This window comes from Macaca nemestrina, chromosome X, assembly GCF_043159975.1.
Source record: "Macaca nemestrina isolate mMacNem1 chromosome X, mMacNem.hap1, whole genome shotgun sequence".
Taxonomy (NCBI): domain Eukaryota; kingdom Metazoa; phylum Chordata; class Mammalia; order Primates; family Cercopithecidae; genus Macaca; species Macaca nemestrina.
In genome coordinates this window covers 147357816-147429904 of record NC_092145.1, presented here as the reverse complement: position 1 = coordinate 147429904, position 72089 = coordinate 147357816, and the positions used below count along the sequence as shown (strand labels likewise).

Below are 72089 nucleotides of genomic sequence, written 5' to 3'. Positions count from 1 at the left end.
GGTCAGCCCTAGGAAGTTGGACATGCATGTCACAGATTTAAAAAGTACTGCTGGCTGGCAAGCTGACGGAGAGCAAAATGTGCACATGGAAGCAAAGGAACAGCTTCAAGTGATCAAATGTCAGTGCAGACAGCAGGTGATGAGGGTGGCTCACACCACCTGCTGGAGCACAGCTGTCAGAAAGGAGCCACGTGTGGGGCCACAGGCAGTGCCAACCCAACAGGCGAAAGCCCAAAACAGAGAAGAGCCCAGAAGCTCTGAGGCAGACATTTGGGTCACAGCCTGGGATGCACAGTCATGCCTTGTGCCCAAAATGAAATGCCAGCAAGTGTTTCTCTCTCTCTATTCTCAAAAGATCTCTTCCTCATGTATCTTAATTAGTTAAGATTTGGGGTCTTGGGGCAGCCTCTTGAGTCCCATCAGACATAATAAGGTCTACAGCCAGGGTCGTTGGCCTGACTTCCAGTATTATGAAAGGTCAAAAAGTCCCACATGTCCTAACTACAAGGCAGGCTCCAGTGAAGACAAGCTGTTAGGTGAGACACAGTATTTTTGCAGAGACATAAAGGACAGAGGTCAGTTGTGCGGGCAAGCATGCACCCAGCATCAAACCAGCAAGGCACAGGTTAAGTGAGACACTGAGCAGGGCCCAGTTCTGTTCAGCAGCAGAGCAGAAATCACCTGACAAATCCAGAAGTCACATCAGAAGGGGTTAACTGGGAAAGACAGCTCAGGAACTAGGGCGTTACACAGTCTGTCCATAGGCTACTTTTTACAGGCCCAAAGTCCCATCACCATGGACAAATTTTGATGGTTGCTTTAAATATGCTCATTTGTGAATCCAGTGTCTGATGAATAAGGTGTGGTCTCTTGATATGTGGGGGCCTGTAATTAAGTGGAATATAAAATAGTAAATCACTTTGACCATTAGCAAGGTTTCTCTTTGTTCATTTAATGAAAATGCTCAGTATTGGCAAAACAACAGAGAAACAGGTGTCGTTGTATACAACATATGAGAGGTAAACTGAGGCCTTTCCAAGGAGTAATGTGGTGACTAGAATTAAAACCCTTTCAACGCACATATCTGTTAATGTAGCAACTCCATTTCTATAAACATAACATATATATAATAGTTTAAGTGCAGGCTGGATGTGGTGGCTCACAGCTGTAATCCCAACACTTTCGGAGGCTGAGGAGGAGGATTGCTTAAGCTCAGGAGATCGAGACCAGCCTGGCCAACAAAGTGAGACTGCCTCTCTACAAAACAAATGGAAAAAAAAAAAATTAGCCAGGCATGGTAGCGTACACCTATAGTCCCAGCTACTCAGCAGGCTGAGGCAGAAGGAGTGCTTGAGCCCGGAAGGTCAAGGCTGCAGTGAGTTGTGATTGCACCACTGCATTTCAGCCTGGGAGACACAGAGTGAGATCTTGTCTCAAAAAAAAAAAAAAAAGAAAAGAAAAAGAAAAGTCTCAGTGCAAATACGACACCACTGAAGCAAGATAGATTCTTCACGCCACTGCCCTCAGTCCCTTGCTCTTAGTACACCTATGGTGGACAGTTTCATGCATGGTCCCAGCCTTTCACTGTGGGCTTACCTTGCTGTCTCAAGGCTTTTCTGCTTCAGAGTTTTCTTGGATGCGACAGAAGGCCATTTTGCCTGTGTTGGATGTGGCACAGAAAAGTGGGGTAGTTAATATTCCCAGGGGACCACAGTCCACCAATGAGAGAAAAAAATGGAGGATGAATGCCCCAACCTCTCCATCCAGAGACCATTTTGAGGACTATTCTACATGATTCCTCCGAGGGACCCCATGGGATTGAGCTTCAGTTGCCCACAGTGATCAGTAGCTCACTAACACAGCTTTGTGGCTTTGCTCCTTTCCTTGACTTACTCTCCCCACCCCTCTCTTCTACTGCTCTCATATAAATTACGTGCAAATCCTTGTCTTAGATCTCAGACGTTACTTTCAAGGGAACCCAAATCATGAGTCAATCTAAACATCAGAAATAGGGGTTAGATTAACAAGGGTACATTCATACAATGGAATATAATGCAGCCATTAAAATTACCTCAGATCCAAGGAAAAAGAAAGCATATGGCCTCACAAACATGTGCACATAAATGTTAAAAGAAGATGTATTTCGAATAGCCCCCAAAACTGGAAACAATACAGATGTCCCTATTTGCATGTGAGTGGATAAATAAATTGTGGTATATCCATACAATGGAATATTCTTCAGTGATAAAAGGGATTGAACTATTGATACAGGCAACAATATGAACCTCAAAATAAGTATGCTGAGTGAAAGAATACAGACACAAAGAATGCCTAGTATAATATTCCATTTATATAAAATTCTTTTTTGTTGTTGTTGTTGTTGTTGTTTAAGATGGAGTCTTGCTGTGTCACCCAGACTGAAGTGCAGTGGCATAATCTCGACTCACTGCAACCCCCACTTCCTGGGTTCAAGTGGTTCTCCTGCCTCAGCCTCCCGAGTAGCTGGGATTACAGGCACCTGCCACCACGCCCAGTTAATTTTTGTATTTATAGTAGAGACAGGGTGTCACCATGTTGGCCAGGTTGGTCTCAAACTGCTGATCTCAGGTGATCCACCTGCCTTGGCCTCCCATAGTGCTGGGATTACAGACGTGAGCCATTGTGCCTGGCCCATTTATATAAAATTCTAATGAAAACTAATCTATACTGACAGAAAGCATTTCGGTGGTTACCTGGGGTAGGGGTTGGGGTGGGTGCAGACAGAAAGAAGAAAGTGGGATTACAAAGAGGCACAAGAAAACTTTTAGGGGAGATGGACATGTTCATTATCTTGATTGCAGTGTTGGTGTCATGGGTATATGCATAGGTTAAAACTTACCAAAATATACCCTTTAACTATGTGTGGCTTACTTTTTGCCAATTATACCTCAGTAAGTTTGTTAAAGATGAAAAATGACCTTGGATAAAAATAATTAATGACATTAAAATTATTCATGTTAAAGTATTAGGTTGAAATAAAACGCTAGCTTTTAATCAATATTTATGAGCATAGATACCCATACAAATTCATAGATTAATGATCAAAATGGAAAAGTCCAAAATGTTGCTAGTGTTCATCTCAGAGTCTGGGATGACAACCATTTTCATTTTTTTCTTTTCATATACCTGTATCTTCCAAATACTGGTAAATATATACTACTTCTGTAAAATAGAAAATCAATAGATAAAACACAACACAAGGTATCTTATGCTACATACTAGGAAAATGGTAGGGGTCAAAGATTTTTCAAATTTGTTGTTTTAGAGCCCTGGGAGTTTCATGAAAGTGCTTCAGGGATTATCCCAGGAGGAAAATCAGAATACATAGGCCAGTGTCTTCATGGCACCTCTAAATAGAGCAGTTGTTTTCATTTAAGGAACAAATATGAAGGTCTGAAGAAGGCTAATTACTGGGGCCTGGGGCAGTTATGGAATGCTTTGAGGTTAAGACACAAGTGAGTAGGAAAGATGGGCCTCGACTAAGCAAAGAACAAAAAGTGAGTCTTCTGGAAAAGTCTGAGCAAAATTACTAATGGCACCTGTTACCCTCTGTGGCATATTTTTCTTCTACTTCCATCACTATTCAAGTCTTCACTCAAATGAGAACTTACCACTGCAAAACATCTGGGCAAATTCTAGGCCTACTCAAAATCACTTGGGTTAGGAATCCAAGGGACTCAATAGCACTGCCATGGGTGCCGGTGGGAACACTAAAAAGGAGTGAACTTTATCTCCCTTCCCAATCTCCATCAGATCCCCTTCCCCAGTTTTGATGTGTACCACTAATATTTTCTCAAGGTAATATGAGTTTCTTTGCTAACATAATTAAAAAGCCCTGCCAGCCTTTCAATAGGTCTCTGTTCTCCTAGAGCTGCCATGGAAAGAACTGAAAATCTGGAAAGGACCACATTGAGTCATTGTCCTCATGTGAAATTCTCCAAGAGCCTTTTGAGATGCCAGAAAGACCTTCTACTGGTGTTCTTTTCTCCCTTTAGCAGCCCTTGAGCCTGTTGCAATAAACTCTTACCTTTTTTGGAATCAACCAAGTGGGGCATAGGGAGGGCATGTGGCATGAACTACTGCCAAGGCATGCATGAGGCAATGAGCTGGCTTTGCAAAGACTCATCCCAAAGTCCATGCGGCAGCATGTGCTCCTTGGACCAAGAGGAGGGAGAAAGGGATGTGCACTGGGGCTTACTGTCTCCTCCATCCTCACAATCCTAGCTCAAAGTGTCTTTGCTAGTGTTGAAATCTGACTGTCTTGTTAGGTCGATATTTCGAAGACAATCAAAAGTATGTGACAGGCCAAGGCTTGCCAAGGAATAGAAAAGCAGTGGATTTGTTTCCTGGCTGATGGCCAGCTGCAAGTCCTTCTTAAATGACAGCCGAGAAGCAGTAAATCAGGTACAGTGGAGTCCTATCCATGGAGAGATTGTCTCTACAAAGTGTTATACTTCAAGTTAAATAGTCACAGACAATTCGGCTTCAGAATAACTTAAAAAAGCATTTCCATCTGCTTGAACCCAGTTTCCAATTAAAACAGAGAAGTATTCGTCTAACCCAGTCCTCCACTGTCACCAGCTAAGACATGCTCTGGAAGATTTAAAAAGCAACACAGCCGTGAACTGAGGAATGGGTTTCTGATTTACTTACAGAAAATACGGTTTATTTTCATCTTCCTAGAGAGAGACAATCCTGTTAAAATCAGTTTTATATGTAGCCTGTAGGACCAAGAAAAAGTAGCAGTTGAATGTATTAATATTTCTCAGTTTAGATGAGAGTGAATAGTTAAAATAAATTTAGCTTTATCAAAGAAACAACTATTCCATGTATCACTATCCAAGGAATTTCAATAACTTTATTTATTTATTTATTTATTTATTTATTTATTTATTTATTTATTGAGACAGGGTCTTTCTCTGTCACCCAGGCTGGAGTGCAGTGGCACAATCATGGCTCACTGTGCAGCCTCGAACTCTTGGGCTCAAGCAATCCACTCCCCTCAGCCTCCCGAGTAGCTGGGACTACAGGCGCGTGACACTACGCCTGGCTAACTGGTGGCACTTGCCTGTAGTATGCTGAAGTGCCAGTAACTTTAACATAGTGTTTGCATTTGTGGCTGCTTATTTCCTAAGTGGATGCTTCTTAGCCTTTCATGTACATGTGGAAAATGACCACATTTTTAGGACACACTAGGATAAAGGAATAGGGCTGCTCACAGGAGGCCCCATCTGGCCACTCCAGGGATTGGGAGATCAGTATCTCTCCAGGCTGAGATCCCCATCAGTTTCCAGGTGGCTGGTTCCTGAGTTTTAGAGCAGGCATTGTCAACCTTGGCCGCACATTGGACTCACCTGAGGAACTTTAAAATATGCATGACCTGGTCCCACCGCAGAGGTCCTAATTAATTGGTCTGGGATATGGCCTAGGCCTCAGGATTTGAAAAAGCTCTTCTGGTAATACTGATGGCCAGCCATGATTGAGAAGCACTGTTTTAGAGCAGGGGTCGCCGGCCTGTTTTTGCAAATAAACTTGTATTGGAACACAGCCACCATTTGGTTACGTACTGCCTATGGTGGCTCTCAGGCTACCACGGAAGAGTTCAGTAGTTACAACGGAGATATATAACCTGAAAAACAAAAAATATTTACTATCTGCTTCTTTACAGAAAGTGTTTGCTGAGCCTGTTTTAAAGGGAAGCTTCAGGAGGACTTTCAGTGTCATGTGAAAAATAGTTTTACAAGGATTTTTGCTCAAGGTAGTGGCAGATTTCTCATAAGGGACTCTCACAGGGACAAAATATTCAAAGTGCACAAACATTCAGGTACCGCAAAGGTAAATGAGCATTCACAGCCTTTCTTGTTTTCCCCTTGCCTTACAAGGCACATGCTGTTTTCAAGTTTTTGTTGAACCAGACGAGGGGTAGCAATAGGGAAGTCAGGAGAAAGGAAAGACTACGCTGGTTTGTGTTAGGAAAAGCAGGGAGCTGTTCTTAGGAAGAAACGACCCGAAAAGAAAAAGCTACAAGTCAGAGGACAGGCAGGGATAAGTGAGCTTCAGGGAAGAGTTTGGGGAAGTTTCTAGAGATGGGGAACTAGAGAGCTGTCACCCTGTGTTGAGTGGCACTGCAGAGGTTAATGGTTCTGGTGATTTTTAGAAATGGGGCTGTGTGATATGAATCATACCCCCCCTTAATCTAAAAGATTTCCGTGAAGTTATATACATTTTCCATACTTTTTAAAATGTCAGATGAGTCTTTTTGCAGTGAAACTATACTATGATTGGCCACAATGGAAGCTGGAAATATTGGGCTACAGGATGAACATGCCTTAAAACTACCAATTCTTGACAGCATCATAATAGTTGGAATAGCACATCTAAGAGTTAGCAGCAGGAAAATAAAAAAGGAATGAGATGGGAGTCTGAAAGCTTACAAATGGCAGCCTGATATTGCTGGGTCAATTTTCCCAACTCTAAGCTCTAAGTATCTCTGATAGGAACCTGTGGAGAGGAGCGTCTGCTCTCCTCTTGGCCACTGGAGCCCAAGATCACAATGTTCACACTTCCATTTATTGTGAAGAATAGAACACCAGCACTTAAGTGGTTGTCCAAACCAACATCACCAAAGCAATAGCCTTGCATAACACCCTTGCCAATACTCAGAATCAAGGGTCTTAAAAAATGAAGGAAAGTAACTGGAATTAATGCAAATACTTGCACCTAAAGAAGCCTTTCCAGAATTATTAGCAAACACTCCACTCATTCCCTGGCTTGGCAGTTCTCCCAAAAAGAGAGGAGGGACTTACATACCTGCATTCCTCAAGACCCTGTATGGCCTGGTGAACTTGGAGGTTATCTAGGACCAAGGTAAATCATGTGGCTGGGCAGCCTGAGAACAAGCATTAAATCAGAAGTCAGAAGCAGCAAGCATATCTGGGCTGTTTTACGGTATCCCAGCATCCTGGACTGACAACATGAGCTGGTATTTATCTCTCCAGTTCAGATATCAGTAGCCAGACATTGTCATTGATTTATCATCATCATCTTCTTCCCATAGGTTGGACTGTGAGAACATCTAACTCAAAAGAGCACTGCCGTAAAATATCGTAGGAAATGTACAGGCATTGAGTGCATTTCAAAAGAACAATCCTTCAGTTTCAACTATTTTTCTATTTGTTTGTAATTGCTTATCTATGTACATGCTTATCATATTGTGTCATAAATGTGGAAAGCCTTCATTGCCTGAGCGTAATTTGTTTCTGAAAAAGTCCATTTAAAATTAAACCACCTGTAACATTCCCAGTGGGTCAGCAAAGAAAACCAGTACCACATCACATAGGACCCAGCAACTAGGAAGAGAAATATCAGTTAGGACAGAATACTCAAGAGCAAAGGAGGCATATGACAACATGAATGCAACAACCATAAGCACACTTAAGGAGACTCAAGAGTACAAAGAAAAAAGTTTCTGGAGTTAGAAAGAAAAATTAAAGTGAAAAAGAGGCTAACGTTTTTGATATTTGAATTAAAGGCATGGGTGAGCAATATAAAAAAAAGTTAATCCACCCAAAATAGAAACCAAATGTCACAGTAAGTACTGGAAAAAAGATTAGACTAGGATTTTATTCTAAAAAGAAAAGCAATTTGTTTTAAAAAGTAGGAAAATACATTTATATTTTCTTATTTGTGAAAAATTCAGGATATAATTGCCATATCCTAACTCTTAAAATGAACAGCAATGACATAAGTGTTGATTTTTCTTTTGGCACAGTTTTTCTGGCAAAACCGTATGATAGTTTTGTGCACCCTGTCTTCACAGTTGACTTTCGTGCACATTCATAAGTAAGGTCATCTGTACAAAAACATTGGAGGTTTCACCAGTTTTCCCACAGACCTCTCCAAAGCCTTTGATATTCAAATTGGTTTTTTGACTCCCATCTTCTGACATCATCCCTGTTAAGTTTCTCTTTTTCCCAAATTAACTTTACCAGATTCTTATTTTGGCTTTGCCAATGATTTGAGCCATTCTCCAGCATCATCAGCTTTGTGAACTCCTTCATGTTAGCAACATTTGTGATTTCAGTTTAACAACTGTTTTCATTGCATCATTAGATTTTACAACAGCCACATTCAATGGCACAGTTACTTACGAAGCTCCTTTGCTAGACTATGAACTCTTTAATGAAGAAGCTGTGACTTACTTACCTTCTACCACCAATGATTGCCATAAAGGAGGTACCGATTAGTATTAGCTGAATTTAATGGCTTTTCATTTAAGGTCTTCATCTTTAAATATTGACTAGCATAGATACTCACACAATATTGATTGAGGACAAACTTTATTAAGTGGTTAATTCCTTAGCATATTTTTAAAATGTTATGTTGACTTTTGCTTCCCTATCTCATCTGTGAGTACCTAGATAAGTATTTGGACCACTAGCACGCACTGATATGTTTAATTAACAGCCTCTTTAATGGAGAAGCTGTGACTTATTCATCTTCTACCTCCAATGACTGCCATCAAGTAGGTATCAATTAACAGTATTGCACTGAATGTCTTTTCATTTACAATCTTCATCTTTCAGTATTTCCAGGCCAACCAGAAACACATCATAAGCAGCACATAGCTCAATTAAATCATTGGCAAGATTAGAAAGACAGTCTAGAAGTAACTTTGGGCACACACAGAGTATTTCACAAATGTTATTTGAATTGAAAAATGAATCTTCAAACAAGACAGAAAAGATTTTATTTTACCTATAATTTTGCATGGAAGTCTTGGGTGACCAGAGTAATTGTCGGTTTTCCTTCCTTCCCTCCCTCCCTCCCTCTCTCCCTCCCTCCCTTCCTTCCTTCCTTCTCCCTTTTCCCCCTTCCCCCTTATTTTCTTCTTTATTTCTTTCACTCTTTCAGCATAAAGAGGTTACCATCCTGAAGGAACAAGACAATTGACTGCAAGGGCCAAATAAGTCAACGTCCACGATAATAGAGAGTCAAGATGACCCCCAAAGAAAGGAAATTTGCTAATCTGGGTGTTACTTGCTCTCCATCCAATAGAGAGAGTCTTTAATATGCTCATTCATCCCTCCAGTCTTCAGGAGCTTTTCCAGCCATCTGGCTTGCTTGCTGACCCTTGCCCTTTCAGGTAGCAGCCATAAATGCAAAGCTCTCAAATAGGAAAGTCTGTTGGTCTCAGAAGGCCTACTCTAGGCAAGGTTAGGAAGATGGGAGATAATGATCCTTTCGCATCTCCCTAGAATTTAAATACACAAATTAAAAAGCACATTAACTCTTTGTTTAAAAAGAAAAACAAAATGTCATCAAAGGCAGGCTTGATTCAAATGCAGTTTAGGCTAATGAAGGAGCTGTGTCCTTTCACTATTTGTTCTGGGAGCTTTTCAATCAGTTAGCATTGGCAAAGCTTCTGAACAAAGACAGTAATTACCAGATAAAAATTGCCTTCAGTGCATTGTCTAACTGTGTTCAGTTTGGCATGAATGGATTTATGATCCTTTCATTCCAATAGGAACTACCAGTCCGCCTTTCACTTCAAATAGCCTATTCATCTCGGCATAAAAACAGCTAAAATATACTAGCAGAATATGCTGCCTCTGCAACCCAAGCTGCACACAGCAGGAGTCAGCTTCTTCCAACAGGCACAAATATAGCTGGCTTTGAAAAACTATAAAACAAAGGCTCTAGAAAACTCTTGCATAATTTTTTTAAAAACAGCAATTATTTGGTTCCAGTTCCTTTTACTACTCTGTATCTTTTATCCAAAATTAAATTAATTCCATTGTGTATAAAATGGTCAAAACCACAAATTACAGCAGGGAATTTATGCTTAAATAATGATCTGTGGTTGCTATTCAGATACATAGATTAATACTTTCTATTCCTTAGGGGGAAATGACACAGAGAGGTGTTTTTGTTTTGTTTTGCTTTGTTTTTAATAGTTAAAGCATAGAGAATCACTTTATCAGAAATAACTTAATTGGTGGCAATTTACTTTACTCCCAACATCCATCTGCAGTGCATTATCTGTTCTACCCTCTATCCCGTGCGTGAGGTAAATTTCTATGTACACACAAACCACGTATTAGAAGCACAGAGTAGTACTCATAAAGAAAGTTTCTATAGAAAATTAAGACCTTCATGCAGAACTTTGTGCTGCAATAATATAATACAGTGCATGCTAAAATGTTGACCTGAGACTGTCTTCAAGTATAGTGGCTTCAAGATCAGTTCCAATCACAACTTTCTCATTGGTCAGCATCACATGATGTCTTCATAGTGGTATGAGTTTTGCAATTGATCCCGTTGGCTTTGGTTATCAACAGTGTTTCATCGGATATATAAGAACTGCTCATGTTGGTTTGTCCCAAATGCATCCTAGAAATGATAACTATTTAACTAACACAAGTATATAACTGTAACAGAGTGGAGTCCTGAAAAAGTACTCTCCAAAATTTGACAGACTTGTTTCTATGCCTTGACCTGTTACTAAGTCTATATATGAGTAACTCTCTTTACCTCTGTTGAACTTCAGGATGCTATTATTAAAAACCAGAGGAGGGAGTTGGTCCAGAATATTCCTTTTGTCTCAAAGTATTTCATGGAGAGATGTGCTGATAAGATACACCATGCATATGCTTGTTACTATGCCCTGCTGGAAGAATCAAGCCTCTGAGAATCCCTGCAATAAATAAATTTGTTTAACTTTTTAGCACAGCATTTTAAGAATTTATATGACTAATGAATTCCTTTTTTTCTTTAGTGGAACAGTCCTAACATTTCCACCCTGATTGTTTCTCAAACACACTTGTGGAAGCACTAAACTAGAGTGTCTGCAAGCTCCCTTCCAGACCTAATCTAATTCTAGGCTCAGTCCCCACTTTGTGGACTAATGGCAATTAACCCCCATCATGACCAGTTGCTAGAAAGTCAGAATTTTTTAATGCAGTGCAATTTTTTCCAGCCTCCAACATTCATAGGGACACAAAAGACATCTCTCTCCCTATTCTTCATCCTCCAAGTACACAGAAAGTATCTATAATCACCAAAGAGAGTCCAGGGCCCTTAGTCACGTAAATCTACGTTATTTAAGTGTGTTCTTGTTTGTGGTCCCTTGGTAGATGTAGATTAAGGCTCAGCCCTGAGTAATTTGAATATATATGGAGTAATGATACTTTGCCTTGTCTATTTCTTGCCTTTTGACATCAATACAAATTATACCTTTAAAAAATCTACCCAAACACCATAATCTCCACCTTTAACTTCCCAACAACTCTCTCACAGATTTTGTCAAGACTTTGCTGGAAAATCTGTTTTAAATCCCAATTGCTCCCATTTTTGCTCACTCTCACTTTTTTCATTCTCTTGTATGCCCAGAGAACAACTGTCAGCTACCACCCATATAACAGTGGTTTCCATATTCAAAGTCTAATTCTCCATTAGCATTCTGTTCTTCATTTCATTTACCATTTCTTCTAGAATTCCACCATCCTAACTTCTAATGGCTTTGATTGCTTTTCTCTGGATTTTCTCCAAGTTCTACATCTCTCCCTTGAACTAAAGTTCCCAATTTGAACACAGTGCTTCCATGGAGATATGACTAATAATGCATTGGCTCTTAAATCTGGCTGAACATCAGAATCATATTTTTTGAAACTATGGATTACTGAGCCCACACAGCCATGTACAAAACATTGAATTGTTATTTTTGATTCCTATACTTGTTAAACAACAGGATCCAATTAAGCTAAAGAAGAGCTTCAACCTATTTTCTCACCACTTCCGTGATCATGAACAACCAGTCACAGTGGGTCTTCCTCCAACATTAACTTCCCATGGTTGATAAAGCTTTCAGGAAAGAGAGTTCTCATATCACAAATACCACAATGATTTTTATCTGAATGGCTTCCCTCCAACATTCCAGATCCATCTAAATTTTTACCTCATTGGAAGGTCTTTCCTGACCCATGCAACTCAACTTAACAAAAAACCCTCACAGTTTTTATATGCTTTGTTGGGGATTGACCCATCTTGCATTACATTGCTAGCATAGTATGTCTAGCATGGGCATGCTTTCTGAAGTTTGGAACTTCCCATCAAGGAAACAGGAAAATGCCACTGGCAATGAGCTGAAGACTGATTTACTCTACCAGGCATGACTTTAATGACTAACGATTTGTACACCCTTTAGAAGCTTTTAGATTGTAGAGCCCCTTACTGTTGTATTTGTCTTCTGACCCCAGTCCTGGGGATGAATCTGTTTCAGTTAAAATTAACATTTTTGTTTCAGTTAAAATTAACATTTCATACAAGTCTTCACTATATTCCTCTGCATACATTTCCCACCAAATAACAGCTGGAATGAAGGTCCCTTCAACTTTGAGGACAGAACATTTATAACCTCCCTATCACCACCACAAGATGTAGCATATACTAGCTATTTTTTCAAAAATTTTTTTCCCAAATAGATTGCATGCATTCTGAAAGGAAGTGTTATGTCTTAAAATGTTTGCATTTCTTATAGGGCACTGTACCTAGTAAATAGTCTTCAGTAAATACACCATCAGAATGCAAAAATCAAAGTAACTTAGGGAATAAGCATTCTAACCTCTCATTTTATAGATGAAGAAAAAAATTTTTGAAAAAATAGCTAGTACATGCTACATCTTGTGGTGGTGATAGGGAGGTTATAAATGTTCTGTCCTCAAAGTTGAAGGGACCTTCATTCCAGCTGTTATTTGGTGGGAAATGTATGCAGAGGAATATAGTGAAGACTTGTATGAAATGTTAATTTTAACTGAAACAAAAATGTTAATTTTAACTGAAACAGATTCATCCCCAGGACTGGGGTCAGAAGACAAATACAACAGTAAGACGTGATCACTTTCATTGACTTCAGCTGGAAACAGGTTCGGAGAATTGAAATGATTTGCCCAGATAAAAGTACGCAGTCAAAACTAGATCTCAGACTACTCTATTCTCCGGGCTGTTTTTGTTTACTCCATGTATCCTCTGTTAATTGACCAGATTGATTGATTGACTTCCTAGCTGTATCACCAGGAAGTCAAAGTAAAACTCCACCATTGAACACTTGAAAGGCATGTCTTCTGAAGGGTGGGATTTCCCATCAAAGAAACAGAAAAATGCCATTGGCAATGAGCTGAAGACTGACTTTGATTTACCCCACCAAGCATGATTTTAATGACTACTTGTACAAACATGTAGGTACATCAGTATTGGGTAGATTCATGGTGTTAGGATAAATTAAGTAATTGAGTACAAAATACGGGCACAAGCTAGACCAGGTCCAAACACCTGACCTCATATCAGTTGAAACCATCATATCAAGAATAAACAGTAGAAAGACGTGATCACTTTCATTGACTTCAGCTGGAAACATTTACAATCTAATTTCAATTTAGCAAGATTTCATCAAAAGGTATCTTCCACAAATTGAGGTCCATCTTATTGTTATTATTTGAATTATTTGTGTGTATGTGTAGTCTGGAACATCTTAGTGTTATTGCTGCTACTGCGGTTTCTATCACTGTTTGATGCTGGGACTCTTAAGCTCCAACCACGTTTTCACCCAGCTGAGTCGCCTTCTTATCACCCCTTTCTGGTGAGTAAGATCATCTAGATAGATTCTCCAAAAGAAATACCCAGTGAGGGAGGGCAACAAGCAGGGCCACAAACCAGTCCTCATGAACCCAGGCCCTGAGCATAAAAGGCTATTTGATACACATGTAAAGGAATTTGGAGGTGGGGTAGACAGCAACTGAATCTTTAACTTGTAGAATATATTCTTTAGAAATGGCTCCCCGAACCATGCTAAATCCCGTAAGTTGCCCAGACACTGAAAACCCAAAAGAAAAGCTTCCCCTGTTAGTTAAGGTCAGGGAAGCAGAGGCGTTTCTCAGAAAATGTGTAGCTTCTTTGGCATTATGAGCCTGAAAAAAACTCTTCAAGCCCAACTGCGAATGAGTCAGCAGAGTTTTTCAGAACAGCCAAGGAGAGAATGCTTTCCTTAGGAGACTATTTATTTGGTTGCTACGTAATACTGTAGATTAATTAGGAGTAAGAATGAGTGAAACTGAAACTAGGCCTCATAAAACTTAGAAACTAGGCCTCATATAGAAAAAATTAACACCAGGTGGCTCTGGATAGGGTCCCACCCTGCCTCGATAGGGACCCACCCTGATAGGGTCCCACCCTGCCAATTCCGGGAAACAACCTCATGGGGTCCCACCCTGCCAATTCCGGGGGTCCCACCCTGCCTCGAAGTTCCCGGAATCAACAACTCCAGGAAAAAAACCTCATAAGGTCCTGCTCTAACCAATTAGCATAAGACACCTTGCTCAGGCCATAGCTAGACCCAATCATTTTGCGCCTTAAGCTTTGTTTGAATTTCGCGCCATAAGCTGTGTTTGAACTTGTGTTTGCCTATATAAACAGCCTGTAACAAGCAGTCGGGGTCCCAGGGCCAACTTAGAGCTTGGGACCCTAGCGCGCTAGTAATAAATAACTCTCTGCTGTGAATCTCGTGTCGGTGATCCTTCGTGGCGACCCCTGCCCAGGAGGGAATCGACAGTTCGGTTCCAACAAAACTATTCGGAAAAAGTGATAGCAGCTTGAAAGCTTCACCCGCCCCTGACCTAATGGAGGAGGAAACATTACAGTTCTGGGTAGTTCATTATTTTGAGGGGGTGGAAGAAAGTGACATCAACCAAAGTATTCATATAAAATCTTTGAGTATTGGCCCAGATATCACCCTTATAAGGTCAAGATTATAGAACAAATGAATTGGTTCAACATTTAAATAAACCCTTGATATTTAAAGGTATCAAATATGCCCAATGTGACTCCCAATATGTTTAAAAAAAGAAAAAAAGATCGAGAGCAAAATCTAGCCAAAATAGAAATTAATATGGCTTAGAAACATCTTTCCTCATTTTCTAAATGTTTCCATATCTGGCAAAATGACCAGAGTGGAGGGTGAATGCTTTCAGCATGCTCAAAATTCAAACTCCAAGTTTAAGTGATTACTTAAGAGGCTTTAGTCTCTGAAATCCACCTGTCCTCACATGACATCATTAAATGTTTGCTTCTTAGGCTATTTCTTCTCTCTTCTTGGTCATCAATTGCTCCAACTAAACTGGATCATTCCCATCAGCATACATACACCAGCATGTATTTATCACCAGGTTAAAACAAATATCAACTCTTGGTCAACTTCATTTCATTTATACCCTTCCTCTGAACTATTTTGGTTTTTTGCTTGTTTGTTCGTTTTTGCTTTGTTTTGTTTTGTTTTGAAACAGGATCTTGCTTTGTTGCCCAGGCTGGAATGCAGTGGCATGAACCTGGCTAACTGCAGCCTCAGCCTCCTAGGTTCAAGCGATCCTCCTGCCTCAGCCACCCAAGTAGCTGGGACCACAGGCATGCACTACCATACCTGGCTAATTTTTGTATTTTTTTGTAGAGACAGGGTTTCACCATGTTGCCCAGGCTAATCTCCAACTCCTGGGCTCAAGCAATCCCCCTGCCTCAGCATCCCAAAGTGCTGGGATTACAGGCATGAGCCACTGTGCCCAGCCCCTCTGAGTTATTGTGAATTACTTTCCAGACATTGGATTGTTTTATTCATAGATAGTTAAGCATTTATCTCTAAAGATAAAGATCATTTTTGAAAACGTAACCATAACACACTTACCCCACCTAAAAATATTAGCAGTTTTAATTTAACAATGTTCGTAAAGAAAGTCTATTACTTACAGAGAACTAGAAAAAGTACTGGAAGCTGACCAGAGACAAAACAAAGAGCACTGGTTCTTTTCTTTGGGCATTTGCTTAAAGAACATCACATGCCCACCTAAACAGGGTCCGCCTCTCTGTATTCTATCATTAGGAGCAGCAGGACATCTGGGGTTGAGAAGATGGAGAGAGCACCCTTACATAACATTGCAATCTGGAAGTATCACTCTCAAAAAGGTAAGTTTTTAGGTTATTTTTAGTTTGGTTTGCAATTTTTAAAAAAATCCTTCATTGAACTCTGACTCTGCAGATTCTAGAAAATAGAATATTGTGGGCAAGACTGGCTTCAGAAGTTTTATGGCTTAATAGAAAAAGAAGGTGGGCAGACCTGGTGAAAATCTTTGTAAGGTCATGCATGCCTCCCATGCCCAGTATTTGCCATGCTCTCTCTCTCTTTTTTTTTTTTTTTTTCCCAGACAGGGTCCTGCTCTGTTGCCCAGGCTGGAGTGCAGTGGTGCGATCTCTGCTCACTGTAACCTCCACCTCCCAGGCCCAAGTGATCCTCCTAACTCAGCTTCCTGAGTAGCTGTGACCACAGGCATGCGCCATCACGCCTGGCTAATTTTTTGTATGTTTGGTAAAGATAGGGTTTTGCCAGGTTCCTTAGGCTGGTCTCAAACTCCTGAGCTCAGGTGATCCACTCGCCTCAGCCTCTCGAAGTGCTGGGATTACAGGCATAAGCCACTGTGCCCGGCCACTCTTATTTTGTTTAAAACCAAAGAAATCAATCTGAAATCAATTTTGCACTTGATTTATGCACATCAATTTTGTTTGCTTCTTAAAGAGTATATGATTAGCTGTACAAGAGACTATAGATTAAGACAATCCTTAGTCTTGAGAAGAGCAAGACATCCACCAAAACTAGATCCAAATTAGATTGTCTGGCAGGGCAAACAATCCCATCACCTTATGCCAGCCCCTATATTCTGGCTGGTCCTCAGAATTTAGTGAAGATCAAAGTAAAATTTTTTGATTTCTGGGTTGAGCCTTCATCCAGGTCAAAATATTCTGGAAGAAGGCTTGCCTGGCACCTGGAATTCCATACCCTCGAGCTCTCCTTTTCACAGAACAGCATTTGTCAGATTTACTGACAGCATAGCAGTGGCATAATTAACATATAATCCAGTAGAGTTGAGCTTTTGACCTTGGCACTGTTGACATTTGGGGCCAGCCAATTCCTTGCTGTGGCCATCCTGTGCACAGTAGGATGTTTTCAGCATCCCTGGCCTCCACCTGCTAGATACCAGGAGCACCTCCACCCCCACAGAAGTTGTGTCAACCAGAATGTCTCCAGATATTGCCAGATGTCCCCTGGAGGACAAAATCAACCCTGGTTGACCACCACTGCAATAGTATTATTTTTTATCAAATATATGAAACATAAAGATTGCTAAGGGATATAAAGTAGATTATTTTAGATATCCAGTCTTAAAGGAAACCACTACTATCATCACTGGCCAAAAAAAGAGCAGTACTAATAATTAGACATAAAGTAATAAATGAAAACTATCATTGCTTTGAAATATTCCCTGGAGGAAATTAAACATCTGTGTAAATTTTATCCTTTCACGTGTGAAGATGACTGGGATAGCAGGTGTGGTAAAAGACATTGTTCCAAAGCCTGTTCTGTGGTTTGCTGATGAGAATATTCCCTGGCTTGGGCTACAGCTGCCATGTGCAGTCTCTCTATTGACAGTCTTTCTCAACCACTCCCGAAAATCCCCACATTGTTTGAACTCGAGTTTTGTAATTACAGAGATGTGGTTCTCAGAGCCAAGAATGAAGCTGCCTGGCTGGAGCAGCAGGATATAGAATAGGCTCTTGGGACTGGTAGATTATAACTTTTGTGGTTTCAAGTACTCATAAATGTGGTGGAGAGGGGTTTTGGAGATGATCCACAACTCGTCAGAGGCCCTGCTATTTTTTCTACCCACAGCCATTGTAGAGAATCCAGGCCGAGTTTAAGAGTGCTGTAGAAATACACTGCTGCTACTGCTGTTTCTATTAATGTTTGATGCTGGGACTCTTATGCTCCAACCACGTTTTCACCCAGCTGAGTTGCCTTCGTATCATGCCTTTCCAGTGAGTAAGATCATCTAGATAGATTCTCCAAAAGAAATAACCCAGTGACGGAGGGGCATCCAGCATGACCACAATGCTAGTTGTTGTGTGCGAATGGTAAATAGAATGAAATTATGTGTGTGTGTGCTGGTCATTATATGCATGCAGACACATTCATATGCATACGTAGTATAAATTAATCTCCATAAATGCCTACAGTGATGGCAGTGATTAGGGGCAGTTAAAAATGTTAAGCACAAATTGGAGCTGAGACACTGATCAGAGAAAAATTATCTGTAATACTGAGAAAGAGCCATCTGTCATGGCTAGAGGCTCAAGCAGAGAAGGGATAAGTGGAGAGGCCCCAGGAACAGATGGAGAGGCTTGAACCCCCACACAGAACAGAGCGTCCAGCAGCTGGGACTGATTAATCCAGACGGCCGACTATTACGTCATGTGTTGGATTACACCCAAGTGAGTGGCTAAAAGCTCCTAGCAAGTTCAGGCCAACATGAAGTCGTTTCACAGATGGTGTCCACCTTGGAATTCCACGAGGGATAAAGACACTGCTCAGTCCTGCCTCATTGTCCTCTGTGGAAACAGCAAGAGGAATGAGGATAGGCCTTTCCCACCCCTTTATTCTTCTTTATTCACAGGGTAAATGGAAATAGAGAAGGAGAGCAAGTGAGATTTTAAAGAAGCTTGTTGACCTGTGTCTTTGTTCTCTGCTTGCTCTCTAAATTACATGATAGAGGGAATGATAAGGAACTTTAATGTAGGAAGTTCAGTCCAGTAAATTGATCCCATAGCCCAACATGTGATAAAAAGTTTCTGAAGATTAACTTGATCTACTCATGCTTCTTAGTAATCCCACAAACACTTTAAACAACATTTCAGAAACACAGGTAATCCCACAAGCATTTCAGCAACGTTTCAACTCAACACCTGTCCCCTCTCCAATGTTCCCTTCAAGTCAGAAACCTAACTTTGAGTACCCAGCTCTACTGTCAATCAGTCACTGAGGCCTTATGGAATCAATGGAGTCTTGTAGATTCCATCTCCTTAGCATTGCTTGAAACCATCGCTTCTCTATTCCCATTGTTGTTGCCTCAATTTTGACCTTCAGTAAGTCCTGCCTGGACTGTTACAATAGTTTCTTCTAAGCTATCTTCCGGTTTCTTTGCTCCAGTGCATTCTTTTCACAGGGTCGGGGCGATGGGAAAACTTCCTCTTTGCCCTCTGAAGGTTCTCTGAAAATCACTGACAAGAGACAGATTAGATTAATAGGAGAAAAGGCATACAAATTTATTTGAGATCATAGTTTTATGTGACATGGGAACCTTTAGAATGAAGACCCAAAGATACAGAGCAAACTGGCCATTTTTATGCTTAGGTACAACATAGTGTGGACAGCTGTGCAGAAATGTGATTGGACAAAAATGTTGTGATCTAAAGCTAATAGAGTGAGTAGGGAAACCCAACAAGGCCTGTCTGTCTAGATTCTTCTTGACCTCTCTGAGCAGCATTCCTTCCTTCTGCGTATGGGGCAGGACCCTCTCTGGAATGGGGGTTTTAGGACCTACAGCCAAACTAGTCAGGTCAGATCATTTCTGTATGGCCAGTTTTTACACAGAAAGGTGGGAGGGAAAGTTAATGTTTTTATGTTTTATGGCTGGCTTTGGGGAACAGGGTTTCTGGTTTCTAGAACCTGCCTTGGGGAAGGATTCTAGCTTCTATTGCTCCTCTGGGGAGAATGGGACTGAGAGACAGGAGGGCAGGGGAAGGTCAGAGAACAACATCTGCTTCTAAGGCTGCTTCTGGAGCCTTTATTTTGGGGTATTGTTTTCTGAGTCCCCACAGTAGCCTCCAGAATAGCCTTCTTAAAACTGAAATCTGTTCATATTATTTTCCTGCTTACCACTCTTGTATGGCTGCCCATTCTCAAAGGTTTTTAGACATATTTTTTGTCTTGACAGAATATAGATGAAATTCATCAGAGCAACAAAATTCTATATACGTAGTCAGATTTTCATGGAACTCATTTTTTTTTTCTGAGAAATAAAGTTCATCACAGTGAGTCAAGATGCCTCATTCCAAGCTATGGTGTAAATTTCATAGACTAAGAAATGTGTGAGTTTTCTTTTTGCTAAGTATGACACATCACCTCTCTCTCACAAAGGGATATATGTTGTTACCAGTGTAAACTCATTAGTTTTGATCAATGTTTTGTGAACTCAAAAGTATCTGAGACAGCTCTCAATCAATTTAGAAAGTTTATTTTGTGAAGGTTAAGGACATGCCCATGACACAGCCTCAGGAGGTCCAGATTACGTGCACGAGGTGGTCTGGGTACAGCTTGCCTTTATACATTTTAGGAAGACATAATACATCAATCAATACATGTAAGGTTTACACTGTTTCAATCTGGAAGGGTGGGGCAACTCGAAGCAGGGGTCGGGCTTCCAGGTCATAGGTAGATTTAAACATTTTCTGATTGGCAATTGGTTGAAAAAGTTATTATCAGTAGAAAGGATTGTTTGGGTTACGATAAGTGGTTGTGGAGGCCAAGGTTTTCTCATGCAGATGAAGCCTCCAGGTAGCAGGCTTCAGAGAAAATAGACTGTAAATGTGTTTTTATTAGACTTAAGGTCTGTGTTGATATTAATGCTGGAGGGGTATAATGAGGCTTATCCAACCCCCTCTTCCATCATGGCCTGAACTAGTTTTTCAGGTTAACTCTGGAATGCCCTTGGCCAAAAGGAGGGGTTCATTTAGATGGTTCAGGGGCTTTAGAATTTTATTTTTGGTTTACAGTATCATGGTTATATAAGATGTTAACATTAGGAGATGCTGGGTAAAAGGTATATGGGAACCCTCTGTACTACCTTTGCAACTTTTCTATAAATCTAAAATAATTTCAGAATGTTACTATTAACTATACTCTTGAGGTTATTTATGTCTATTTTATCAGAATAATGGGAATATCATCTAATGGTGTGCTAATACCTCTTTCCCCAACTCCACATTCAGTGATAGCTAGTTGGTGGTTTCACGTCAGACAATGTGGGAGTATTTACACCCTGGCAAGTGGTAAGTGCTATAAACATTTATCAGCATACTAAGGCAGCCAGATGTGACTTTCTCTGCCTGAATATGAAAAGGTATCAATACGTATGGGTTGCCAAAAGTGCAAGGGAGAAGATAAGACAGCAACTGTGAAAACAAGCTCCCCTCTTTCTCTGTAAAGGCTGCAAATCTGCTTATGAGTGTTTCGGAGTCACTGGGCAACCCAGGTCACAGGCATATGGCAGAGATCCCTGTGCTGCTCTGGGCCCCTAGGAAGGCAGGGTGTGGAGCCTATCATTTCAGATTCTGAAAACTTTGAGGGATGCGGGAAGAGACCGTGGAAGCCAAACAGGAATCTCCTCATAATTTTAGCCGTGATGAGTATATTGAGAAACATTCAAAATACTTAAAATTTGGCATCAGGGGTCAGGGCCCATCAGTTCTACATAGTAGCTACCAGCATAACATTTTCCATCATGGTTTTCTGTCCATTAAACGACATGTTATTATTCTGTGCCAAAATCATTCAATTTAGTATATGAAGAGAAAAGGAATACTTCCAGGGACCACACAGCCAACAGAGAGGGATGTTGAAAAGACTCACCATCCAGATCTTTCATGGTAGAGGTGATCAGCATGGAGGGTACAGTTTGAAGTTTGATTTTTTTTTTTTTTTTTTTTTTTCAGATGGAGTCTCACTCTGTTGCCCAGGCTGGAGTGCAGTGGCATGATCTTGACTCACTGCAACCTCTGCCTCCCAGGTTCAAGCGATTCTCCTGCTTCAGCCTCGTGAGTAGCTGGGAATGCAGGCCCACCAAGCCTGGCTAGTTTTTGTATTATTAGTAGAGACGGGGTTTCACCTTGTTGGCCAGGCTGGGCTCAAACTCCTGGCCTCAAGTGCTAGAGGGAAATTAGAATATTTCATTGTGTGTTTTTGATTAGCATACCCAAGGGAGGGGGTGCCTTAGATATTCATGAGCCACAGCTGGGGATTTTAAGCAACCCTCATTGGTCATAAAGTCCAGAGAAAAGAAGGATCCTCTCCGTCCTTCAGGACTTCTGGATGCCCTGCTAGACCTGCATTGTGTGTAAAAACCTTCTCAAGATTATCTGAGGATAGATGCTCACAGCATTTTACAAATAAACACAAAAGTATTTTTAGCAATTTTAATAAACCCTGAATTTTTCTGGAAATCAACTACTGTATGAATCAAAAGTTTGTGTTTTGCTCTGTATGGAACTTTTAGCACAAGTCATTCATTGTTCTGGAAAATCCTGACACCACCAGTTCTCAATATAACACACCTGAATCTACTGGCATTTGTAACTATTTCATTCTTAGTTTTCCTACAACTATTTATTATTAAAGGGGAGCACTGTTCTGATAAGGCTGGAAATCACTGCCTTGAATTTCTGTAAATCACTGGAATCTATGCTGCTTGAAACCAATGTGTAGGGACCAAGGGAAAACTTCTCCCTTTGCCCTCTGAAGGTTTGCTGAAAAATCAACTGACAAAAGGCAGATTAATAGGACAAAAGGCATACAAATTTATTAACGTGCATGAGAGTCCTACAAAATATGAGATCTCAAAGAAATGGCCAGATAATTAATTTATGCTTTTATACCATCTTGAGGTTACAGAATGAATGGGGACTTGGGAGACTGCAAAGCACGCTATGTTGGCAAAACAAGTTATAGGAGAAGGAGAAGAGGAGGCCTGGCTGGCAAAGTTGGTCTCATTACATAGATAAGACCTCACAGGTAGCAGCCCTCAGAGAGAATAGATGGTAAATGTTTCTTTCAGACCTTTAAATGTGTCAGACTGTCAGTTCATCTTTCCTAGATCCAGACAAGGCAGAGCTAAGAGAAAGCCTGGCTGCATCAGTGCAGATTTTCTCTACAGATGCAAATCTGTCCCCACAAAAGACAGCTTTGCAGGGCTGCTTCTGTTTGCAGGCGCTCTGAACAGCCATCTCAAAATATGTCAAAGAAATATATTTTGGGGTGAAATATTTTGGTTTTCTTTAAAGTCAACGATGAAATTTGTTATTTTTTTCACTTTACATTCAGGTTGTTGTCGCCTTTCCCAGGGACACCAGAGGTCCTGGCTTTGCTTAAAGACAAGGCTTCACAACCTCAGAACTAATTAACATTTGGGGAAAATGCACAGTGGATATTGCTAAACCGCGTACAGTGCACAGGACAGTACCAGCCCCCACCCCAACATGGGGTATATCTGTGGTCTCTACCCACTAGATTCGAGCAGCAACCTCCCCACAAGTTGTGACAACCAGTGTTAAACGTTATACGAATTAAATTTAATAGGGTTTAACTGAGTAAAGAACAATTCTAAAATCAGGCAGCCCACAGAACCACAATAGGTTCAGACCCGAAGATCTGCCACATGGTTGGATAACATTTATGGACAGAAAAAGGAAAGTGACACACAGAAAACGGAAGTGAGGTACAGAAACTGCTGGATTGGTTTTATAGCACGGTGTTTGCCTTATTTGAACAGGGTTTGAACAGTTGGCTGCCCGTGATTGGCTGAAACTCTGTGATTGGTACAATGGTAAGTTAGTCTGTTTACATATCAAGTTAGGTTACAGTTCAGTATGTAGGGAGAAACCTTTAGGCCAAACTTGAAATATGTAAGGAGGCAGATTTAGGCCAAACTTAATTTTAACACCAGAAATGGCTCTAGACATTGCCAAATGTCCCCTGGGGGGCAAAATCACCCCTAGTTGAGAACCTCTGGTTTAAGGCAACTCTACTTTGGAATTCTTTTCAGAATGAGGAGAATATGGGTCATGTTTCTCAAAGCACGATTTGCAAATCAGATCAAAAATATAGGATTCCCCCAAGGTACTGGCCAAAAGTGCAAATCAGAATCTGGGGTGTGTCATATGGTGGGTCAGAGACGGGCACGATGGCTCTTGCCTGTAACTCCAGCACTTTGGGAGGCCAAGGCAGGCAGATCACTTGAGTTCAAGAGTTCAAGACCAGCCTGGCCAACACAGTGAAACCCTGTGTCTATTAAAAATACAAATTAGCGGGGCTTGGTGGTGCATGCCTGTAATCCCAGCTACTTGGGAGGCTGAGGTGGGAGAATCATTTGAACCCGGGAGGCAGAGGTTGCAGTGAGCTGACATCGTGCCACTGTACTCCAGCCTGGGTGACAGAGCAAGACTCCATCTCAGAACAACTAAAATAAAATTAAAAAGATCCTGGCTTGATTCCAGCTCTACTTGTTAGTAACAGTGTGGCCTTAGCAATTTAACCTCACTGAACTTTATATTCCTTAGCAGCAAGCTGAGTGAAAATGATGCTACATCTCAGAGATCTTTCGAGGATTAAATGAGATACTGTATGTGAGGAGCTCACAATAGTGCGGGTCTTATTGATCTTTGTAATACTTTGTTATCCTAACCCAAGCTGAGCACATACAGCAGGAACAAGGTCAGAGACCCTGGGAGCAGGGACTGAGGAGCCAGCCTTGGCTTCAAATGGGCAAAGGCTATTTTATCAGTTTTGTTTCAGAGTTAAACCATAAATTAAATTCCTTTCCAAGGTTAGTTGGCCTACACCCAGGAATGAACGAGGACAACTTAAAGATTAGAAGCGAGATGGAGTTGGTTAGGTCTAATCTCTTTCACTGTCATAATTTCCTCAGTTATAATTTTTGCAAAGACATTTTCAGCATATCAAGGCTTTAGGTTAGTATTATCCAATACAGTAGCCACTAAACAAATGTGGCTATTTGAATTTCAATATATATTAATTAATATTAAATAAAATTAAAAATCAGTTTTTGAATCACACTAGCCACACTTCAAGTACATAACCAAATGTGGCTAGGGACTACTATACTGGATGGCACAGATATAGAACACGTCTGTTATCATAGAAAGTTCATAGCATGCTGAATTTTAAATAACCACAGAAGCCTAGCTCAGTGTTTCTGTCATTTTTACTAGGAACACATAAACTAAAATGAAGACACACATTAGGACTTTCTGGGGAAAAGCCACCAATGTTTTTTCACCTTAAATGGCTGTTTATTTTTTGTCACTTTGGGGAAGTTAAAGTTAAAAGTAAACCAACACTCTTTGTTGGTGCCCAATCTGCTTTCAAAGAGAAATTATTTCCAAAATGCCCTACTCAGAGTTACTCAGTTTCGCTTAAATGTGGACTTCACCATCTTTTTTAAAGACTATGAAATCTACCATAACATTAATCAGAGGGGAATTATTTTGATAATAACAATTATTACACATGTAGGGTAACTATATATTATATATAGGGTAACTTCCTGACATTGCCATGGCATTTGTAAACTGTCATGGCACCGGTGGGAGTGTCTTTTAGCATACTAATACGTTATAATTAGCATATAATGAGCAGTGAGGATGACCAGAAGTCACTTTCATTGCCATTGGTTTTGGTGGGTTTTGGCCAGCTTCTTTACCACATCCTGTTTTATCAGCAGGGTCTTTATGACCTGTATCTTGTGCTGACCTCCTGTCTCATCCTGTGACTTAGAATGCCTAACCTGCTGGGAATGCAGCTCAACAGGTCTTAGCCTTATTTTACCTAGCCCTTATTCAAGATGGAGTCACTCTGGTTCAAACACCTCTGACAAGGTACAAATAAAACAACTAGGATTCATTTACTTTATGGAACTGGAGCCTTTTGGAGCTTCCTGGAGGAATCATGTCATCCTAAAATGTCAGAGCTAAAAAAATTCTGAGAAAATACTTTATCTACATTTGTGGATGAAGAGAACAAGATTCATAGTGAAGGGACACAGCTGGTTAGTAGCAGAACCAGGACTAAGGGAGTGACGAGAATCTGTTTGACTTCACATCGCTGGTACTTTCCTTTTCAAAACCTGGCCAGAATAGTGAATGTCGTTTTGCTGTAGGACTGACAACAGACCACCATGTCTGCAGTGTCTGTTCAGGTTCAACCATGTCATACAACATCCCCAGATAGTGGTTATCAAATTCCTGACACAACATAAAGCTACAAACATCCCTTTTCATTCACCAGCTCCCAGAGTCTTTGAAAACCTAGAAATTGGCAACTTTTGCCCTTCAAGACCTTCTGCTACTTTGTTCAAAGAAAGCAGAAGATCAAAGGAAAGTAGCCATGTGGATGTTCATTGTTCAGGCCTCAGCTGGCTGGGTTTCCAAGGCCTCAAGGGAATTGGGGATTGAGGACCATGTCAACTTGATTAGACCTTCACCCAGCCTTTCAGGAAATAATTCTCTCATTTGGGAGAAAAGAGAGTACCTTTCTCCCCATACTCAGTACATTATATCTGTTCCCTTCTTAATGCCTTTCTTTTTTCCTCTCTTCCATGACGCAGAAGTAACTGGATATTTATGAAGACAGCCTCCAAGACCTTTCATATTCCCCCAAATTTGTGTATATCCCTGACACATAATACTTCAATTCCCTCAGTCTTAAAATCAGGCAAGTAGTGCCTACATCACAGGACGGTTGCAGGATTTAATGCAATCCTTTATTAAGTGAGTTGGAGACTCTGGGTTTATTCATTTCCTAAGGGACTTTCTGCCACTAAAACACACACTAGCCAAATAGTGCTCCTCCTCCAAAATGGCAAATTACTTCAAGCAAAAGCCCTTCAGACTCAGCAGGGAAGAAGTAAAGAGTCAAATGTTACCTCCACCAATACCAGGAGAATCCAGGGAAGTCTCTTTAGTGTCTTTTTCTTGTATTTCTTATATTGCTGTTAGATTATGAACGAGAGGGAAAAAAAACTCCCAGATACTAAAGCATGCTGACTGGACCCAAATAATGACATTATGAGAACCTGTATTAGTTATCTATTGCCTTGCAACAAATTGCCCAAAAATATCATGGCTCAAAATAATAAACATTTATTATCTCAGTTTCTTGGGGTCAGGAATTCAGGAGCAGCTTAGCTGGGTGGTTCTGGCACAGGGTCTCTCATGAGGTTGCAGTCAAGATGTTGGCTAGAGCAACAGTCATCTGAAGGCTTGACTGGGGTTGGTGGATCTTCTTCCAAGATGGGTTACTCACATGGTTGTTGGCAAGAAGTCTCAGTTCCCCCCAAAGGGGACCTTTTCATAGGGCTGCTTGAGTGTCTTCACGGCATGGCAGCTATGATATAAGAGAGACAGCAAAGAGGAAGTTGCCATGCTGACACCATCTAGTCTCAGAAGCCACACACCACCACTGCTGCCATATTCTATTAGTTAGAAGTGAGTCACTAGTCTAACCCATGCTCAAGTGGAAGAGAATGGGTCTCCACTCTTGAAGGGGAAAAGTTTCAAAGAATTTATTGACCTGTTTTAAAGCTACCACAGGGCAACTCTCTGGGTGGTTCCTTCATCAGTTTTCTTGCAACACTTCATATCAGCTCTCTGTACCTGCCAAACCTCAATGATTATAAATGTATGAGTCTAGTCATGTATAAAAAGCTCTGAAAAATTGGGTAGAAGAAACTTCAAATAGTTTAATAAGCTTTGCATTGCATTTTCATTCCCCTTTGGTTGGATTTTCATTGGAATGTGGATTTCTATAAACTACATATTAAAACTCCCTTTATGGGTCATTGCTAATCTAAAACTTATGGTGATTTAGACAGGGATTGGATTATAAAATAACTTTGTCCACAAGAACAAATAAAAAAGTGTAAATGAGATCTGAGGGCCAGTGTTTACATACTTTAATGAGGTCATTGCTTTCAGGCACTTTATGGGCGAACTTTCCATTTAATTAAATCACAGAGGCCAGATTTAAGCTGACACTTTAAAATGTTCATTAAAAAAATTATTCTTTTTGTACCCTGGACCTAAGGGAAAGATCATGAAGTGTATGCTATATGCACAACTATGTTCTGAGAACAATGAATCAGCTGTTCCTTAAGGCTATTTTTCTTTGTTTGCATTTTTCCCTAAATTCTATTGTAAAAAAATTTAAGCCTGCAGAAAAATTGAAAGAATAACACAATAAACACTTGGTTATCCTCCACCTAGATTTGATCATTTTGACATTTTGCCAAATTTGCTAATTCTCTCTCTCTCCCTGCACAGACACACACACAGAGAGAGAGAGACACAGATGCACAAAGCATATAAAAACATCGCCTTTTTGGAGGTGCTGACCCATTTGAAAGTAAGTTGCAAATAATACCATCACTCTTCACCCCTAAATATATCTCCCAAGGAAAGGGGACATTCTCCTATATAACCTTATACCATTGTCATACTTAAGAAGATTAATAATAATCCCATTACATGGCCTTCACATGCAAATTTTCCAACTGACAAGTCAAAAAGACACAGAAGTCAGCTTAAGGGTGTTCCTACTGATGAAATTAGGAAAAATTTGAGCATCAAAATGAATAGTGACAATAAAGGAGTATAGTCCATTAAACAAAAGAAGGACCTGTGTGTCCATATTTATATAAATAAATGGTGGGGAGGCAAGGGGAAAAAACATTGTCTTTGTAGTAGAAAACCACCTATGAAGTAGAAGGAACAATGGGATAAGAAAAATTACCATCATAATAATAATTGATTTAGGCAAGAATCATCAATCGATACTAAAATTAGTGGGTGGAAGCTTGAGGAGTATATTGTATTAGTTTCCAACTACTGCTGTGACAACTTACCACAAATTTTGTGGCTTAAAACAATGCAGATTTATTATTTGACAATTCTGTAGGTTAGAAGTCCAATGCAAGTCTCCCCAGGCTAACGCCACCATGTTAGCAGGGCTGCATTCCTTTCTGAAGACTCTGGGGAAGAAGCCCTTTCCTTGCCATTTCCAACTTCTAGAGGTGTATTAATAGCATATTTTTATTTTCTCTATTTTTAATGCTTTGATATCCTGGGACCTTGCTGACCCTGGAGCTCTTCCAAGGACTAGCTAATCCCTAGAGATAGTAGAGGATTTGACTGCAAGTGTGCCTTTCTAATGCAAACCAACTAATCCAAAGCCCACACCCACAACTACCTCCTCTGTTGAGCTCTGACACTCTGGGCCACCACTACCCTGCCTTAATCACCCAGTCCAGGTACCAGACACTAGAGAGAGCCCTTACACCTCAGAGTCCACTGAAATTATTCAAACTAGTTGATCTAAACCTGCTTACCCTGCCTCACCCATTTCTTCCAATGGAAACCACAATAAAGGCTCTTGCCCATGTTTTCACCTTGCACTCTCTGCCTCCTGACCAACTGTTAAAGTTTGGATGTGTGTCCCTGCCCAAATCTCATATTGAAATGTAATCCCCAATGTTGGAGTTGGGGCCTGGTGGGAGGTGATTGGATCATGGGGGCAGTTAAACCATTAATGGTTTAGCGCCATCCCCCTTGGTATTGTCCTCATGATAGTGAGTTCTTGTTAGGTCTGGTTGTTTAAAAGTGTGTAGCACCTCCTCCCTCACTCCCTTGCTCATACTCTGGCCATGTGACATGCCTGCTCCCCCTTTCCATCATGATTGTAAGTTTCCTGAGGCCTCCCCAGAAGCTGAGCAGATATAGCATTATGCTTCCTATAATAGCCTGCAAAACTGTGAACTAATTAACTCTTTTCTTTACAAATTACCCAGCCTGAGGTATTTCTCTTTTTTTTTTTTTTTTTTTTTTTTTTTTGAGATGGAGTTTCGCTCTTTCACCCAGGCTGGAGTGCAGTGGCACGATCTCGGCTCATCGCAACCTCTGTCTTCCAGTTTCAAGCGATTCTCCAGCCTCAGCCTCTGGAGTAGCTGGGATTACAGGTCCACGCCACTACCACTCAGCTAATTTTTGTATTTTTAGTAGAGATGGGGTTTCACCATGTTGGCCAGGCTCATCTCGAACTCCTGACCTTGTGATCCACCTGCCTCAGCCTCCCAAAGTGCTGGGATTACAGGCTTGAGCCACCACGCCCAGCCCTGAGGTAGTTCTTTATAGCAGTGTGAGGATGAACTAAAACACCAAGCCCAGTGCTTCCTCATGTAGCCCCCATCATTTGGCATGTCCGCACTTGGGATCTGCGAGTATAACAAAGTATTTTTTCAATGGAAATGATCTCCTGGTCTGTTGGCCTCACTGTATCTGAATAATAATAAGATCCACATTTTAAAACAAAGAGCCACCCATGTTTCTTGGCTCATGATCCCTTCTCTCTTCACAGCCAGCAATGATGGGTCAAGTCCTTCTCACTTTGCATAATTCTGATTTTGCTTCTGCTTCTGTCATTATAACTTCTTCTCTGACTCTGATTCATTTGTCTGCCTCTTGAACTTTTAAGGACCCTTGCGATTACCTTGGGCCCACCAGCATAATCTTCCTCTCAGCTGATTAGCAACCTTAATTCCATCTGTAAGTTTTATTCCCCTTTGCCATGTAACATATTCACAGGTTCCAGGATTAGGACATGGCCATCTTTGGGAGGCCATTCTGCCTAGCACCAGGAGTAAAAGGATATTTACAGAGTCTCAAAGTTTTTCCTCACAAGATGTTCATTAATTACAAAGGGGAAAATAGTAAGTAGCTTTATAGTAGAGAAATTTGTCATACAAGATCTTAATCAAGTGATCGAATTCAGCATCATCAGAAGTGGGACCAACTGACATAAATGTGACCCACAATATGATGCACTGAGAACACGTGATTTCTGTGCTATTCCTGCCAAAAACGCATAACCTGAGTCTAATCATGGGAAAATAGACAAACTCAAACTAAAGAACATTATACAGAGTAACTAATCTGTATTCACAAATGTCATTGTTGTGAAAGGCTAAGAAGGACTAAGAAAGTATTTAGGATTAAATGAGATTATAGACACAGGACAACTGAATGCTTTATAAGATCTGAAATTTTCTTTTGCTGTAAAGGACATTATTGGGACAATTAGCAAAATTTGAAAAAGGTCTATAGATTAGATAACAGTATAGTGTCCATGGAAATTGCCTGATTTTAAATATTATTAGTGTGGTTATGTAAGAGAATATCCTTATTTCTTAGAAATTATCACTGAAGGAAAGAAGCATCATGCCTGCAGTGGACTTCAAAATGGTTCAGGAAAAAATTAAATATATAAATGTACATATTTTGTGTGTGTGTGTGTGTGCATGTACATATGTGTGTGAGAGAGAGAAGGAAAGAGTAAATATGGTAAAATGTTAACACTTGGAAATTATGAGTGGAGTTTATATGGTCATTCTTTGTATTATTCTTGCAACTTTTCTGTAAGTAAAATTATATCAAAATAAAAGCTTTTGGGGTTTTTTTGTTTTGCGTTTTTGAGACAGGATCTCACTCTGTTGCCCAGACTGGAGTGCAGTGGTATGAACACGGCTCACAGCAACCTCCGCCTCCCAGGTTCAAGCGATTCTCCTGCCTTAGCCTCCCAAGTAGCTGGGATTACAGGTCTGCGCCACTACCACCCAGCTAATTTTTGTATTTTTAGTAGAGACGGGGTTTCACCATGTTGGCCAGGCTGGTCTCGAACTCCTGACTTCAAATGATCCACCTGCCTCGGCCTCCCAAAGTGCTGGGATTACAGGCGTGAGCCACCATGCCAGGCCGTATTTTTTCTAATTACCTAATATTTTGGATTTCATAGCTATTTTTTCAACTAGAATCTAATCATGGCTCATAGAAACATTTAGACAGTGTGTTCCTTTAGTTTCAATCCATAGCACTCCTCCCCACTTTTCCTTTCATGACATCAACTATCAAAAGAGTCCATTTGAACTGCCTTGTTCTACATAATGGATTTATCTGCATGTTTCCTTGTGGTGTCATTTAACTTACGCCTGGTAGTGTGAGCTATGTTTTCTTACTCCACCGTCACTACTGAAGAGTCATCTTACCATGGCAGACCAAGGTCTGCCAAACCCGTAAATACTTATGAGCAAGAAGGCATGCAAAATCATCACATTGTTCCTTAGTACAGGGTTTGCCCACTCTCCCCCAGAACACACCGACTAGCACCTTATGTGATAGGCTTACTCTGAAGTGAATACAAAGATATTCGGCCAACAGGACTGTATAGACTCAAGCGATAGTCAGGGGGTGTTGAGAAGAGGAGAGCCTTGGGACATTGTATCTCAAGACCTCAAGAACTACACATATTGTTTTAAACTGTTTGGCTGAGTGCAGTGGCTCACGCCTGTAATCCCAGCACTTTGCTGTCTTAATTTAATTTAATGTAACTTAATTTAGGAGAGCTAAGTAATTAAACATGAGGCCAAAGTACATAAGAAAGTGGCAGTCTTTTATTGCAAATATGCGCACACTCTCGGGCGAGGTTCTCTGGTCCTCAGGTGTGGGGGGGCCAGGGAAGTCACGCGGGCACTCTCGGGTGAGGTTCTCCGGTCCATGAATGCGGGGCCGAAGAAGTCACGCTGGCTCCTGCCGGCAACGGACTTTTATGCATTGGTACTGGAAGGGGGAGGGCAGTGGGCGGGATAAGGGCGTGATAGGGGCGTCTCCATAGGCGTGGCTGGGTAAGTTTCGATCTCTTCGGATTGACGTCCCACGGCGCCTGCTCAGTTGATCTGCATTTTCCCGGGCACGGGCTGCATTTTCCTGCGCACGGGTAAGTTGGTGATGAAAAACCCGGAAACAACAGGGGCGGTGCCTTCTTGTTTACCTTCCTCCATCTTGTCCTTTCTCCCTCACCCAAACATTTGGAAGGCTGAAACAGGCAGATCACTTCACGTCAGGAGTTGGAGATGAGCCTGGCCAACATGGTGAAACCCCATTTCTACTAAAAATACCAAAAAATTTTTTAAAAAGCTGAGCATGGCAGTGGGCACCTGTAGTCCCAGCTACTCAGGAAGCTGAGGTGGGAGAATCACTTGAACCAGGAGGCGGAGGTTGCAATAAGAGGAGATCACAACACTGCACTCCAGCCTGGGCAACAGAGAGAGATTCCATCTCACAAAAAAAAAAAAAAAAAAAAAAAACTAAATTAAAAATTAAAAAAATAAAAATAAAATGTTGGGTTTGGGTGCGGTGGCTCATGCCTGTAATCCCAGAACTTTGGGAGGTCGAGGCAGGCAGATCACCTGAGATCAGGAGTTTGAGACCAGCCCGGCCAACGTGGTGAAACCCCATCTCTATTAAAAATACAAAAATTAGCCGGGCAGTAGTGGTGTGTGCCTGTAATCCCAGCTACTCAGGAGACTGAGGCATGAGAATTGCTTGAACCTGGGAGGCGGAGGTTGCAGTGAGCCAAGATCATGTCACTGCACTCCAGCCTGGGCAACAGAGCAAGACTCCGTCTCAAAAACAAAAACTTAAAATAAATAAACTGTTAGACATAAAGAGTGGTGCATTTTGTACATTATCCCCAACCAACGGCTTTTCATGACCACCACTCATTTTGCCAATAAAATATTCTTCATATCATGCATGTCAACTAGCAGACTACTAGATATAGGTTTAGTGAGGATTCTTCAAGCTCTAAATAACTCCAGAGGTATTGAGTCCTGAATAGGCTCCTTCATCGACTATTGCTGGAGTGGATACACGCACACTCACTTATGTACACTTATCCAGTGTATACACATGTAAACACGTATACACTTCACCTCATTCTGAAAACAATCACCTCCCAGGGACTCATTTTGCCCAACAAACACACACTTGTTTGCTACAGGTCATTAAAAATAGCAAAGGCTGCTGGAGGTGTTCTTATGCTCACATTCCCTATGACTAAGAAAATGCCCACCTGAATCTAATCCTGAGAAAACTCAGACAAACCCGAATCAAGAGGCATTCAGTAAAATAACTGCCCTATAATCTTCAAAAGTGTCCAAGTCATGGAATTCAGAGTATGACTGAGGAACTGTTTCAGCTGAGGGAAATGGAAAAGATATGACAACCAAGTTCCGCATGTGACTTTGCACTGATCCTTTTGTGATAAATGGTGTTACTGGGATAGTTATCAAAACTTCGTTGATGCCTGCAGATTGCAGGGTCTTAATGTATCAGTGCTAATTTCCTGACTTGGATGGTTGTATTGTGGTTGTGTAGGAAAATGTTGTTTTTTATAGGATTCGGGAGGGTTGGAGCATCAGATTGGGAACTTGTTCAGGGAAATGGTTCAGGGAAAAACAGTTCTGTATTCTTCTTTCAACTCTTCTGCAAGTTTGTGTTTGTTTCAACATGAAATAAATTATTTATTTTTAAAAAAGATAATGCCAATTGCGCATATTGAAGAGTGTTAGATAAGTGGGTGGCTTGAGAGGCGTTAGTAGAAATTGAAGGAGTGTCTGAGGATCTTTCTCTCACAAATCCACCCTTGGCCTTGCCCCTGGTTGTTCTCTGGGAATCCCTCAGATACTTCACTTCTTCTCCATGAAATCCTACTCACATCTTCATCTCAAACCTAAGGGATTCAAGATGATTGTGGGGATGATGTGGTGATTTCCACAGACTCCTCAATTATCCTGTAGTTTTGCCATAAGCCGCCCCACTCAAAGACAAATGTACATGGCTCTTCTTTGTGTTCCTAAGGAACTTCATTAGTTCACCCTCAACTAAGTCATGCTTACCTAAACATTCTAGGTGGCATGCTGTTTTCAAATGTAGCTTTATTATTATTCAGATATGGTGAGGCCAACAGATCTGATTGCCATTGAAAAGATGGTTGGTTACACTTCCGAAGAAGATGGAGACGCCATGCCATTCAGGACCACGTGGAGTGTAAGAGTTCAATAAAGGAAGTGGTTGAGGGTATGGGCTTTGGATTGGTTGGTTTGCATCTGAAAGACACACTTGCAGGTGAGCCCTTCACTATCTCTAGGAATTGACTAGCCCTGGGAGGGGCTGTCCCTCCGGGGTCAGCAAGGCTTGAAAACGTGAAAGCATCAGAAACACGGGACTAATACACAAACCCAGAGTAGATAGCTACCTTTGCTCTTCCAAAATGACTTACACATGTCTGGTGGCCTGAGGCCTCAGTTCTTCTCCATATGAACTTCTCCACAGGTCTTAAAATTTTCCCTTTCTGAACAAGAAATACATAAATGGAAATGGTCAAGCAAGATGGAAGGCCTTGAGTGAAGTGCATACTGAGGTTTCAGCGACTCTTGTCACACCCTGCAGGTTTTGATAGACTAGAAAAATGACAAGACTCCAAGTCCTTGAAGAGGAGGAAAAGTGTGAAAAAAACAAAAAAAGGAGATTGATGTCTGCTTCACCATTTTGCCCAAGATTTGACCTGTCATACACTGAAGGTACTTGAATGTTTATAATCATAAATTGCTTATCTTAAAATTAAAATTCCAATCTGTTCTATATCATTAGACAGGCTTTTTCCCCAGTCAGTCTGGATGGTCAAGACTTCTCTATATAAGCATCGTGCTTTGTGATGAAGGATGCACTCATTCAATCCATAAGTATTTATTGAGCACTCACTATGTGCCAGGCACTGTAATCATGGTTGGGGATAAAATGGTGAAAAAACAAATATGGTCTCCTCCTCTATAAAGCTTACTTGACACTCTAACGGGGAAGCCAGAAAATCAAGTAACATGAAATAGATGTGAGACTGCAAGAGTGATAAATGCTGCAAGTTACAGTAAGGAAATAAGAGTCGGGGGAAGAGGTAGTTTTTCAGAAGGAAGTTAGAAGGAGGGTGAATATCAGATGGTGTTACTGGTGGAGCATGTCCAGGTTCTTGGCGTTTTGAACAAAGAATTGGACCAAACACACAAAGCAAGGAAAGAATGAAGCAACAAAAGCAGAGATTTATTGAAAAGCAAACCACACTCCACAAGGTGGGAGCAGCCTGAGCAAGCAGCTCAAGAGCCCAGTTACAGAATTTTCTGGGGGTTAAATACCCTCTAGAGGTTTCCATTGGTTATTTGGTGTACACCCTATGTAAATGAAGAGACTAAAGTGAAGTTACAAAGTTATTTACTTGGAGTACATCGTATGTAAATGAAGAGGATGAAGTAAAGTTACAAAGTCATCGTATTAGTTCATTTTCAGGCTGCTGATAAAGACATACCTAAAACTGGGAACAAAAAGAAGTTTAATTGGACTTACAGTTCCACATGGCTGGGAGGCCTCAGAATCATGACGGGAGGTGAAAGGCCCTTCTTACATAGCAGTGGCAAGAGAAAAATGAGGAAGAAGCAAAAGCAGAAACCCCTAATAAACCCATCAGATCTCCTGAAACTTATTCACTACCCCAAGAATAGCATGGGAAAGACGAGCCCCCATGATTCAATTACCTCTCCCTGGGTCCCTCTCACAACACATGGGAATTCTGGAAGATACAACTCAAGTTGAGATTTGGGTGGGGACACAGCCAAACCATATCAGTCATTTACTTATTGCATGCCCTATGTAAATGAAGAGGATATTTCCTGTCATAGCTGAAGTGTTTCCATTTGATTAAGTTCTAGGACGTCCTTAGGTTCCCTGCCTTCGGGCCCTATTCTCCTGCCTCAGTGGTAGTCTCCAAAATAGTATAGCTAATTACTATGTTGAAGCTACCCAGGATGACAACATGTTTTGAGGTGGGAAGGAAGACTGTGGGTAAGGTGCAAAAGTCTTCCATCAATGATGGAGAGTTACCAGGAGGTCAGTAGGAGAGACAGAAGGCGGTACAGGGGTGAAATGGCATGAGCTGGAAAGAGGTTTTTTTGTTTTTAATAAGAGTTCTAATAATACCACAGAGAATGTTCAGGAAGAGGCAATGAAGAATAAGGGAAAATACTAATCATGAAAAAAATGAATGCAAACTTTATAATTTTCTAAAATGCCCATGGGCCTCCCCACGCCCCCATTGGAAAGTTAAGGCAATGTAAAACTGATCTATGAAAGGACTTGGGGCTGTTCCACAGAGCATTCAGAAGCTTTTTGTTAATCATTTATTCCCCATCTCTGCCCTTCCTTCCTATGACCTCATGCTTTGTCTATCCTCCCAAGAAACATGTTTCTGAATTATATGTTTTCCATTCCAGACTGACATTCATAATTCTAGTGCCTTCTAATGCACAATTTGTTTCCCATTTCAGTCCACTTCTTTCAGCAAATAGATCTGCTTTCAGAAGAGCAGCCTTAAGGAACAGCTAGCATAATATATGGTCCATCAACCAGAGAGTGTATTTCTCAACAGCCCACTCATATTTCATAAATCACAAAGCAATTATTATAACTGATTTACTTAGAAAATTTCATGTTATTTTCAATCCAATTATTTTGATTGATAAAAGTAAGATGGTTAATGGTTCCTTTTCTTGGAACTTTTAAAACACAAGGTACATAATAACTAGCTTTCTGAACTAGTGAAATTCATGGTACATTGCATCTGTGTTGTGAAAATCATCATTTATGAAGCTAAATTAGCCTCTCTACCCAGTGAGAGAAGGTGCTCAACTTGAAGAGCCTGTGGCAGAAATCTCAGCTAAAATAAATTTAGCCCCTCTTTCTCTTTCCCAGTGAATCTGATATCTCTATCCAATGCAATGTCTGCAATTTAAAACATGTACACAAGATAATTGGAATTTTCAAGGAAGCAAGTAACATATCAATGACTGGAGATGCCTGTTTAAATGTTCTCTCACCTTTATATCTTGCAGGAAGCTCTTGTTTGACCTTCTGAAAAAAATTTTGAAGTATTTACAAGAATAGCTATTCTATGAAGCAGAGATTATAGTAGATATGGAGTTTAAGTTGCAGAAAAAGAAGACTGAATTATTAAATGGGACATCAGAAAATAAAAGCTTTTCCTTTTATCTAGTTTGGAGGACTTAAAAAAATCAATAGGCAGAAATTTACATAATCCTTATTAGATTCCATGAGCTACAAATGTACTATTAGTACAGATTGATATGAAAGAAAGATTAGTTATGTTTATGGATAGGTAAGAAGAGACACTCTTGCAAAATAGTAGATTGAAACACCCACTGAATCTTCCTGGAAGTGTGTTGAAATCGGTTAAAGGGTTGATGACACAAATACGAGGATAATTTTGTAAGGGCATGATGAGGGGGGCAAACAGCCTAATAAAAAGAGAAAAAGAAATAGCACATCATGCAAGGTTATTGACACTGTTCTCAGTAACCTCTTGCATCCCTGCTGAACCAGAAACTAGAAGGGTTATGTCAGTAATTTCCCATTGTGAAGGGAAGAAGTGACCATTGATTTGTGCCTTGTCACTCAGGTTAACTGCCTAAGAACTTTGCTCACCCAGGAGTGCATAAATGAATGCCATGTGCTACCAAAATAAAAAAAAGTAATAAAGGATTAAATAAGGCCATGGAAAAATGAAGCAAACTGTCACCTGGCAGTGTCTCAAGCCTGCAAACTTGATATCCCCAACTGCATTCCAAAAGTAGGGTTCAGAGACCACAAGTACTACAGGCACGGATGAGTTAATATTTATATCTAGGAAGAAAGGATTAGCATATACCTTCCAAAGAATGTTTGAGCAAATTCATGCAGCTGCCTTGGGCATTCGCAGTTGATTGAAATGACTCAGGGGTCAGGTTTTGGTGGCCAGGCCCGCTCCAGCTTTACTGGAATGCATGAGTCATGTGTTAGTTGGCTGGGCGAGAAGACCACACTGGCTTCGTGCATTCTTATATTTCTCACAATCCAGACACAGCAACCACATGACCAGATTCCAACAAGACTAAGAGTCAGATAAGGAGGGAAAGTTATTGAAATGAACCAGAGAAGAGAAAACCTAAATGTGTTTTAAACTTCTAAAGTGAAAACTGAATAAAACAATTTTCTACCACAGGACTTCTATAAGACCAGTAACTTCTATGTTCCCCAAAAAGTATTTATGAAACTATTTGAGTGGTTTTACATCTTGATTATTCTTCCACTTAAGTATCGCCTTTAAATGACCTGCCTGGGTGCATGTCCAGAGTGGAAATAGCAAAAGTTAGACGTCTTAAAGTCCAAGCTCTACAAGTCCTAGCTATGTGACTATGTTGGTTATGATTAGACCAACTGAATTTGGTCTAATCATAACCTCTGGGTCTTTTAATAAACTCTGATAGCCTCCAGGGATTTTTTTTTTTTTTTTTTTTTTTTTTTTTTTTTTTGCGACGGAGTCTTGCTGTGTCGCCCAGGGTGGAGTGCAGTGGCCGGATCTCAGCTCACTGCAAGCTCTGCCTCCCGGGTTTTTACGCCATTCTCCTGCCTCAGCCTCCCGAGTAGCTGGGACTACAGGCGCCCACCACCTCGCCCGGCTAGTTTTTTGTATTTTTTAGTAGAGACGGGGTTTCACCGTGTTAGCCAGGATGGTCTCGAACTCCTGACCTCGTGATCCGCCCGTCTCGGCCTCCCAAAGTGCTGGGATTACAGGCTTGAGCCACCGCGCCCGGCCCCTCCAGGGATTATTTAAAAAGTCCAGAGGTGAGGCCAGGCATGGTGGCTCACGCCTGTAATCCCAAGACTTTGGAAGGCTGAGGCAGGCGGATTACTTGAGGCCAAAGTTCGAGACCAGCCTGGCCAACATGGTGAAACCCCGTCTCTACTAAAAATAATAAAAAAAAAAAAATTATCTGGGCGTGGTGGCACACACTTGTAATCCCAGCTACTCGGGAGGCTAAGGCAGGGGAATTGCTTGAACCTTGGAGGCAGAGGTTGTGGTGAGCCAAGATCATGCCACTGCACTCCAGCCTCCTGGGTGACAGAGCAAGACTCAGTCTCCAAAAAAAAAAAAAAAGTCCAGAGGTGGTCAGTCCAGGCCGTTGTAGTACCTTAACAAAGTCACTGGGTAGTCAGAGTCCTTCTATCTGCTTCACCATTCTCATACATACATGGTTTGCATCCTCATTGTCACAGTATGGCTACTCTGGCTGCCATTCCAGGGGACAGGAAGGTAAAAGGGGTAAGGCAAAAAGAGGCATGTCCTATTCATTTTTAAGGAGGCTTTCCGAAAGTGACATCCAATAGCTTTCAGATTGGACAGAATTCAGTTATAATGCCATGCTTAGCTGGGAAATACACTCTTTTAGTTAGGCTGCCACCCTGAAAAATATCAAGACTCATTGACTAAGGATGTAAGGAAAAGTGAATATTAGGTAGGCAACAAGCAGTCTCAGTCAGAGTGACATTAAAGTCACTATCATCTTTGAGTCTATTGTCTATTCATTTATAAAATGGATGAAACATTTATAAAATGGATAGGCAATGCCTACTTGACATGATTGGTGGGGTGAAAAACACTACACAAACATTAGCTGATAACAGCCCCCAAAACCTAGCTTAGACTGATAGGTATCCAAATGCACATTCAGCATTACCCTACTTTCTGGAAAAATCAAGTCCCTAGTCAGATAGAGTTCAGAGACTCAGTTTTGCTTCACTACCTCATCCCAGTCCTACTACCTGGACATCTTCTCTTTTCCTTCCTTACAAATAATTTGAAGAAATAGCTCTCTTTCTTCATTGTCTTCCTAGTTCTCTAGTGTCTCCATGACTGGGCCCAGACTTGCTCTTCCCGCTCTATATTGCCATCAACCTTTAAAACTTGAGGATCTCTCATTTTTCATACAAATCCTTTCAGTGTTTCTTAAAAACTCACAAGTCTTCATAGGATCATTACTTTCTCATTTCACCTGTATCTTGTTGCATTTCCTGGGAAACTGGACACAGAACTTAGTAGACATGTGCAATGTAATGTGTATTACTATGTAGGGGCGATTGCACTGGTCCCTACTTAGAAATGTGGTAATGACAACTAGTGTGCTTTATTCACCACCATTATTTACACCTGGTGTCTATTTATTTATCTATTTATTTATTTTAGAGACGAGGTCTCACTATGTTGGCCAGGTTGGTCTTGAACTCCTGGCCTCAAGCAACCCTCCTGCCTCAGCCTCCCAAAGTGCTGGGATTACAGGTGTGAGCGACCAAGCCTGGCCACCCACCTGGTGCTCTAATAAGTTTCAATCTACATATTTTAAAAGGCATTTCGCATTTAAATTCTTTAATATTCTGTAAGATACACTCTTCAGGCCTCTCATGTAGTGCTAAGAATAAGTTAACATTTTAGAGATGTGAAAATTTTAGTTACAGTGATTAAGTGAATTGTTTCTGAATTTAAGTAGCTCATCCAAGACTTTCCACGCTATAAGCAGTAGTGCTAAGATCTATATCCACCATCCATTTCCAAGCCCAGGCACTTTTTTACCAGAATAAAAATGCCCAATTTCTACTTAAGTCAATACAAACCACACTGCTCTATTTTATGATGCATTGAGAAAATTTAAGGTTTAAAACTTAGAAGTCTAAAATATGCTTCTATCATGATAAACTATACTATTAGCACTCATGATTTCAAACACTAAAATAAAAGGTGGTGGTGAGATAAAAGTCCATGCTAGTCATTTATTTATAAGGCTTTATCCTACAGTAGTCTGTTTGATAGACAGGTCAATCAATCTTGACTATAATGAAAAATCTTGCTTGTCTTAAGAATAGGTATGTAGCCCAGACCAGGTTTTCCTTAAAAATTATCTTCCTGTAGGTAGCTTTATAAGAATAGGGACATTTTAAATTTTAGAAGATTTTGGAATGTCTGGTGAAATTTCAAGCCACCAAAGTTAAAGTAATTGTTTTATAAAACAATGCCTTTGCAAGTCGGCATCTAAAATTGGTATATTGATGAGGGAAGGAAGGTTCTAATCTAATGCAGAGGCTGCTGAAGAGTCAGCATAGAGAACTGACTTCAAGAATGCCTGAAGCTAAATGTATTGATTGAAAAGGTCAGCATATTAGCAGGAGCATCCATTAACCCAAAATATTGAGTGTAACCAAGGAAACTAAGGGGAAAATGGAAAGCTCTTAAACAATGAAATGGCTTTTGCCTTCCTGAAATGACACCTGACTATCTATGTCTCCATCCCTGGAGCGTTTTCACCAGCACCCTAGGATTCTGAACTAGGGTGGCTATCACTGCATGAAAAATGAGAAGTCCATCATGGAACACAGCTAAAATGTGGAAGGCTTGTTGAAGACTCACTAGCATGAAAAAATAAATGAATCACTTGGTCATAACAATAATGAATAGACTTTATAGCTAAGAGCATAAGAAACTACAGATAATGACCACCAAGCAAAGTTAATATTATACATAAAATATGTAGTGTCTTACATTTTAACCAAACATAGCCAGACGCATGACAGGATGCAAGAGCCACCTGTGGGAAACAATTCATAGCCACACAATCCTCACCAGGATAATTACATTGAACTGTCAAAGGCTATGGCTTTTGGCCTTTCCTGGGTCTTTGTGATTTTATACAGACATAAGAGACTGACAAGACACTACTGGAACCAAACCATAGTTTTGCTAATCTAAGGCTAAAACAGGCTGCCCTCCATTGCTTCTACCTCACTGAGGCCCCAAAGACCTTGATCTCTGGGATCCAACGTTTATTGGGATTTACCACTGATGTAGCCAAACATATGGAATTTGGAATCATGGCTTGCCTATTGGTCTAAACGGGAAGATAAGCCGGATGCTGTGGCTCATGCCTGTAATCCCAGCACTTGGGAGGCTTAGAAGGGTGGATCACTTGAGGTCAGGAGTTTGAGACCAGCCTGGTCAACATGATGAAACCCTGTCTCTACTAAAAATACAAAAATTAGCCAGGTGTGGTGGTGCGTGCCTGTAATCCCTGCTACTTGGGAGGCAGAAGCAGGAGAATCACTTGAACCTGGGAGGCAGAGGTTGCAGTGAGCTGAGATTGCACCACTGCACTCCAGCCTGGGTGACAGAGCGAGACTTCATCTCAAATAAATAAATAAATAAGAGGTTTCTAAGAGATAACATGAGAAGTCCCCTGTTATGATACCTAACAAAGAGGAGCTGGTGCCCAGTAAATATTAAATATTCCCTTTCTTCTTTTCTCTTCCTCAGCTCAGAGAGGAAGAAAGGACCATGTGAGAGAAGAAGGGAGCAGCCTTTCATCCATAGGAGAAGTTTGTCTATGACAAAGCCACTAGCTCCATGTGGCCGCTGAGCATTCAAAATGTGGCCAGTCTGAATTGAGATGTATTGTTAGTATAAACTCCACATTGGCTTTTTGAGCACTTTGTATGAGAAAAAAGAATACCAAATATCTCCTTAGTAATTGTTACATTGATTATATGTTGAACAGATAACATTATGGATATATTGGATTAAATAAAATATATTATTAAAATAAAATAAAAACATAAAATAAAATCAATTTCACCTGTTTCTTTTTACCTTTTTAATATGAGTCCTAGGAAATTTAAAATGGCACACATGGCTCACATTTGCACATCTACCTTTAGTGGACAAAGTTGAGGCAGGGGTTAGGTTTTTGCAAGTGCTCAAAAGGAAGGCAGAACTAAGTGAGTCCACTGTGAGAGGCAGGGAGGCCCTCTGATATATGAGATGAACGCCTTCAGGTTTGACCCAAACACACAGGAATCAACTCTGTAGAATCAAAGAAAAATCTCTTTGCCTCTTGAGGCATGTAGGATGAGGGATGAGCTGGCAAGGGGAAATGGGTACAGGTCGACTCAATGGAACTGCCTTTCCACACATCTTGCTTCTCTCCTTTAGATCCTTGTGTCTTTGGGTGTCACCTTCTTTCATTAGAGAGCCACAATAACCCAGGCTCACGCCACTCACTTTAAAGGAATTGAGACAGCCAAGTAAAAAGGGCACCCCGGAGAATCCCCAGCCAGCCTTTGCATTGGGAGAGGTGCGCACTAGGGTGGAGCCTTGGAAAGTTCAAGCCATTTGCAGGGGGGAAGAGCCTGGCTTCTCCTGTTCCTGGGTGGTAACCTGGGATTCAAGCAGTGAAGCAGGAAACCTGCTAGCAGGATTCTCATTTTGCTGAGAGTCCCTGTTTCCCATTTTTTTTCTTTCTGCCCAATAAATCCATTTTTTTTTCACCCTTCTATGTGTCTGTGAGCCTAATCTTTCCTGGTCTGTGACAAGAATCCAGATTTTCCTACAACAGAACGAGCCAATCAGACATTGATTTACCACCACTCCCAGGGCCTTCTCGTCTTTTGTTTCCCCTTCTTGGATTACTCTGTCCCCTGTTCCCCTTAAATCTGTTTATCTCAGATGACATCCAAGGACATATGCTCAGGTGTCCCAAAGTTCCCTATGGGAATTATTAAATTTTGTTCATCCTAAATTCATCATAAAAATATAATAACAGGAGGGAGGGGCCAAGATGACTGAATAGGAACAGTTCCAGTCTGCAGCTCCCAGCAAGACAAACACAGAAGGCAGGTGATTTCTGAATTTCCAACTGAGATACCCAGTTCATCTCATTGGGACTGGTTAGGCAGTGGATCCAACCCACGGAGGGCGAGCAGAAGCAGGGTGGGGAGTTGCTTCACCCAGGAAGTGCAAGGAGCCAGGGACCTCCCTACCCAAGCCAAGGAAAGCCATGAGGGACTGTACTACCCAGTTGGGTTACTACACTTTTCCCACGGTTTTTGCAGTCTGCAAGTCAGGAGGTTCCCTTGTGTCCCAACACTACCAGGGCTCTGGGTTTCAAGCACAAAACTGAGCAGCTGTTTGGGTAGACACTGAGATAGCTGCAGAAGTATTTTTTCATACCCCAGTGGCGCCTGGAACCCCAGCAAGACAGAACCGTTCACTCTCCTGGAAAGTGGGCTGAAGCCAGGGAGCCAAGTGGTCTCACTCAGCAGGTCCCACTCCCATGGAGGCCAGCAAGCTAAGAACCACTGGCTTGAAATTCTAGCTGCCAGCTCAGCAGTCTGAAGTTGGCCTGGGATGATTGAGCTTGGTGGGGGAAGGGGCATCCTCCATTACTGAGGCTTCAGTAGGAGGCTTTCCCCTGACAGTGCTAAGGAGGCTGCGAGGTCTGGGATGGACATGGCAAAGTGGCTGTGGTCAGACTGCTTCTCTAGATTCCTCCTCACTGGGCAGGGCATCTCTGAGGGGAAAGTAACAGCCCCAGTCAGGGGCTTACAGACAAAACCCCCATCTCCCTCAGACAGAGCACTTGGGGAAAGGGGCGGCTGTGGGTGCAGCTTCAGCAGATTTAATCATTCCTGCCTGCTGGCTCTGAAGAGAGCAGCTGATCCTGACAAGAGGAATTCTGCCAGCACAGTGTACCAGCTCTGCTAAGGGACTGACTTCCTCCTTAAGTGGGTCCCTGGCCCCCTGGCCTCCTGACTGGGAGAAACCTCCCAACAGGAGTCAACAGACATCTCATACAGGAGAGCTCTGGCTGGCATCAGGCCAGTGCCACTCTGGGACGAAGCTTCCAGAGGAAGGAGCAGGCAGAAATCTTTGCTGTTCTGCAGCCTCCACTGGTGATACCCAGGTGAACAGGGTCTGGAGTGGAGCTCCAGCAAACTGCAGGAGAACTGCAGAAGAGGGGCCTATTAGGGGAAAAACTAACAAACAGAAAGCAACAACATCAACATAAAGGACCCCCACACAAAAATCCCATCTAAAGTTCATCAGCCTCAAAGATCAAAGGTAGATAAATCCACAAAGATGAGGAAAAACAAGTGTAAAAATGTTGAAAATTCCAAAAACCAGAATGCTGCTTCTCCTCCAAATGGTCGCAATTCCTCTCTAGCAAGGGCACAAAACTGGACAGAGAATGAGACTGAAGAATTGACAGAAGCAGGCTTCAGAAGCTGGGTAATAACAAACTCCTCTGAGCTAAAGGAGCATGTTCTAACCCAATGCAAGGAAGCTATGAACCTTCATAAAAGGCTACAGGAACTGCTAACTAGAATAGCCAGTTTAGAGAGAAACATAAATGACCTGATGGAGCTAAAAAACACAGCACGAGAACTTCATGAAGCATACACAAGTATCAATAGCTGAATCAATCAAGCCAAAGAAAGGATATCAGAGATTGAAGATCAACTTACTGAAATAAGGTGTGAAGACAAGATTAGAGAAAAAATAATGAAAAGAAATGAACAAAGCCTCCAAGAAATATGGGACTATGTGAAAAGATCAAACCTATGATTGATTGGTATACCTGAAAGTGACGAGGAGAATGGAACCAAGTTGGAAAACACTCTTCAGGATATTATCCAGGAGAACTTCCCCAACCTAGTAAGGCAGGCCAACATTCAAATTCAGGAAATACAGAGAACGCCACAAAGATATTCCTCGAGAAGAGCAACTCCAAGACACATAATTGTCAGATTCACCAAAGTTGAAATGAAGAAAACATGTTAAGGGCAGCCAGAGAGAAAGGTTGGGTTACCCACAAAGGGGAGCCCATCAGACTAACAGCAGATCTCTCGGCAGAAACCCTGCAAGCCAAAAGAGAGTGGGGGCCAATATTCAGCATTCTTAAAGAAAAGAATTTTCAACCCAGAGTTTCATATCCAGCCAAACTAAGCTTCATAAGTGAAGGAGAAATAAAATCTTTTCCAGACAAGCAAATGCTGAGGGATTTTGTCACCACCAGGCCTGCCTTACAAGAGCTTCTGAAGAAAGCACTAAATATGGAGAGGAAAAACTGGTACCAGCCACTGCAAAAACACACCAAAATATAAAGACCAATGACACTATGAATAAACTGCATCAACTAATGTGTAAAATAACCAGCTAGCATCATGATGACAGGATCAAATTCACACATAAGAATATTAACCTTAAATGTAAATGGTCCAAAAGCCCCAATTAAAAGACACAGATGGCAAATTGGATAGAGTCAAGACCCACTGGTGTGCTGTACTCAGGAGACCCAACTAACATGCAAAGACACATAGGCTCAAAATAAAGGGATGCAGGAATATTTACCAAGTAAATGGAAAGCAAAAAAAAAAAAAAAATAGCCAGGGGTTGCAAACCTAGTCTCTGGTAAAAACAGACTTTAAACCAACAAAGGTCAAAAGAGACAAAGAAGGGCACTACATAATGGTAAAGGGATCAATGCAACAAGAAGAGCTAAGTATCCTAAATATATATACACCCAACACAGGAGCACCCAGATTCATAAAACAACTTTGTAGAGACCTACAAAAAGATTTAGACTCCCACACAATAATAGTAGGAGACTTTAACACCCCACTGTCAATATTAGACAGATTAACAGGGCAGAAAATTAACAGGGATATACAGGACTTGAACTCAGTTCTGGACCAAGCGAACCTAACAGACATCTACAGAATTCTCCATCCCAAATCAACAGAATATACATTCTTCTCAGCGCCACATATCACATATTCTAAAATTGGTCACATAATTGGAAGTAACACACTCCTCAGCAAATGCAAAAGAATGTAAATCATAACAAACAGTCTCTCCGACCACAGTGCAATCAAATTAGAACTCAGGATTAAGAAACTCACTCAAAACTGCAGAACTACATGGAAACTGAACAACCTGCTACTGACCGACTACTGGGTAAATAACGAAATTCAGGCAGAAATAAACAAGTTCTTTGAAACCAATGAGAACAAAGAGACAATGTACCAGAATCTCTGGGACACACCTAAAGCAGTGTTAAGAGGGAAATTTATAGCACTAAATGCCCACAACAGAAAGCTAGAAAGATCTAAAATCAATACCCTAACATCACAGTTTAAAGAACTAGAGAAGCAACAGCAAACAAATTCAAAAGGTAGCAGAAGACAAGAAATAACTAAGATCAGAGCAGAACTGAACAAGATAGAGACACAAAAAACTGTTCAAAAAAAATCAATGAATCCAGGAGCTGGTTTTTTGAAAAGATTAACAAAATAGATGGACCACTAGCTAGCCCAGTAAAGAAGAAAAGAAAAGAATCAAATAGACACAATAAAAAATGATAAAGGGGATATTACCACTGATACCACAGAAATACAAACCACCATCAGAGAATACTATAAACACCTCTACGCAAATAAACTAGAAAATCTAGAAGAAATGGATAAATTCCTGGACACATACACCCTCCCAAGACTAAACCAGGAAGAAGTCAAATCCTTGAATAGACCAATAACAAGTTCTGAGATTGAGGCAGTAATTAATAGCCTACCAACCAAAAAAAGCCCAGGACCAGATGGATTCATGGCCGAATTCTACCAGAAATACAAGGAGGAGTTGGTACCATTCCTTCTGAAACTATTCCAAGCAATAGAAAAAGAGGGACTTCTCCCTAACTCCTTTTATGAGGCCAGCATCATCCTGATACAAAACCTGGCAGAGACACAACAAAAAAAGAAAATTTCAGGCCAGTATCCCTGATGAACATTGATGTGAAAATCCTCAATAAAATACTGGCAAACTGAATCCAGCAGCACATCAAAAAGCTTATCCACCATGATCAAGTTGGCTTCATCCCTGGCTGGTTCAATATATGCAAATCAATAAACGCAATCCATCACATAAACAGAACCAATGACAAAAACCACATGATTATCTCAATAGATGCAGAAAAGGCCTTCAATAAAATTCAACATCCCTTTATACTAAAAACTCTCAATAAACTAGGTATTGATGGAACATATCTCAAAATAATAAGAGCTATTTATGACAAACCCATAGTCAATATTATACTGAATGGGCAAAAGCTAGAAGCATTTTCTTTGAAAACCAGCACAAGACAAGGATGCTCTCTCTCACCACTCCTATTCAACATAGTATTGGAAGTTCTGGCCAGGGCAATCAGGCAAGAGAAAGAAATAAAAGTGTTCAAATTGGAAGCGAGGAAGTCAAATTGTCTCTGTTTGCAGACCACATGATTGTATATTTAGAAAACCCCATCATCTCAGCCCCAAAACTCCTTAAGCTGATACAAGGAACTTAAACAAATTTATAGGAAAAAAAACAAACAACCCCATCAAAAAGGGGGTGAAGGATATGAACAGGCACTTCTCAAAAGAAGACATTTATGTGGCCAACAAACATATGAAAAAAAAAAACTCATCATCACTGGTCACTAGAGAAATGTAAATCAAAACCACAATTAGATACCATCTTATGCCAGTTAAAATGGCGATTATTAAAAAGTCAGGAAACAACAGATGCTGGAGAGGCTGTGGAGAAATAGGAATGCTTTTACACTGTTGGTGGAAGTGTAAATTAGTTCAACCATTGTGGAAGACAGTGTGGGGATTCCTCAAGGATCTAGAACCAGAAATACCATTTGACCTAGCAATCCCTTTACTGGGTATATACCCAAAGGATTATAAATCATTCTACTATAAAGACTCATGCACACGTATGCTTATTGCAGTACTATTTAGAATAGCAAAGACTTGGAACCAACTCAAATGCCCATCAATGATAGACTGGACAAAGAAAATGTGGCACATATATACCATGGAATACTATGCAGCCATAAAAAAGGATGAGTTAATGTCCTTTGCAGGGACATGGATGAAGCTGGAAGCCATCATTCTCAGCCAACTACCACAAGAACAGAAAACCAAACACTGCATGTTCTCACTCATAAGTAGGAGTTAAACAATAAGAACACATGGACACAGGGAGGGGATCATCACATACCAGGACCTGTTGAGGGGTGGGGCGCGAGGGGAGGAAGAGCATTAGGACAAATAACTAATGCATTCAGGGCTCAAAACCTAGATGACAGGTTGATGGGTGCAGCAAACCACCATGGGACATGTATACCTATGTAACAAACCTGCACGTTCTGCACATGCATCCCAGAACTTAAAGTAAAAAAAAAAAAAAGAAGAATTGCAAAAAAAAAAAAAAAAAAAAAAAAAAATCTAAGATAGTACATTATTTTTTTCCTATTTTCTATTAATTTATAATGCTTAACTAAAAATTATTTTTAAAATGTCAGAAAATATATAATAACATAGCATATTCTAGATTACCTGGTCAACCATCATACAACCACATACTGCTATTCAAATTCAAGGTGCACATTTGCATTTCTCTTAATCATTGCATTGGTGCCAAGTGATCTGCCTGTGTGACATGTTTGACTTTTAACACACGATTTCTCAAACTTGGGTTAGCACAAACATCTGCAGACATAACATTGGAATCTACAAGTCCTCAAAATTCCACTCTTCCTCATTCGTCCTCTCAGCCCTTGAGTGTTTTGTACTAGTTTATGGGATCTCTGCAGAAAAGTTTGAACGTCTAATTAATGCCTATCAACCTAATCTCTCATATAAAGATGCTCATTTTCTTGACTGACAGACACAGTGTCTTCAGTGGGTTTTTCCTTTCATTCACTGTACTACATTTAGTATGTAATAAATTTTGAAAGATCATCATGGCCAGGCTTAAAGTATTGGTCATAGGGGTTGGGGATGCCACAAAAGAAGGACTAGTGAAACAGTGAAGGGTATATTGTTTTCATCTGCTCAGGAGGAAAGGGACAGAATGAGAGGGATTGATGACGTCCTGTCATATTGATAACTGACATAGAAAGTGCTGTGATGGGAGAAAGAATATAGATTTTGGAGTCACGTGGACAGCCATGTGAGTTGGCAAAATGCTTGGCTTTTTCAAGTCTCAATTTCTTCATCTAAATAATGCAAATAAAAATACTAATACATCTTTAGCAAATGGCACTACACAAAATGGATGTACATATTTTTAAAAATAAGAACTTTGACTCTTACCTCACATCACATGCAAAAAGTTAATTCAAGATGAATCATAGACCTAAATATAAATGCTAAAATTATAAAGCTTCTAAAATAAAGGCAGGAGAATATCTTTGTAACCATGCAGGAAGTAAAGATCTCTTAGAGAGGGCACAGAAAGCTTTAGCCATGAGAGGAAAAATCGATAAATTAGACTTTATTAAAGTTAAAAACTGCTTTTCAACAGACCCTACTGAGACAATGAAAAGACAAGCCACATACTGGGTGAAATATTTGCAACATATAAAACTGGAAAAGGACTTACATGTTAAAAATGTAAAGAATTCGGCCAGGCGTGGTGGCTCACGCCTGTAATCCCAGCACTTTGGGAGGCCGAGGCAGGCGGGCAGATGACTAGGTCAGGAGTTCGAGACCAGCCTGGCCAACATGGTGAAACCCCGTCTCTACTAAAACTACAAAAATTAGCTGAGCATGGTGGTGGGTGCCTGTAATCCCAGCTACTTGGGAGGCTGAGACAGGAGAATCGCTTAAATCTGGGAGGCAGAGGTTGCAGTGAGCCGAGAACATGCCATTGCACTCTAGCCTGGGCAACAAGAGCAAAACTCCGCCTCAAAAAAATATATACATATAAAGAATTCATATAATTTAACAATAAAAAGTAGCTTAATAAAAAATGGGGGCGACTTGGACAGACATTCATGAAAGAACCATGACTAATAAACATATCTTTTAAAAAGATGCTCAACAGTTTTAAGCATCAGGGAAAATGCAAGTTAAAACCACAATGAGATGGCACTACACACCCACTAAGATGACTAAAATTAAAGAGTCAGACATTATCAACTGTTAGCAAGGATGTGGAACAAATGGAACTCTCAAATTGCTGGAAGGAGTTTAAAGTGATACAACCATTTTGTGGAACCCTTTGGCAGTTTCTTAAACGGTTAAACATATACCTACCCTATGACCCGGTAATTCCATCTATAGGTATTTATCCAAGATAAATGAGAACATATGTGCACAACAAGTCTTGTAGAAAAATATTTGTAGCAGCTTTATTTATAATAGCTAAAAATAAGAAATAGCTCAAATGTCCATCAAGAGAATGGATAAACTGTAGTATATTCTTACAATGGCTTACTATTAAGCAATAAAAAACGAACAAATTATGGATACATATAGCAACATGGACAAATTTAAAAACCTGCTCAGCAAAAAAGAAAAAAAAAGACAAGCACAAAAGAATTTATAATCTATGATTCTGAAACTACCTTTACAAAAACTGTAACAGTAAGAAAATTATGACTGAAAAAGATCTGACCTAACCAACTCCATCTTGCTTCTAACCTCCAAGCTGTTCTTGTTCATTCCTGGACATAGGCCGAACTAACTTTGGGAGGAACTTAGTTTATAGTTTAACTTTGAAATAAAGATGATAACAACCCTATTCTTGCCTGGGAACCAGATTGCCTTTGCAGGACTAACAAATTAGCCACAAGATTAGAAAATATGGTTTAGGAGTCATGCAGCCAGAGGCCACACGATTCTAAACTTCCCCAGTTGCTCCTAGGGATAACATCACTACTGTAGAACCTAAGATTGATACTTGAGATATTTTTCAGACCCTGCACTCGACGGATCAGCTGGCACCACCCAGATCAAGAAACTGGCTCATCTGGTCTTGTGGCTCCCATCCAGGTACCAACTCAGTGCAAGAGGACAGCTTCGACCCCCTATGATTTAATCTCCAACCTGACCAATCAGCACTCTCTACTCCCTGGCCCCCTACCCACCAAATTATCCTCAAAAAACCCCAGTCTCCAAATTTTCAGGAAGACTGATTTGAGTAATAATAAAACTCTGGTCTCCCGTTCAGCCGGCTCTGCGTGTATTAAACTCTATTGTAATTCCCTTGTCTTGATAAATCGGCTCTGTCTCGGCAGTGGGCAAAATGAACCCGCTGGATTTTTGTGAAGCTCTAAAGCAGATAAAGCTAATCTGTGGTAACAGAATCAGATAAGTGGTTGCTTGGGGTTGGGGGTAGGGAGGTGTGGCTGTTACTAACCCGAAGTGGCAGGGTAGATGCTTTCTGGAGTGATTAGAAATGTTCTATATCTTGATGAGGCAGGTTACATGCATGTGTGCATTTGTGAAACTTATGAAAGTAAACATTAAAATCAGTATATTTCATTGTAAGTAAATTACGTCTCAGTAAAATGATTTCTTTAGCAACTCAAGTACTCTACTCAAGCAAAACTGAGTTATCTGGTAAGGATGAATGAGAGTTATCTCCCAGAGATGAATGATGCTAATGGCCTGGAGGTTTTCCTTTTGAAGTGTTGATGAAGTGGAGGACTATTCAACTGGGGCAGCAGCGGGTCGGGGGAGTGGCAGGGAGGGTGTTGGGGAGGGGGGTTTCCCTCGTGTGGTAATGAAAAGCAAGCATTATTTTCCTTCAATTTTACAAAATCATTTTCATGTCACATTTTCTAAACCAGCTATGTGTACCGTTGGCTTGGCAAATGGGGTGAATAAAGTATTTCTAAGAACAAAATGAAAGGCCTGTGGGCTGTTTAGAAGTAGCCAACTGAATACTTCAAGAGGCAGAGTGAGGGTTAAGCTAAATTGCTAAACCATGCATACTTAATTTCCCCCTTAAAAATAGCACCGGGCACGGTGGCTCACGCCTGTAATCCCAGCAGTTTGGGAGGCCCAGGTGGGTGGATCATGAGGTCAGGAGTTCAAGACCACCCTGGCCAAGATGGTGAAACCCCATCTCTACTAAAAATACAAAAAAATTAGCCGGGAGTGGTGGTGGGCACCTGTAATCCCAGCTACTCAGGAGGCTGAGGCAGAGAATTGCTTGAACCCAGGAGGCGGAGGTTGCAGTGAGCCGAGATCGCGCCACTGCACTCCAGCCTGGGAGACAGAGTGAGACTCCATCTCAAAAATAATAATAATAATAATAATAATAATAATAATAATAATAAACCACTCTCAAAGAAGTCTCAACAGATGCTATGGACAGATTTGCATATTAAAAATTCCATAATGATTCCTGAAATATTGATGATTTTGTATTGATATATTCTTTTTTAAAAGACTCCAAATAATTCAAATGTTTTTAGAGCAGCTGGGAACACAGAGTGAAAATAACAATTGTTTAGTTTATGGTCTTGTGATCTTGCAAAAGATCACTGAATACTATTGAAATCATTTCATGGGTTTGATTGCGTGTTTGACAAAGTAGCAAGGTCAACGCCAATTCCAAAGAACCGTCTTTCTTTTATTATTGTTTTCCATATGTCCATCTAGTAAAAGTCATCCAAGGGTACAATTTAAGGTTGAATTATAGCAGGAGTTGGTAAACTTTTTCTGTAAGGGTCAGACAGTTAATATTTTAGGATTTGTGGGCCGTTTGGTCCCTGTCACAACTATTCAACTCCGCCATTGTGGCATGAAAAAGCACCATAGAATATATGTAAACAAATGGACATGTGGGTTCCAATAAAACTTTGTTTATGGACACGGAAATTAAATTTCATATAGTCCAATGTCATAGAATTTTTAAAAATAATTTAATAATGTTAAAATGATTCTTAGCTTGAGGGCAATACATAAAGAAGTGACAGGCTGGATTTGACCAAAGGGTTGAGTAATTTGCTAATCCCTGGATTAGAGTACTGATATTTTCTAGCAGAGTTATTTTTACTAAGTCATTTAACTTTCCTGAGATTTCATTTTCTTTATCTATGCAACTGGAATTGCCAGATATACCTTAGACGGTTGCTGAACATTAAATGAATATAATATGGAGGAGTTCCGTGTATTCTGGAAAGCACTTTAAAAATGAAATATTAATGTTTTAAAGTATTATTATTAAACAACATTTATTTTCATAGTTAATACATTGGATATTCTCATACAGGTGATCAGCCACATTACTGTTACCGGAAAGGGGGTCTGAATCCAGACCCCACGAGAGGGTTCTTGGATCTCGCACAAGAAAGAATTCAGGGCGAGTTCACAGTGCAAAGTAAAAGCAAGTTTATTAAGAAAGTAAAGGAATAAAAAGAATGGCTACTCCATAGGCAGAGCAGCCTCGAGGGCTGCTGTTTGCCCATTTTTATGGTTATTTTTTGATTACATGCTAAACAAGGGGTGGATTATTCATGCCTCCCCTTTTTAGATCATATAGGATACGGTCCTGATGTTGGCATGGCATTTGTAAACTGTCATGGCGCTTGTGGGAGTATAAGACAACCAGGGATCACTCTCATCACCATCTTGGTTTTTGTGTGTTTTGGCCAGCTTCTTTACTGCAACCTGTTTTACCAGTAAGGTCCTTATGACCTGTATGTTGTGCTGACCTCCAGTCTCATCCTGAAATTTAAAATGTCTTAACTTATTAGCTTTATTTTACCCAGCCCCTATTCAAGATGGAGTTGCTCTGGTTTAAACACCTCTGACATTACCATGATCATATCATCTAGGAAACGTAATTATAAACACTGGCAATAGATAGCCTGAGGCAAAACTACCCTAAATAAAATGAAATTTCATTTTTAACACAAGAAAGTGTGCACTATAACTCCATGTTCCTATTTTCTCTCTCTCAGCTGGGTGGACAAGATCGTTTAGGGAATTTAGGTCACTTAGAGAAATCAGACAAAAGTGAAGGATGGGTAAAAATTGAGTTGAATTGCTGTTTAAACTCTCTTGTTCATCAAGTTAAGCTGCAGTTTCCCTCCCCCACTTAGCCCCCTAGAACCTTTAGGAAAGAAAGGCCATCTGTTCTGGATGATTCAGACATTTACCTGCCTCAAGGCAGGACAAGATGATCTCTTAATGCTTTTCTTCTGTCAGTGGTAGACATGACCATTATTAACAAAAATTAAACTGAAATTGCTGACCACTGATGCGATCACTGCAAATACTGCTGCTCCTTATATAATTTCTGTTTGGGGAATATCCAAACAGAAGAGTAAACTCTTATTCAATACCTTTCATGTCGTAATTTTGAAAGAGCTAGCTTTGCAAGTCATTAGAATTTATACAGATGGAAACTTCCCAGTCTCCTTCATTATCTTCTCTTCTTCTTAGTCCTCTGGCTAGAAAAAGCCAATACAAACCTAGTAGAGGATGAAAAATGAATTCAATCTAGAGGCTCTTCAATTTACCCAGGAGCATGTAGAGCCTTGAGCACTGTAATTTAATACTATTATGTTTGGAGGATTGCTTTTAATGAAGTAATTATTTCATACTGAATGAATAAGTAACTTTAAAATCATGTGACTCCACATTTGATGTCACTACTCACCATTTTCCTCTTTGTTTCCTTCTGTGTTCAGCTGTAGAGCCATTTAAGCCAGAATCAATCGAACGGTTTTGTGATTTGAGACGGGTCTACAGGCCTCAGTCTCCCACAGTCTAGGCTGAGAAGTTTATGAAAGCCTCCAGAGAGGGCCTCTACTATTATTTGTTGTACTATGTTGGGAAAAACACACAGAAATGAGATCTTGATTACAAATAGTTTTTTTGATTACAAATTGTTTTTTGTTGCTTTTAACAAGCCTTGCTGATATTATTTCACAATTAGACAGTGGAATAAAACTTTTTAAATCACATCAATTCACGCTAGCCTTAAAGCTAGCATTTTTACATATTGGCTGTAAAGTAAGAGTTTTGATTGTGCACATTTCTACTTCAGCTAATGCCTTTTATGACAAGATAATTAATCCTACAAGTGGTAACTAGTTAGTACGGGACTGATAAGAACTGTGGGAAATATACTAAGTACATATATTTGAGATAAAAGTAGATAAGGGGGTGAAATGTTTCAGACGTGTGGCCGACACAGGTCTGACCTTTAATATAAACAATATCTTGTTTATTTCAGTCCCTCCTAACCTACCCTCAGACTTCCCAAGGGATCCGCTGAGCTGAACAAAGGTACAGAAAAACTCTCAAAAAGCGTTAGTCTATTTCCATTTACCTTAATTAAAAATATATGAAAATAAGCCAGAAACAGAAGGTAGCATATTGATTGCCAAGGGATGGGGGGAAGATTTTGGGGGGAAATGGGAAGTGACTGCTAGTAGATATGCGGTTTCTTTTGGAGTTTATGAAAGTGTCCTAAATTGATTGGGATGACAGTTGCATAACTCTGACCACACTAAAAGTACATGGAATTGTACCTTGCAAGTGGGTGAATTGTAGGCTACATGAATTATATGCGAAAGAGACTGTTATTAACAAACAGACTGGGAGCGTGAGTTGGAGTTACACTGCAGAAGACCTTGACTGCCATTGGAAGGCATTTGGACGCTGCCATTGTCATTGGCAGCCATTATATTTTCAAGGAGTAGGGCCATACAATCAGGTTGCTGTTTTAGAAAAACCACTGTCTTAGCGATATGAAGGGTGGGTGGAAGCAAGGAAAACTTGAAGCAGAGAAAGCAAGGGAACCTGCTAGATTTGTAGCAGAGATTTTTTCTGAAGGTATTAGTTCATGTTTTGTTCTCATGGTATGTTTTCTTCCATTTTGGGAAGGTTAACCCTCATCATGTCATTAGTCCAGAGAGGTATGTGTTGTGAGGCCAAGAGCAAAATTTGTTTGGAGACAGCTTTCCAAACAGCTACCCCTCCCCATCAACACTTGCTATTGTTGTCTATTTGAATACAGCCATCCAAGTGGGTGTGATGTGTTATCTCACTATGGTTTTTATTTGCATTCCCCTAATGATTAATGATGCTAAGCATCTTTTCGTGTACTTACTGACCATTTTATATCTTCACCCTCCATCTTGCGGAAGTGGAAGTTTTACAGTTAGAAATTGATTCCTTTGGTCTCTCAAGGAGAAAATACCTAAGCCCAGTGGTTCTCAAGCTAGGCAATTTTTATTTCCCAAGAAGCGTTTCCGGATAAAATACAGATACTCAGTGCAATTTTGATTTCAAATAAATAGCAACTAATTATTTAGTATATCTATGTTCCAAATATTTCATGAGACAGACACAGATTTATAAATTATTAGTTGTTACTGGCGTCTAGTGAGCAGAGACCAGGTATGCTGCTAAACATCCTACAGTGCACACAGAAGTTCCTAACAACAAAGAATGATTCTGCCCAAAATGTCAGTAGTGCCAAAGTTTTGAAATCCTTCTTTAACCATTGAATGAGAATAAACTCTGATATTGTTTGGATATGGTTCTCTCCAAATCTCACGTTGAAATGTGGTCCTCAATGTTGGAGGTGGGGTCTAGTGGGAGGTGAGGCTCATGGGGGTGGATCTCTCATGAAAGGCTTGGTGCCCTCCCCCAAGTAATGAGTTCAGCAGGCTCTGGTTGTTAAAAAGAGACTACAATCTCCCTTTCTCCCTTGCTCCCTCTCACCACGTGATAGCTTGTTCCTTCTTCACGTTCCGCCATGATTGTAAGCTCCCTGAGGTCCTTACCGGAAGCAGATGCTGGTGTCATGCTTTGTGTACACCCTGCGGAATCGTGAGCCAATTAAACTTCTTTTTTAATATACATTACCCAGTCTCAGTTATTCCTTTATAGCAATGCAAAACAGACTAATACAGACTCTATGAGCTTAATAGACTCTGCTAGGAGAAAGAGCTAATGGCCACAGGGAAGGGAAAGCCTCTGGGTGAGAGTCAACTTAGTTAACTTCTTTTCTTTCCTTTCTTTTCTTTTCTTTTCTTTTTTTTCTCTCTTTCTTCCTTTCTTTCTTTTCTTTTCTTTTTTCTTTCTTTTTTTTTTTGGAGAAAGGGTTTCATTCCATCACCCAGGCTGGAGTGCAGTGGCACCATCACAGCTCACTGCAGCCTCAACCTCCTGGGCTCAGGTGATCCTCCCAACCTAGCCTCCTGAGTAGCTGGGACCACAGATGCAGGCCAGGCCATCATGCCTGGCTAATTTTTTTTTTTAATTTTTTGTTCTTCTTTTTGTAGAGATGGGGTCTCGCTACATTACCCAGACTGGTCTCAAACCCCTGGCCTCAAGCAATCTTCCCACTTTGGCTTCCCAAAATGCTGGGAATGCAGGCATGAGCCACCTTCAGCCCCAACTTCTTTTTTTTAATGATGCCTAAGGCCTATCCTGGCTGCTCTCTTGGAGAGTCATATATATGATAACAGCTCTCTGCAGGCAGAGAGGAGCCCACTTGTTCATCTGAGAAGTTACCACCAAACAGGCAGAGCCCCAAACAGCACCAGTTTCCCCATCTGTCTGCTATTGCTGCAAACCAAAGCAGAGCATCTCCTGCTGGAGCAGAAAAAGACCCAAGGCCCCAGACCCCAACTCCTGAGACACAGAGATAAGAAGGCCCCCATACAACTCTGTTAGTGTGAAGTGGATCTCTTTGTTTTGAGCAGCAAATGAGCTGAATGAATATTGCTTCCTCTTCCTAGTCAGAACTGCTGACTTTGTACATTTTGCCATTGTCTCTCCGTTTTCTCCTCTCTTACCCAAAACACATATTATAGTGGGTACCAAGCTAGCATTTATCAAATTCCTTTGTGTGTGGATCATTTCCAGTAATCTCATGAATGCCAGCTTTTAGTCCCTCATGGAACAGAGATGAGAAGTTGGTAAACTTGATTCACTCCAAACCCCAGCACCCAGGTTCTTAGAAAATATTCCTTCTTAAAAAGTGCCTCTGCTTTTTTTTTTTTTTTTTTTTTTTTCCTGTTTTGCACTTTATTTGTCCCCATGGTAAATTGGTTCATGTGAGAAATTCTGTGTGCAGGAAAATAGGCAATTCAATAATTCAAAGGGCTTCCCCCTAACCATATGAAGTTGCCTTAAGCAGTTCTGTCAAAAATAATTTAATTGCTCAGAGCCACGTTCTATCTCCAAAGATGTCAGACAATCGTTTCCTTCCAGTGACAAAAACAAGCCCAAGGCTCATTCGTCTAGAAAGTACTCCCTACGAATCATGCTATATACATTGTTTTGAGTGATTTGGAGACTTCTTGCACCAGTGTTTGTGGCCATGTTTCATTAGAATGTTTGGCTTTTGTTTGGCTTTTGTTTCAGGAACCTATCCTAGAAAGCTGAGAGGACACCCAGAATGAGAGCTGTGTTTTAAAAATGAGTATCAGGTCAAATTGCTATGGAGGAATTGAAGAATAATTGGGCTATGCATGTCATTTTTTCAAGAAGACAATTCATGGTTTCTCTTTTTTAAACTTGCTTTTTTTCCCTTCAATTCGACATTTTGTGCCTGGCTGCCTTAAAGGTCTCATGTTTCTGTAGTATATTTGGACTACAAATTGAAGGCCCAGGGGCAAAAGTTAGAAATAAATAAAGTTTGTACTATGCAGAAAAGAAGCAGAGCTCTGCTCCAAAGAATTGCTCATAAGCAGGTAATTATTTTTTCTAGAGAATGGAACATTCTATGAGGCATGAAAGTTGTTACATAAATCAACTATCTCTGCTCCCACTAGCTTTCTCTTTGTGACAGCCACACCCACTCGGTGCAAAAGTGGTGCCGAATCAACTTCTATGGAGACCGAATTACAGAGTCAATCTATGCACTGTGGGATCATGGGCCTGTGCGATCAAGTACTTTGGCAATAACTTTCTACTCCATGTGAACTTTTCAGCCCCCCATCACTGTTTTAGGGCTTGCCAAAACTAAGAATAATTCCTCGTTTGTCTCGATGGCATCTTCCTTTTATTCTAACATGATGAAAATTACTGGACGCCAGGAGACAAGAGTGTTGTCCCTTTATCCCCCATCACATGAAGGGTCACTAACATGAAGTGCTCTTGCCTCTGCCAAAAGGTGGTATTCTTCCCTGTGTAAAGAGTCCTGGGTTGTGGAGGAGATGACTCCCTCCAAACAGGGCCTGATGATAGGGTTTGCCCACTCCCAAGAGTAAGACTGTGGCTCCAACCTGACACACAATTCCAAAGGCCAGGGGTGGTGCGTCTCCTTTCACTACTCCAAAATAGGTAGAGAGATTATTTTGGTCTGGATGTTTACTTTTCCACAGACCATAAGGCAATAACTACACAAATCCATTTTAGTCCACATCAGAATCTACCCTGCCAGGAAAGAAGTTCTTGACATTATCTGTCACAGTAATCGAAGCCTGTCCATGTTTCCTTATTTTAATTTTCGTATCACCTCCAAGTAGCAATGTTTCCAACTCGGTCCCCAAGCATGAAACCACCTGCTTGGGTTTTAATTTATGTTATCCTTTTAGTTCTCCCCATTCCACCTGCAGCGAGCAGAAATAAAAATCTAGCCACCTGCTAAGGATTCTTCCTTAACTGTACATAAACCTGCCACCTTTATATAATAAAAGAAAAAATGATTGTGCACTTTAAAAGCCTGGTGAAGACAAGAGGAGCTCAGAGAAGGGGCTCACCCCCAGCCCGCAGTCCCTACCCATTTGCAGCCCCCATCCATCTTCCAAAGAGATGCTATCTGCCAGTGTGCAGGGCGAATTGAAAATGGGATAATGACAAGACTGTGGGAGGAAGCAATTTCCAAGATCAGTTCCACTGAGACAGACTCAAAAGTGAAACCCTTGGGGCTACGCTATTATGACCTTTAACTAAAAATGGTGGCAATGGATCTCTCTGGGCCTGTATGTTCTTGTACATAAAGCACCTTACTCAACACAATAGACAATGATCAGACAAGGGCAGTGTGTGCATTTCAAGAAGCCTACTTCCAACACAGCCTCAACAATCTGTTATTTTTAGAACATGACTAGGAATCGTCTTCAACAGCCCAATTTCTGTTTCCTTCTAATTAGCCTCTTGAAAGACAGTACGGTATTCCTAAAGCAGAATGTTAGAAGCACACAGAATACTAGGAGAGACAGCACGGTCATTGTTAGGAGGGCTTAAAAGAAAGAAAGGGCAGGCGATAGTCTCTGGGCCAGTCTTGGCAGGCCACGGGTCAGGAGTCACATAGGGAAAGTTTACCAGTTGGAGAACTTTCTGTTGTGCTGAGGGTCATCACACAAGGTCTGAAAATGGAACAAGCCCGGGAGTAGATGTGCTGTGTATACAGCAATGTAGAAATCACAGCCACAGGTGAAGCATTTGCCTGTAATGACCATACTTGCTCAGTTTGCCATAACATACATAACATATGTAAATTAGCATTTAACATACACCCATTAGGGACAAAGATCTGAAGTTGTGTGGACTCTAAATGGAAAAGGTACTATGATTGAAAAATAATAGTCTAGGGCCTGGCGCGGTGCCTCACGCCTGTAATCCCAGCACTTTGGGAGGCCCAGGTGGGTGGATCACCTGACGTCAGGAGTTCAAGACCAGCCTGGCCAACATAGTGAAACCCTGTCTCTACTAAAAAATACAAAAAATTAGCTGGGCCTGGTGGTTGGCATCTGTAATCCCAGCTACTCAGGAGGCTGAGGCGTGAAAATTGCTTGAACCCAGGAGGCAGAGGTTGCAGTGAGCCAAGATTGTGCCACTGCACTCCAGCCTGGGTGACAGAGACTCCGTCTCAAAACAAAACAAACAAAAAGAAATAGTAGTCTAGCCAAGGAGGCAAGATTAAAAGAAATAAGCACACACAATCATAATACACATCAACAAGTATATGATCATTTACTGTTGGCAAGGTCCTTGGGACTCAACCTACAAAGACCCACTTATTGAAGAAGAAACTGGGACATTTTTGGTTCTCCATTACCTTACCTTGCATGGTTTAATGGGATAGCCTAAGAAGAAAACCCAATAATTCTAGAAATCACAAGGACTGTTGAGAGAAAAGGGCATTTCAAAACGGCCACGTTCTCTCTGGTACGTTTCCTACTTCGTTTCCGTGTTTGTTTTTATTCCTAAAGGTTAATTAGAAATTATACATGCATTTCAAATTTTCTTAGAATGTAAGCTGCCAAAGGGCAAGGATGCTTTCATTTTCTCTTTCTGCAACTCTTCCTTGTATGAGGACTTAGCTCTGTATCTAGCAAATAATGAAGGGTGATCAAGCAAAAGCCAGTACACTGCAAGGAAATGCATTCTAGAGACTCATACTTCTGCACTTACTTTATTTTTTAAAATTCTGTACTCTCAGGCCCTAAAATCCCATCCACTGAAATGGGATCTAGAAGCATTGAGGCAGCGTCTTGTCCTGGGTGCAAAGACTTGGTGGGAGGCCCTGAGAAGCTAGGGAAACTCAAGGACTGTGAGTGTCTGCCAGTGGGCAGAGAATGCTGCAAGATCAGGGCATCAAAACCAACTGAGCATGTTTCTTGTAGAATCTAAGATAGTCAAACTCTTAGAAATAGAGAGTAGAATGGTGGTTGCTAAGGTGGGGGAAAAGTGGGGAGATATTGGTCAAAGGTGATAAAAATTCAGTTATACAAGTTGAATAAGTGCTCAGAGTCTAATATACAGTAGAGTGACTACTGTGTTGTCATAATACTGTGTTATATACTTGAAATTTGCTAAGAGGGTAGATATCAAGTGTACTCAGTGAAAGAAAGAAAGAAGGAAAGAAAAAGAAAGAAAGGAAGGAAGGAAGGAAGGAAGGAAGGAAGGAAGGAAGGAAGGAAGGAGAGAGGAGAGAAGAGGAGAGGAGAGGAGGGGAGGGGAGGGGAGGAGGGCAGGGGGCAGGGGAGGGAAAGAGAAAGAGAAAGGAAGGAAGGAAGGAAGGGAAAGAGAAAAGAGAGAGAGAGAAAGAAAGAAAAGAGAAAGAAAGAAAGAAGAGAAAATATATGAGGTGATAGATAAGTGAATTCGGTTGATTGCAATGATCATTTCACAATGTCTACATGTATCAAAATATCAAGTTGTGTATCTTAAATATATATAATCCCTATTTATGAACTATACCTCAATAAAACTCCCCAAAACATGAAGTGAGCACATTTCTTTACAATTTTCTCCAAAACCAGCCCTGCCTTAAGTACATCAGAAGCTCTGGTATGACACTTTGCCAAACCAAAACCAGGGATTCACCAGCCTCCATTTCCTCTTCTGCACACTGGTAGGGAACACTGAACACCTATAGCCAATAGGCCACTCTCTCTGTCAACCTTGAGCATTTCTCTCTCACCAGTTGGGCTGTATGCTTACTTCAAATCAGTTGCATTGGTTCCCACAGCTGAGTAGGCCAGTTGTGCTTGTCACTTGAATTCTGTAATTTTATTAAAACTGGTAGTTTGTGATGGTGTGGTGGTTTTCAGGCAGGTAGGCCAAGCAGCAGGAAGTACACATCACGCACCACACAGAGGAGGATTTGGAAACGAGGCAAAATGTATGACAGCTCAGTCAAACAGCTCAGAGGAGACACAGTCTAATTACTCACTCATCCCTGCAGCAGATTCCAACAGTCCCCAGGAAAGCGCAAGACAACACTGCAAGGGCTTCTTCTAAGGCCTCCATGTCCCCACCACTCTTTCCAGCATCTTTAAAAACCACCAGGAGGGAGCTCTGTCACATACCCTGGAACAAGAATTTGAGAGTCAGATTTAGGGCCCCGAATTTAAAACTGTATGGTTGATTGGAACTTGTTAAAAAAAAAAGTAACTTTTCTTTGGCTTACAAATTAGAGAAGAACATTCGTGTTTATAAAACTGACTAATTAATTCATAGCTATCTCTTGAAAATACTCAAAGGGGAAAGGTCGTTGTTTGCATTTTGAAAATTTAAAACAGCGAAATTTTTAGGATCCTAATCCAAAGCTCCATTAACCCAATATTAATGAACATTTCAGCAAGATCGTGTGATGTTTCTTAAAGAAAATGGCATTAGAGTTTTTTTTTTCACATTCAGTACTAAATGTAAAAATAGTATGTCAAAACAATAAATAGCAGAAAATCATTCTGAGTTTAATTTTATCTCACACGTATGTGAAATAAATGAAGCGTGATGTGACAATCCAATGTTATCTATCATGGAGAAAGAAAAATAGACTTTGGTAGAATCTTGAGTATTTAAAAATGATTGTTAAAATATGAATATGCCATAGACATTGTACTCAGATTTTAAATGTTCCAAGGTTAGCTACTTACATGACTTCCATTATTAAAGTGCCCTTGGAGTTAGAAATGGAAATATGCTTTTAGGATTATCATCTATTCCTGGGAGGCATCACAGAATTGTTATTTCCAAAGTGTTTCCTTGTTCTTGGTACACTGTAGAGTCTTTTAAGAACAAAGAGTTATTCTCAATTCAGGCTGGACTAAACTGCACCAATTGAACTCCCGCATTATTTCAGAAATTCTGTATTCAGTGGGGAGGATGGAACAAAATAATTAGGATATGGGGCCCAGAGACCTTCCGGGAAAGATATTCTTGCTGTGTTCTACAGCTTTTTCTGATGCTTTATTTTTCTCTCTTTTACAATTCCTCCCACCCACTCTTCATGCCAGCAAACAGATGATCCGGGAGAATAAGAATATTGTATGATCACTAGTTAATTTACTTTGGATTGCTTTCCAGGCACCACGAGTCTGACCGCTTAGGGGTTTCCAGTGAATTTTTGGCAGCTGCTAAGCACAGTAAGTTGCCCATAAGAACTACTGATTCTGCTTCGTTTTACATACATATGTATATGTATATTTACGTATGTATATGACAGGGCATAACTCACCATGACTGGCTTACATTTAGGCTACTGTGTATTGAATCAGACACTGTTTATCACTTTCAAGTTCTAATTTCTGCATCGTGCATATGGTTATTTAAACCTATATAGTTCAATGAAAATGCTCCCATCCTGCACAGACTAGCCTAAAGGGGCACTACATGCAATGCTAGCAGAAGGTAAAAACATGGCACTGGCTCTTTTTTTAAATGACTAGTTTGAAATGGAGGTGATTCATTAATTCAACGTTTATTGAGTGCCTACTAGGCAGCAGGCCATAAGTTAAACTCTGGGGATTATTTTTTTCTTGAGACGGAGTCTTGCTCTGTCGCCCAGGCTGGAGTGCCGTGGCCAGATCTCAGCTTACTGCAAGCTCCGCCTCCCGGGTTCATGCCATTCTCCTGCCTCAGCCTCCCAAGTAGCTGGGACTACAGGCGCCCACCACCTCACCCGGCTAGTTTTTTTTTTTTTTAGTAGAGACAGGGTTTCACCGTATTAGCCAGGATGGTCTTGATCTCTTGACCTTGTGATCCACCCGTCTCGGCCTCCCAAAGTGCTGGGATTACAGGCTTGAGCCACTGCGCCCGGCCACACTCTGGGGATTTTTTAAAAAGAATGCCTGGTAGCTGCAGTAGCTAACACACATCACATTTATGCTCTATGAAAATTCGTAATCCAGCTAAGAAATAGACACCCAATCAAGTGTATTGGTGAAAGTGGTATGAAACAAATGCCCACAAAGAGCCCAGAGGAGGGAGGGACATTTGGACCAGGCCTTTGTTGCCCTTCATATATGAATCTTTTTGCAGACACGTTTTCATTTAAAATAGCTGGGTCAAGTGGTAATTTTATTAGAAACTGCCAAACATTTTTCCATGGAGCTGTACCATGTTAAATTCCCACCAGCAGTATATGAATTCCAGTTGCTCCACATCCTCACCAACACTTGACATTGTCAGATTTTAAAATTTTACCCATTCTCATGTATGTAGTGATATCTTGCTGTGGTTTTACTTTACATTTTTCTATTAACAGTTATGTTGAACACCATATTTACATGCTCATTGGCCATTTGGATATCCTATTTTATAAAGTGCCTGTTTAAATCTTTTGCTCTGTTTTAAATTGTTTTTTGTCCTCTTTTATTGATTTGGAGAAATTTTGTATATATTCTGGTTATAAATCCTTTTTGGATATATGTATTGCAGGTATCTTTTTCCAGAAACGAATATTCTTTTGTACTCAGTAAAGAAAAAAACAAAAACAAAACAAAAAAACTTCAGGATTACATTTAAGCAAGCACTGTTCATAAGGATAGAATAAATTCTGGCCGGGCATGGTGGCTCACGCCTGTAATCCCAGCACTTTGGTAGGCCAAGGCAGGCAGATCATGAGGTCAGGAGATCAAGACCATCCTGGCTAACATGGTGAAACCCCGTCTCTACTAAAAATACAAAAAATTAGCCAGGGGTAGTGGCGGGCACCTGTAGTCCCAGCTACTTGGGAGGCCGAGGCAGGAGAATGGCATGAACCCGGGAGGCAGAGCTTGCAGTGAGCCCAGATCGTGCCACTGCACTCTAGCCTGGGCAACATAGCAGACCCCATCTCAAAAAAAAAAAAAAAAGAATAAATTCTACAGGTTTTCTTTACTGCCTGACATACCTACATATGCCATAAATGATATGAAAATCTGATGTGTGATAAGAGACTGAGATTTGGCCGGGCACGGTGGCTCAAGCCTGTAATCCCAGCACTTTGGGAGGCCGAGATGGGCGGATCACAAGGTCAGGAGATCAAGACCATCTTTGCTAACCTGGTGACACCCCGTCTCTACTAAAAAATACAAAAAACTAGCCGGGCGAGGTGGCGGGCGCCTGTAGTCCCAGCTACTTGGGAGGCTGAGGCAGGAGAATGGCGTAAACCCAGGAGGCGGAGCTTGCAGTGAGCTGAGATCGCACCACTGCACTCCAGCCTGGGTGACAGAGCAAGACTCCGTCTCAAAAAAAAAAAAAAAAAAAAGAGACTGAGATTTAATCATGTATTTGGTGGCTATTCAGTCAGTCATGGTCATAGTAAGCGTTGAACACATATTTGTTGAATAAACCAATAATTGAAAAAAAGGGCTTTTTGAAACTGAAATTTACTTAAAACTAAGCCTCCTAAGTGGAAAAATACCATCACAGCAGAAATCTGGAAATTATTTCTTAATTAAATCATTTGTTCAATAATAGGGTCTAAGAAGTGCAGGATACTTTTGTTAAGCTCTGTAGGGAATGTAAGAAACATAAAAACAATTATTTTCTTTGAATAGCAACTTACACTTTATAAAATGCCCCTAGAAATTGCATTTGAACTTGAAAACTAGCTTCTTGGCCAGGTGTGGTGGTTCACGCCTATAGTCCCAGCACTTTGGGAGGCCGAGGCAGGAGGATTGCTTGAGGCCAGGAGTTCAAAATCAGCCTGGGCAACATAGTGAGACCCTTTCTCTATAAAATTTTTAAAAATTGGCTGGGCATGGTGGCATGCCTGCAGTCTCAGCTACTTGGAAGGCTGAAGTGGGAGGATCACTTGAGCCCAGGAGTTCGAGGTTGCAGTGAGCTATAATCACACCACTGCACTCCAGCCTAGACAAGATTGCAACCTTGTCTCTCCAAAAAAAAAAAAAAAGAAAGAAAGATGCAGAAAACTAGCTTCTCAAATTCTGCATTGCTTACTTGTTAATTCAAAAAGATATTTGCCACGTGCCTACTATGTGCCAGAACTAAAGTTTTAGGACAAGGTGGACAGCAAATAAATACCTGAATGATGTGATTGCATTAAAACCATAATCTCCCATCCCTCCAACAGTGTTAACCACCTGCCTCCATGATGCTTGTGAACTTTGGACAACCCTCTTCTTTGTTTGCTTTAATTTTACTTGTTTTTTAAAGTGAGACATTCACATGGTTCAAAAGTCAAAATGGTATAAAAATATATTTAGAAATCTTACTGGCATCCATAAGCTGGTCTGTCCTCCATCCTTTTGCCTCATTCCTTTTATTAGTTTCTTGCATATACTTCCAATGTTTCTTTATGGAACTATGTACAAACACATATATGTTCTGATTTCTCCCTCATTCTTACATAGAGTTAACATGTTACATGCTGTTATATAAATGGGCTAAAAGTGGGGGACCCTGGATATTGGTCCCCATGTTGTTTACTTCTTCACAGCAGGCTAGGACAATTAGCTCAAAGCCCTCTGGCACTAAACTCAAATTCATATACATCTGGTTGCCTTAAATGTAGCCCAAATAACCATATTTTTAGCTATTTAAAGCCTGCCTGCCCTGCACATCCCATGAAGCTGTACCCAACATCTGCAAGCCATAGATAAGATGAACCTTGGGGATACGAAAGACACCAAGCCACTGCTGCCCATTCAAGCTCTGTCACCCAAAGACTCCCCACCTTCTTACTGGGTAACATCATCTACCTGCAGGAGCCACTTCTCCAATTTCCCTCTCCCCTGGGAATGCCCTTGTTCTCCTCCTCTTTTGGGTGGTGGCTCCATGCTGCTCTTTCTAGAAGGTCTCCTGGTGTGAAGAACTTCACTCATGTATCCCAACCAAGCACCATCCAAACAAAGTTCATTTGTGCTACTGTCATTTTGTGGTCATGTCCTTTCCTTGATCAGTTCTGAATCCTCTATCTCACCATATATACTCTGCCTTTTCATTTTGTTTTTTTTTTTAACTTAACAATATATTCTGGGGAAGACTCCTTCACTCTTTTATACAGCTGCAAATTACTCCACTGCATTTAACCAGTCCCTCCTGATGGTCGCTTGGATTATTTCTAGTCTTTTGTTATTACAATGATGCTGCAGTGAATCACCTTGTACATTCATCATTTTGTTCATGTACAGGCAGATCTATAGGATAAATTCCCAGAAGATGGATTGCTGGGTCAAAGGGTAAACAAACACATTTGTATTTTTGAAAAACATTGGCAAATCGTTCCTCTTAGCAACCATACATGAGAGTGTCTGTTTTCCCATAGCCTCACTATTTACCAATCTGTTAGGTAAAAATAAACAAACTTCTAGTCTTGGACTCCTCACACGGTAAAGATTGTTAACATAATATTTGTTAACATGCCTGTCTCTGCCACTGAATTGTGACACCCTTAAAGTCTGGAACCATTTCTTACTCATCTTCGTATCCTGTTGCTTAGCTAGCAAAGTTCTTTGGACAGAATAGCTTCTGCCACTTCCCTCTCTCCCCCGCAAAAACATATTTACTGAGTTGAATCAATCACCGCTTTAGCCTAGAGAGGCCCCCCCTCAGACCTTCCCATTGTGGTATGTGCTGCCCCACTTTCAGCTGACTGCCAATTTCCTCTGGAGGCTGGGCCTGCTCAGCCCACCCACAGAGGGAGGAGAGCCTGAGATTGAATGCACCACCATCCCCAGCAGCTCTCAACCAATGCCTGAAGGCAGATGGTGCTTAAATAGCCAGCAGGCTCTTCCTTTGCGGGCGTACCTCTGAGGCATGGGGTGGTCTATGCTGAGAGCTCTTCGTGGGATGAAGCCCTGTTGTCCCTTTGTCCATAGCAGGAAGTTAGCTTGATAATGTACCTTTTAATGGCTTCCCTGCCTTTCCTTCCTTTCCAGGCTCACCTTCTCACTCCATTATTGGAGTTTCCTTGAATCACCTCCCAAGTAAATGACTATCACTTTATCAGGGTCTTTTTTGGGGGAAACTGAAATAAAGACAATACCTTCCTTTTTCTTTCTTCTTCCTTTTTTTTTTTTTTTTTTTTTTTTAAATAGGGTCTCACTGTGTCACCCAGGCTGGAGTGCAGTGGTACAATCATAGCTCACTGCACAGCTCACTTGGCTTCCCTAAATCTAGTGATTCTCCAGCCTCAGCCTCCCGAGTGGCTGGGACTACAGGTGCATGCCACCATGCCTGACTCATTTTTTTTTTATTTTTAGTAGACATGAGGTATCACTACATTGCCCAGGCTGATCTTGAACTCCTGACCTCAAGCAATCCTTCCACCTTGGACTCCAGCGATCCACCCACCTCGGTCTCCCAAAGTGGTGGGATTACAGGCATGAGCCACTGTACCTGGCCAGCTTTCTTTTTCAAATGAAGAAACCTGAATACTGAGAAAATAAGTGAAGTGCTCATGGCACAGCTAGCGAGTGAAAAAGCATATTCCCTGGCTCCTAGAAATGTGCTGTTTTAGAAAATGGAATTTCTCTTTATGGATGATAAGTACAACCATTGAGACATGAAAGAGTAATGGAAGAAGTGTGTGTGTGTATGTGTGTGTAAATCTATAACAGCACAAGGTTACATAAAATGAATAGTAAATAAGCGAAACAGCTCTCACCTATGGTGCATATTATGAGCCAGGCAAGTACTTTTTGTGTGTTTATTCATTTAACACAAAACTCTACAAGTTAGATGCATTATTATCATCAGTCCCAGGTCACAGATGAAGAAAATTAAGATACTGAGAGTTTAAGTAACTTGCCAAAGCTCACACTTGCCAAGATCTGACTCCTGGATTTGTGCTCATAACCATCAAACTATACTGTCTGCAGGAGCCAGCCAGAGAAGTTCTAGAAGTGACAGATTACCCTTGGCTTTTGGCAGCAGGGGTCTTGAAGAAAGAACATGGGATTATGCCTAATTAAGGACTAATTCTTCCTAGGGCCATCAAAGAACTCATTTGTGTCAGTTAGAATATTTTCCAGGGCAGAAACTAAATATCCAACTAAAAATGACTTAAATAACAGGGGTCTAGTGATAAATCTCACATAATAAGAGGTCTGGAGGCAGGAGGTTCCAGACTTGGTTAATTCAGCAGTTAAATGACTTCAAAGCAGCAGTGACTCACATATTCGTTCTTTATGTTCCATCCAATTCCATCTTCTTTGTAGTTCTCTTGATTCTCTGTCATGGTCTTGCAATGGCCCCCTCAGCTCCAAGTAGTAAATATCAGAAAAGGAGGGAGGAACTTTGTCCCAGAATCCCTTGGCAGGTATTCTCTTTGGTCCCATTGGCCAGGAATGGGTCACCTGCTCTAGACACAGGGGAAGCTGGGAAAGTGAGTCTCTGGTATTATCTGTCTCCAGCATGGTGGAGGCAGGTTCTGCTGGAAACAAAAGAGCAGAAGGATGCTGGCAGTGGGAAGGCAACCAGTCTTGATGCCATATAGCTTAAATCCCATGTTGAAGCCTTCTTTTTGGCTGTGCTGTTTGGAAAACCCAGAACCCAACGGCTTTGCAAAGATAATCATGGGAAAACAATTCGAGATAGTACTCGGGTTCTGGCCAGAGATGACACCATCTAATGATGTCATATTTCACAGCAGGATGACAGACAGGCCAGAAATCAGGACCTGAAGCAGTCAGTGCCTATTCTGAACTGGGAAGCACCACATTGACCATATTTGGGAGGCCTCAGAGACTGGCTTCCACATCCAGACCAGAGCCAGGACAACTGGGATTGCTGGGCTCAGCCATCAATGGCTATTTGATGAGTGTTTATTCTACTTTACGGCAGCGTATTAAGCATTTTGGGGAAGGGGTGATGCCGAGATATTAGATGTGCATCCTGACCTCAAGAAACAAATTAAAAATCTAATAATAAGCATGAACTGAGCACTGACTATCTGCCAAGTCTGTTTAAAGCAACTTACATTTCTCTAGACACCTTAAATATACGTCAAATCTTCACAGTAACCCTATGAGATAGGTTATATTTATGATCTTTATTTACCAATATGGAACTGAGGCCAGGAAGGCAACTGAGGCATGGCGAGTTTAAGCAATCTTGAGATTGTTACCCAAATATTTGCTGTAAGGACACACCACATAGGCTCTCCCAGCAGTGCTTAAAACATTTTCTCTAAATTTACGGTGATGAGTTCATCCCAGTTTGCTTGGGACTCTCCCAGTTTTAGCACCAAAGTC

The 72089-nt window shown here is 40.8% G+C and overlaps 1 long non-coding RNA gene across 1 annotated transcript; it reads right to left on the bottom strand.

Annotated features, from left to right (window-relative positions):
• Positions 1-18632: 18632 nt before the first annotated feature.
• On the bottom strand, positions 18633-71097 carry LOC139360883 (uncharacterized). The gene is made up of 3 exons (XR_011618426.1): positions 71012-71097; positions 63839-63975; positions 18633-19188 (listed from the first exon to the last, which is right to left on the bottom strand). It is a non-coding gene; the product is annotated as an uncharacterized lncRNA (long non-coding RNA).
• Between the last annotated feature and the right edge of the window lie 992 nt (positions 71098-72089).